The sequence below is a fragment of the Pelodiscus sinensis genome, chromosome 30 (genome assembly GCF_049634645.1).
Source record: "Pelodiscus sinensis isolate JC-2024 chromosome 30, ASM4963464v1, whole genome shotgun sequence".
NCBI lineage: Eukaryota > Metazoa > Chordata > Testudines > Trionychidae > Pelodiscus > Pelodiscus sinensis.
The window spans coordinates 12,501,941-12,572,459 of NC_134740.1; the positions used below are offsets into that span (position 1 = coordinate 12,501,941).

Below are 70,519 nucleotides of genomic sequence, written 5' to 3' on the forward strand. Positions count from 1 at the left end.
CATAGACCTTCTAGTGTGTGAATGGCATCATAACGTGATTTAAAATATTTCGACTCCAGCTATGCAATTAATGTATCTGGAGTTGCTTGGTCCTGCCATGAGGGCAGGGAGATGGACTCGATAACCTCTCGAGGTCCCTTCCAGTTCAAGTGCTCTATGATTCTATGATCTTAAGTTGACTTTCCTCTTGAGTGTAGACCAGGACTAAGGGAATTGCTTCAGCTTACACCAACTGTAGAGATGAACCAGTTTCCTATATCAAGAGTTGTATTCTTCCTCTTCAAACACATTTTCCTTCTGTCTACATGAAAATTCTAAAAGGAATCTATCTATTTATCTACTCCCTCCCTTCCTGCCTCTCTCCCGTAATGTTAATCTATAGCCATATTTGCCAAATACAATTTCTTGAAGGAGGGCAAATTCTGCCGTCATTTGAATGTTACACCCCACCAATGAAAGTTTTCCCACGATAGCAACAACTCACATAAGTGAGCTCACACTGCTGAGCCCATGTTTGAAGCCCCTTGATGAATGAGAAGAATGATAAATATTGAAAACAATGAGGGATTTGGGGTCTTTTGCAAACTATTAAATGTTATTCTTCCCTAAATATTAGAGAACCTTTTACATCATCCCACCCTCTATCATAGAACTGGTTTCTCTCAAGATATGAACACAAAAAAGATGTAGAGCTAGAAGGTGTAAATCTTAACAGTTCAATAGGTATATAAAAAAGCCTTCCTGGTTTACACTGTTTCCAGGTATTTCTCTATAGAGAATTCTACAGCAAGCAAGATCATACAACACAAGAGACATTTTCCACAAAGGTTTTACCTCAAGGTCATTTGCCGAGGAAGAATTTCATAACAACAGGCACGACAGTGAAGTGACAGAGTTGAAACAAAAAATCAGCAACAAATAATACTGTAATTTGCACAACTTTAGCACCTTCAGTATGGGTCTCCCCATGCAAAGTGCCAAATAATAGTGAGCTACTGAATGGGAAAATAGGAGTGGAAGAGTGAAAATATATATGAAGTCAGCATTTCCAGATGTGGAAACGGAGATCGCCTGTTATCTGAAACACTGCCATAACGAAAAGGGTATTTTTCCTGTTAATGAAATACACGAACACACATTCCAATAGAATCAAAACAAGAAAACTAAATGAAACAGCCAAAAAGCAAACTCTAGTGATGCATAGAACAATTTTAACCAAAAGTGGGTTATGTGGAGATGTGGAGAAATTGTAGAAGGTCCAGAGAAGAACAACACAAATGATGAAAGATCTAGAAGACATGACTGGTGAGGGAAGACTGAAGGAATTGGGCTTGTTTAGTTTGGAAAGGAGAAGACTGAGAGGGGCATTATAGCAGTTTTCAAGTACCTTAAAGGGTGTAGGAGGAAGGAGAAAAATGATTCTCCTTGACCTCTGACGACAGGACAAGAAGCAATGGGCTTAAATTGGATCAAGAGAGGTTCAAGTTGGACATTAGGAGAAACTTCCTACCTGTCCGGGTGGTTAAACACTGGAATAAATTGCCTAGGGAGGTTGTGGAATCTCCATCACTGGAGATATTTAAGAGCAGGTAAGATAGACACCTGTCTGGGATGATCTAGATGGTGCTTGGTGCTGCCGTGAGAGCAGAGGACTGGACTCGATGACCTCTCAAGGTCCCTTCCAATTCTAGTATTCCATGATTCTATGTGCGCTAACTACAGCAGAGGGGGTGTGAATTCTTCTGCCTCTCTGAAGAGCTCCTTTCAGCACCCTTTACTGACATTTGTGAGCACTTTCCTCAATGCGACTAGTGAAGTGAATGCAGAGCTGGCTGGGAAATGGGATTTCCATTTCCCAGGACAGTCACACGTTCCATTATCTGTTTCCACCCTGAATCCCTGGGCAAAGTGGAAACAGGGAACAGCCCTCATTTTGATTCAGTAGAATCAATATAAAATCGACTGGAAAAGTGAAAGCTGCCATCAGCATCCATGTTCTCTTATGGGAAATATTCATATTTTTTCTGAATGTATTTTGGTTTATTTCTTTATCCGTTGGCTGACATTTCAACCAGCTCTGAATAAATGGAGAAATTTACTCACCATTAGGAAGTGATGACCGTCTTGACTGTTGTTGTGGGCAGTCCGGGGATATTTTCAGAGCTCTTCAAAGCCTCAGGATACTCTATTTATGAACAGGAGTAGGTGACAGGAAGTTAAAAAGCACACATTCTATGGAGAGCTGAGGTAAATTCAGGTAAAAGAGACAACATTTAACGCTTGGAGCAGAGAATGTGCCTTGGTCAGATGGTAGGAGTGGACACTCTTATTACAAAAGATCAGACTGAGCACACCCAGCTGACTGTGTTTGGGTCCAAATACAGGACCCATCTCAAGAAACAACATTTCCACTCAGATTCAACAGATGAGGAGGACGGTTGGGGAATGGGGGTGGGAGTAAAGATGAGAGACGAGAGAAGCAAGAAACACAAACACCACCACCACAAGGAAAATAACAAAAACAGAAACATCTCATGGTGATAAGCACCATGCTAATTGCTTTTCTGTCCTGCTGGGGGGCACCATGGAATTATGGGAACTAAACTTCCCCTAGAGTAAATTAGCAAAAGACACCCAAAGTCAAGCTCTTGACCTGAAACCATGATTGTTACCTGACTTGAATTGAGAGCAAGAGTTTCAGAGTCCAAGAGATCAAATGATATACTAATGGGCAGGTTTGCCAAGTGGCTCAGACAGATAGACAGAAACAGAGATGGTGTAGTAGGGATAGATAGATAGATAGATAGATAGATAGATAGATAGATAGATAGATAGATAGATAGATAGATAGATAGATAGATAGATAGATAGATAGATAGATAGATAGATAGATAATCTATCTATCCCCACGCATCCCCTCTATCTATCTATCTATCTATCTATCTATCCCCACGCATCCCCTCTATCTATCTATCTGAGGGGATGCGTGGGGATAAATAGCCAGAGAGTTGTGAGTACACACAGCCCATGACTTCAGACACACACTCGGGTTATCTGTGCAAGTATGGAAAAGTCAGATGAAGGAACCATCAGTGTGACCTGGCTCCCTTTGGAGATGAAGGCCCGACGCTGATGGACGTCAGTGGCAGAATGGCTGGGGGGTTTCGTAGCTCATCCGTGGCCTAGCTTGTTTGAGAAGAGCGGCTCCATCTCCTCGCTGCAGGTGCTGGATGTGCTGCAGGGAGCAGAAGGGTTTTTATTGCAATCAAGGCCTTCTGGGACCTAGTCCTTGCAGGAAGCTTCTCAGAGGAAGAAGCACGTGGACTGAAACGGCAACAAAACCCAATTCACCAGGGTCCGTCATTTCACAGGGAGTTGTTCCACCAGCAAAACCCTCATGTGTGTTTTCAGGATGAAAATCGTGAAGGGATTCACTGACTGTGGCAACCTGAATGGCATTCCTTTTTCAGGGAGGAGGAATAATTGGCCCAAGACAACACAACACGCAGAGGGTATGTCTACACTTGCACTCTATTTTGATATAGGGATGCAAATGAAGACATTCGAAATTGCAAATGAAGCTGGGATTTAAATATCCCACATTTCATTTGCATATTCACGTTATGGCGCTATTTTGAAATAAAACGTACTGTGTAGACACGTTATTTCGAGAGAAAATCCTTCTCTCAAAATAACCCTTATTCCTCATAAAAAGGTTTCACAGTAATGGGAACCCAGGAGCTCTGACTCCCAGCCCCACCTGCTCTAACCATTACGCCCCACTGTCCTGCCAGAGCTGGGCACAGATTCTCAGACGCCCCTGCCCCACACACAGGGCCCTTTTTCTCCTTATGTGGAACTCAGCGGTGCTGGGCTGGGAGGGCTCTGTGAGACGGTCTCAGGCAGGTGGATCCCAATGCCCCAGCTCAGCAGCAGGGGGCGCTTGGCGCCAGGGGGTGTTTAGCAACAGGGAACAGGGTGTGTTACTCATTCGTGGACGTTTTTCTCTGGGGGGTGTCACTGACCCCAAGGGGTGACACATTGCACGGAGCTGGGGGGAGGGTGTTTCTGGAGGGTGCTGTTCTCTCTGGCCCGCAAGGAGCAAGGTGGGGGACTTGGCTGTGGGTTACATGTTGAATCACAGAACACTAGAACTGGAAGGGACCTCAAGAGGCCATCAATTCCCTGCCCTCCCGGCAGGACCAAACACTGTCTAGACCATCCCTGGCACCTGCCAGGTGTCTGTCCAACCTGCTCTTCGATATCTCCAGAGATGGAGATACCACAACCTCCCTGGGCAATTTATTCCAGTGTTTCACCACCCTGACAGGCAGGAAGTTTTTCCTCATGTCCAACCTCAACCTCCCTTGCTGCAGTTTAAGCCCACGGGAAGCAAATCTAGCAGCATTACCAATTTTTCCACTGGTTACTAGGCTCTGAGAAGACATTGAGAGGTCAATCAGAGCTAAATAAAAGCACAGAACACTGAGAGCCAAGAGTGGTGGCTGTAAACAAACTTTATAGGGCCGCAGGAAATGTGGCCACACCCATTCTCAGTGGATATCTGGTTAATTAAACTAATGCTGGACTATGGATGTGTCGAGACCAGATTGTGCTGGATTAGAAAGGTTCAACCTGTGTTAGCATCTACCTCAATTAGTTACCGTGGCTTTCTTGAAGCCAGACGTCTGCTGATGTCCCTGGGACTCTGTCTGCCAGATACATCATAGCTAGATGATTGTGACAGGGTTATGAGATCATTATGATGCGTATTGTAAGGTATGTCTTGTAAGGTGTCTATAAAAAGTTGTGATTTGCTGGATATGACTGTCCTAGTTGTAGCTGTGTCTCAGTTTTGCACCTGAACTTGTGAGTATCAATGATGGGTGTGTATTTCTAGAGTGCTCACTCCGTGTTACACCCCCAGCCAACTTTTTATGCTCAGTAATGAAGAAACTAGACAGTGCTGATGGCCGATGAACGGAGAGGGGGTTTGAGATAGCAGCCTTCAACTACCTGAAAGGGAGTTGCAAAGAGGGTGGAGGGGGGCTATTCTCAGGGGTGGTAGATGGCAGAACAAGGAACAATGGTCTCAATTTGCTGTGGGGGAGGTCTAGCTTGGATATTAAGAAAAACTCTTTCCCTAGGAGGGTGGGGAAGTGCTGGGATGGGTTCCCTAGGGAGGGGGTGGAATCTCCATCCCTAGAGGTGTTTAAGTCCTGGCTTGACAAAGCCCTGGCTGGGATGATTGAGTTGGGGTTGGTCCTGCCTTGGGCAGGGGGGCTGGACTCGATGACTCCTGAGATCTCTGCCAGCCCTAGGGTACTGATTCCGTTCATGGCTGTGGCATGGACCTGATGAATCACCTTACCCTCTGTGTATCTCACATGCCTTGAATGTAAATGGGGGCTCACTGATATTTGTTCTGCCCCTGTGGGGTCTACATGGGAGAAATGTGATCTCAGACATGAAATTGATTAAGAGAATCTCTAATCTGCATGGCAGAATAAAGTCATTTATCCTCCCTGCTCCCTTAAAGTTAACTGTAGACTCTAGAACGGTGGTGACCAACCAGTTCTGAAGCAGTAGCCACCATAATGGCTACTGCTATAGCAAAATAGTGACACTCAACTGACCCAATAGTTAACTAGCCACACTCAACTGGCCACATAGCTACATGTTGCTAGTGGCCAATATATTGGACACCACGGCTCTAGAAAGTGCATTATAACGATTTGTTTATATGGGTTAGCAGGTTTAAAACTAATAAGTGAAAGTTCTTCTTCACACAGCGCATAGTCAACCTGTGGAACTCCTTGCCAGATGAGGCTCTGAAGGCTTGAACTATAACAGAGTTTAAAGAGAAGCTAGATAAATTCACGGAGTTTAGGTCCATAAAAGGCTATTAGCCAGAGGCTGGAGATGTATGACACAAGATAAATCACTTGAACATTGTCTTTGGTCCACCCTCTCCGGGGCACCCAGCACTGGCCACTGTCGGCAGACAGGATACTGGGTTAGATGGACCTTTGGTCTGACCCAGTATGGCCATTCTTATGTTCTTACGTTTCCAGGCTTCTTAAGGGGATGAGGGGATGGATTGCACCCTCAGCAAGTTTGTGGATGACACTAAGCTAGGGGGAGAGGTAGATACGCTGGAGGGCAGGGATAGGGTGCAGAGTGACCTGGACAAATTAGAGGGACTGGGCCAAAAGAAATCTGAGGAGGTTCAACAAGGACAAGTGTAGAGTCCTGCACTTGGGATGGAAAAATCCCAAATATTGTTACAGACTGGGGACCGAATGGAACATTTGACAATAAACATATCCTGCTGTCCCTCGTTGAAGGCCTTGGCCTGGGCTGAATGTGCATGTGTGTGTTTATGAATTTGTGTGTCCTGATGACCTCATGCTGGACAACATGAGCCCAGAAGTTGTGCGTGTGAGAGAGAATAAGAAAGTAAGAGGGTGAAATTTGGACGACTGCTAGAAGGAGTGAAGATGCAGGTTCGGTCCAGGATGGCCAGGGATGGTGTCCTTATCCTCTGTTTATCAAAGGCTGGGAATAGGCGAGAGGGGAGGGATTGCCTGAGGATTCCCTGTTCTGTTCACTCCCTCTGGGGCACCTGGCATTGGCCACTGTGGGCAGACAGGACACTGGGCTGGATGGACCTTTGGGGTCTGGCCCAGTCTGGCCATTCTTACATTCAAACAGCCCTGCTCACTTATGCCAAGTTGCACTCAGGGAAATACGTCTGGAGGGTCCAGCGGTCCGGACCAGGCCAGACGGGCGTGTTACCAGAGCAGGCCGGGAGTTGCTCCCAGAGTCCCGGCCTGAAATGTCCGGTGTGATGAGGGGAATCCGTATGATTGTTCTAGGCCTGCTACAATCCGACGCGGTGCCATTGTGCCCCTGCTCCCTGAAATCCAAGCCACCCCAGCAATGTGATACAGGATGCACCGAGGTGCCAGAAGAACAAAAGAGAGCTGGATGGACAGAAACTGCCCCTTGTCCACGCTCCTGCCCCCCAGGGCGCCAGCCTGGGGCAGGTGGAGGGGCCGTGGCTCCATGGCTATCCCCCACAGCTGTGTGCTGACCCCTTTCCATGGCTGCGGTGAGGCTCCGAGGTTGGGGATGGAGGGACCGGGTGGGGGATGGAGCCGCACCATGGGCAGATGGCAGGTGGGGTCTGTGCAGATCCCCCTGCCCAGCCCCCCACTGGGCTCGTGGTGGGGCCTCGGGGGAAGAGGAAGGGAGGGGGCAGGGTTTTTTATGGCACCAAGTGAGCAGACCAGTCGCCCCCATTTCAGCGCCGCTGGTTAGCAGCGATCAGCCTGGCTTGCAAATCTATTTCATAAAGTACCAAAGTGGGGCAGAGTCACCAGCTGCCCCATGGACTCCCAAGCACTGGCAGAGCAGGAAGGCTGGGGGGGGGGGGGACTGTGGGGCAGGCCTGAAGGCAGAACTGGGGGCTGTGGGCAACACAGCAAAGCCTGGCACAATCCAGGCATGTTGGCTGATCTGTCACTGAGGCCCACGCGCTGCATGCTGCCTCTTTCCCTGCGGCTGGACCCTCCGGTGTGTTTGCACATCGCTGTCCCAGCCTCCCTGCTCCGCTCGTGTCCCCTCCCTCACTGGGATGTGGAGCGAAGGAACCACCTATCCCAGGAGCTGCCTAGAGCAGCGCGACCCCCGTCATTGCCCAGAGCAGGGCAACTGGCCACAGAAACCAACCGGTCCCTTCCCCGGCCTAACTCCACTCAGCGCCTCTGACTCCTGTCTGCTGACGGTGGCCGGTGCTGGATGGATCAGAGGGATTGAACAAAGCAGCCGATCGCTGAATGACCCATCTCCTACTGTCCAGCCCCTGTTTGGGGCAGTAAGTGGCGCATGGGGCTGAATCCCCGACCACAGCGTCTCTACGAGGAGAGACAGAAAACACGGCAATGGTTCAGCGTGGCAAAGAGACAACGAAGGGGGCACAGGACAGAGGCCTAGAAACCCCTGATTGGTGTGGAGAATGTGAACCGTGGATTGTTATCTCATCCTCCCCATCACACAGGAACCAAGGGCACCCCCTGACATGAACAGGTTTGCAGTTAACAAAAGGAAGTGTTTATACACCCCACACACAGTCATCGGGGGTGTCACTGTGGCTGTTCTCCATGCTCGTGTGAAACCAGCTATAACTGTAACTTCACCCCCCCCCCCCCCACCAGCCCGCTAGTGACATCCACCTCATGATTTCTGATGGTGGGAGTCTGCACCAAGCACCATCACTAACAGGTGTCTGTCCAACCTGCTCTAAAATATCTCCAGGGATGGAAATTCCACAACCCCTGGGCAACTTATTCCAGCGTCTAACCTTTCTTGCTGCAGTTTAAGCCCATTGCTTCTTGTCCTATCCTCAGAGGTGAAGGAGAACAATTTTTCTCCCTCCTGCTTTTAACTCCATTTTCAGGTACTTGAAAACTGTTATGTCCTCTCATAGAATCACAAGGTTGGAAGAGACCTCATGAGGCATCAAATCCAACCCCCTGCTAAAAGCAGGACCAACCCAATTCAATCATCCCAGACAGAGCTTTGTCAAGCCAGGACTTAAAAACCTCTAGGGATGGAGATTCCACCCCCTCCCTAGGGAACCCAGCCCAGGGCTTCCCCACCCTCCTAGGGCAACAGTTTTTCCTAATATCCAACCTGGACCTCCCCCACCACAACTTGAGCCCATTGCTCATAGACTCATAGACTCATAGACTTTAAGGTCAGAAGGGACCATTATGATCATCTAGTCTGACCCCCTGCACAGTGCAGGCCACAGAATCTCGCCCACCCCTCTTAGAATAATCCTCTCACCTATGTCTCAGATATTGAAGCCTTCAAATACTTTGAAGGCCCCAACATGCAGAGAGTCCTTCAGCTGTGATCTGTGCCCAATGCTACAGAGGAAGGCGAAAAACCTCCAGGGCCTCTGCCAATCTACCCTGGAGGAAAATTCCTTCCTGACCCCAAATATGGCGATCAGCTAAACCCTGAGCATGGGGGCAAGACTCACCAGCCAGACACCCAGAAAGTTCCCTATAGCAACTCCTATCATCCCTCCATTGACCTATTTCCAACTGGTAATGAATGGTCAATTAGTTACCAAGATCATGTTATTTCATCCAACCATCCCCTTATCATAGAATCAGAACTGGAAGAGACCTCAGAAGGTCGTCAAGTCCAGCCCTCCGCTCTAGGCAGGACCAATCCCATCTAAATCAACCCGGCCAGGGCTTTGTCAAGCCGAGACTTAAACACCTCTAGGGATGGAGACTCCACTACTTCCCTAGGTAACCCATTCCAATGCTTCACTACCCTCCTAGTAAAATAGTTTTTCCTAATATCCAATCTGGACCTCTCCCACCACAACTTGAGACCATTGCTCCTTGTTCTGCCATCTGTCACTACTGAGAACAGCCTCTCTCCATCCTCTTTGGAACCTCCCTTCAGGAAGTTGAAGGCTGCTATCAAGTCCCCCCTCACTCTTCGCTTCTGCAGACTAAACAGACCCAAGTCCCTCAGCCTCTCCTTGTAGGTCATATGCTCCAGCCCCCTAATCATTTTGGTTGCCCTCCGCTGGACCCTCTCCAATGCGTCCGCATCCTTTTTGTAGTGGGGGGCCCAGAACTGGACACAGTACTCCAGATGTGGCCTCACCAAAGCCGAATAAAGGGGAATAATGACATCTCTGGATCTGCTGGCAATGCTCCTCTTAATGCAGCCTAATATGCCATTAGCCTTCTTGGCTACAAGGGCACACTGTTGACTCATATCGAGCTTCTCATCCACTGTAACCCCCAGGTCCTTTTCTGCAGAACTACTACTTAACAGGTTGGTCCCCAGCCTGTAACTATGCTTGGGATTCTTCCGTCCCAAGTGCAGGACTCTACACTTGTCTTTGTTGAATCTCATGAGATTTCTAGTGGCCCAATCCTCCAATTTGTCTAAGTCACTCTGGACCCTATCTCTGCCCTTAAGCGTATCTACCTCTCCCCCTAGCTTAGTGTCATCTGCAAACTTGCTGAGGGTGCAATCTATCCCCTCATCCAGGTCATTAATAAAGATATTGAACAAAACCGGTCCTAGAACTGAACCTTGGGGCACTCCACTAGAAACCGACCGCCATCCTGACATCGAACCGTTGATCACTACCCGCTGGGCCCGGCCTTCTAGCCATCTTTCTATCCATCTTACCGTCCATTTATCCAATCCGCATTCCCTTAACTTGCTGGCAAGAATATTGTGGGAGACCGTATCAAAAGCCTTGCTAAAGTCAAGGTATATAACATCCACTGACTTTCCCATGTCCACTGAGCCAGTTACCTCATCATAGAAGCTAATCAGATTGGTCAAGCACGACTTGCCCTTTGTGAATCCATGCTGACTATTCCTGATCACTTTCCTCTCATTCAAGTGTCTCAAAATGGATTCCTTTAGGATCCCTTCCATGATTTTTCCAGGAACCGAGGTAAGACTGACCGGCCTATAGTTCCCTGGATCGTCCTTCTTCCCTTTTTTGAAGATGGGCACTACATTTGCCTTTTTCCAATCATCCGGGATTTCGCCCGATCTCCACGACTTTTCAAAGATAATGGCCAAAGGCTCCTCAATGATGTTTGCCAACTCCTTCAGTACCCTTGGGTGCATTAAGTCTGGACCCATGGATTTGTGTACGTTTAGTTTTTCTAAATAGTTCCTAACCTGTTCTTTACCCACCAAGGGCTGTCCATCTTCTTCCCATCTTGCGTTGCTTAGCACAGAAGTCCAGGAGCCGACCTTGTCCGTGAATACAGAGGCAAAGAAAGCATTGAGTACTTCAGCTTTCCCCACATCCTCTGTCACTAGGTTACCTCCTTCATCCATTAGGGACTGCACACCCTCTCTGATCACCTTCTTCTTGTTGACATGCCTGTAGAAACCTTTCTTGTTATCCTTCACATCCTTAGCCAGTCGCAACTCCATTTGCGCTTTCGCCTTCCTGATAACCCCCCGGCATTCTCGAACTATACATTTAAACTCCTCCCTAGTCATTTGTCCAAGTTTCCACTTTCTGTAAGCTTCCTTTTTGTGCTTAAGTTCACCAAGGATTTCCCCTGTAAGCCAATCCGGTCTCCTACCAGGTTTGCCTCTCTTGCTACGCGTCGGGATGGTTTCTTTCTGTGCCTTTAATAAGGCTTCTTTAAAATACTGCCAGCTGTCCTGGACTCCTTTCCCCTTCATGTTAACATCCCAGGGGATTCTGCCCATCAGGTCTCTGAGGGAGTCAAAATCTGCTTTTTTGAAGTCCAAGGTGTGTATTTTACTACTCTCTTTCCTTCCTTTGGTCAGGATCCTGAAATCTACCATCTCATGATCACTGCTTCCCAGGTTGTCACCCACCTCTACGTCCCCTATTAGTTCCTCCCTGTTTGTGAGGAGAAGGTCAAGCTGTGCATGGCCCCTGGTCGGATCCTTCAGCACTTGTACCAAGAAGTTATCCCCAACATTCTCCAAAAACTTCCTGGATTGCCTGTGTACTGCCTTATTGGTTTCCCAACAGATGTCAGGGTGATTAAAGTCCCCCATGAGAACCAGGGCCTGCGATCTGGAAGCTTCGCTCAGTTGTTCGAAGAAAGCCTCATCTACCTCATCCACCTGGTTCGGTGGCCTGTAGCAGACACCAACCACAACATCACTGCTGTTTGCTCCTTTAAACCTGACCCATAGACTTTCAACAAGTTTTTCTCCCTCTTTATACTGGAGTTCAGAGCAATCATAGTGCTCTCTTACATATAGTGCAACTCCTCCTCCTTTTCTCCCCTGCCTATTCTTCCTGAACAATCTATACCCTTCCATGACAGCGCTCCAGTCATGCGAGTCATCCCACCAAGTCTCTGTTATCCCAATTAAATCATATTTCTTGGCCTGGGCCAGGGCCTCCAGTTCTTCCTGCTTGTTGCCCAGGCTTCTCGCATTCGTGTACAAACACTTCAGGTAACCAGTTGATTGCACTATCTTCTCCATTCGAAACTGGGGTCCTCCTTTCTCGCTCCTTGCTCTATGCATTTCTTCCCGGCATCTGACTTTCCCACTCCCCTCAGGGTTTTGGTCACCGTCCCCCGACGAACCTAGTTTAAAGCCCTCCTCACTAGGTTCGCAAGCCTGCCCGCGAAGATGCTCCTTCCTCTCTTCGTTAGGTGGATCCCATCTCTTCCTATCAATCCTTGTGCCCGGAACAGAGTCCCATGGTCGAAGAAACCAAAGCCCTCTCTGCGACACCACCTGCGCAACCACGCATTTACGTCCTCAATTCGACGATCCCTGCCCAGTCCTTTCCCTTCAACAGGGAGGATGGACGAGAACACCACTTGCGCTCCAAAGTCTTGGATCCTTCTTCCCAGTGCTACATAATCCGCAGCAACCCGCTCAAGGTCATTCTTGGCCGTATCATTCGTTCCTACATGGAGAAGCAGGAAGGGGTAGCGATCTGAAGGTTTGATCAGCTTGCTAAGCCTCTCAGTGACATCCCGAATGCGAGCTCCCGGTAAGCAGCACACCTCTCGAGATTCCAGGTCCGGACGGCAGAGGGATGGCTCAGTCCCTCTTAGGAGGGAGTCCCCGACCACCACCACCCGTCGTTTCCTTTTGGGGGTGGTGGCCGTGGAACCCCCATCCCTAGGACTACGCATCCCATGCCTTTCAGTAGATGGTGCTCCCTTCTGGTTTCTACCTTGTGAGGTCCCTTCCAGAGCATTCAGCACTGCAGAGCCTGTGGAGAGAGCTTGAAAGCGATTGCTTACCTCTATAGCATCGGGGGAATCCCGTGCTGGCCTTTTTCCCCTTCTAGAAGTTACATGCTGCCAGTTCTCTTCTTGGTCGCGTACTGCCCTCACTGGCTCCTCTGCCTGCCGTGCTTGAAGGATCAATTGCTGCCTTCTATCGAGGAAGTCTTCATCCTCTCTGATCAAGCGTAAGGTCGACACTTGGGCCTCCAGTCCTCTAATTTTTTCTTCCAAAATCTCGACCAGCTTGCACTTCGTGCAGATGAAATCCGTTCTTTCTTCCGGGAGGAAGACAAACATGGCACACGCCGTGCAGGTAACAACAGCAGCAGACGCATCATCAACCATCGCTGCTGTCCTGGAGAAGGGATTTAAAAAGAAAGACAAGAGAACCTCCCGCCCTTCCCTCTCCCCTTCAGAACTCCCTCTCAAAACTCCCTGTTAGCACTCACCTGTTCGCAAGCTCCTTGGTCGCTTGCCCACTGCCTTATAAAGCCCCTCCCCCTACCAAGGCTCAGCCAATCAGCAGAGGCTTCTACAATTCAAACTTTAATTAGAAGCCAACAGTTTCCACCTGCCAATCACAGCCCCCTACCAATCACAGCACAAACTCTATCAAGGGGAGGGGGGAAGGGAAAAAAAAAAAAAAAAAAAAAAAAAAAACCTCACTCAAACACAGGGGAAAATAAATAAATAAATAAATAAAAACAAACAAACAGACAAAAAAGAACACACACAACCCTCACTCCCAAACACAAGCTCAGCATACAGCAAGAAAGCCCCAAGCACAACACCCACTTCTCCCAAGACTCCTGTATCTACTTCTCCTCTACCTGGAGAACTCCCCCTCTAAAGCCTCACTCAAACAGGGGGGGAGGAGGGAAAAAAAAAAACCCACAAACCACCACACACCAAACAAACACAAGCTCTGCACACACTGAGAAAGCCCCAATAACAAAACACACTTCCCTCAAGAGTCCTGTATCTGCTTCTCCTTCACCTGGAGAACTCCCTCTCAAAACTCCCTGTTAGCAATCACCTGTTCGCAAGCCCTTGTTCTGCCACCTGTCACTACTGAGAACAGCCTCTCTCCAGCCTCTTTGGAACCCCCCTTCAAGAAGTTGAAGGCTGCTCTCAAATCCCCCCTCACTCTTCTCTTCTGCAGATTAAACAAGCCCAAATCCCTCTGCCTCTCTCTTAGTCTTCTCTGTTCCAAATTAAACAAACCCAGTGTTTTCAAAAGTTTCAGGGGGTAGCCGAGTTAGACTGTAACGGGAAAAACTTAGAAAACAACAAATAGTTTGGTAGCACTTTAAAGACTAATAAAACATGTAGATGGTATCATGAGCTTTCGTGGGCACAGCCAGATGGCCCTGAATGTTTTCAGTCTTCCCTCATAGGTCATGTTCTCTAGACCTTTTAATCATGTTTGTTGCTCTTTTCTGGACCTTCTCCAGTTTCTCCATATCTTTCTTGAAATGTGATGGCCAGAACTGGACACAAGTCTCCAACTGAGGCCTAATCACTGCAGAGTAGAGCAGAAGAATGACTTATTGGGTCTTGCTCACAACACTCCTCTTAATGCATCCCAGAATCATGTTTGCTTTTTTTTTTTTTTTTTTTGCAACAGGTGTGTTTTTTTCCCAACAAGTAAATTGTTCCAACAATTAAGAGATGGAACAGACTAGCAGGATGTTACACACTCCAGGGAAGTCTGGGAAATTCTGCTGAGTTCGGATGTCTCCAGGGTGATGAGGCGCAGAGGGGAGAGTACAAAATAGTTCTCCTCCTGTGATCCTTTTCAGCTGCCTTTCAATAAGCAAGGTAGGTAGCGGGTAAAGACAGCGTGGTGGTGGGGGAAAGCGATTCTAACTGATGTAGAAAGATACAGACTTTGCTGGAGCCTTTTGGTTGTCAAGTGACAGTGTCTCTTTTGTATGGACAAAGCATCGTATCAGTTGAGTAGGGGAAGAGGTTCATAAAGTGGAAGTGACTTAGAATAATCACACGGACTTTAAGGACCCTTGACACTGTGTTGTAAAGTGACCTTCCTAGAAAGGAGAATCAGGTAAAAAAAATGGTGTAATTTATACAGATCTAGGTTTGGGAAAAGCAAGAGATACCATCCTGCAACTTATCATTTATCACCGGCCAAGGCTGTTGCGTGTCTTCTGAAGTGAAAAAGGTTGGGAATGAAGGGGGTTTATATTGACTAGCTTCATCAGAAGAGCTGGTAAATTATTTCCACCAGCCAGGCACGCCTGGAATAGTAACAGATAGTAATTGTTGTGTGAGTAATTGCTTTGCCTTCCTTGGTGATATGAGCATGGTTAGTGTTAGGGAAATCCGTTCTTCCATTCTCACGGTTTGCCTTACTGCACAGTCAGCTCGGTGTACTGGAAGAAAGAATATAACTCCCCTTTCTTGTTCAATGCTTTTTGTTGCATAGGAGGAGCTCAACAAAATAATATTCATTATAATCTATTGTCTTCTGAACACAGTCAATCACTTTTATACATTCTAATAGTTACACAAAATTTTAAAAATATTTAGCGTACATCAAAACTTTCATGACGACATTTTTTTAATTTTAAAGAAATGTTATTTTTACTTAGCTAAAAATGTTCTTTAAAACAAAACCTTTATTTGAATAACCCTTGTTTGAAAGGATTATTGGTCTAGTGAATAGTGGGAAGCTGTAAGTCTTGCTGTAATTAAGACTTTGACACAAATTAGATTAATGTGGTCTAGATGAAATTATAACCCGGTGGGTGCACCAAAGTTTAAATGATCACACCTCAAATGTAGTTATGAATGGGTTATTCTCAAACGGGGAGGGCTTATCAAGTGGAATCCTGCTATAACACAAGGGACTTGATTTATGATGAAATATGCTAATGGCATATTAGGTTGCATTAGGAGGAGCATTGCCAGCGGATACAGAGATGTCATTATTCATTTTTATTCAGCTCTGGTGAGGCCATATCTGGAGTATTGTGTCCAGTTCCAGACCCCCCACTACAAAAAGGATGTGGATGCATTGGAGAGGGTCCAGCGGAGGGCAATCAAAATAATTAGGGGGCTGGAGCATGTGCCCTGTGAAGAGAGGCTGAGGGAGTTGGGTCTGTTTAGTCTGCAGAAGTGAAGAGTGAGGGAGAATTTGAGAGCAGCCTTCAACTTCCTGAAGGGAGGTTCCAAAGAGGATGGAGAGAGGCTGTTCATAGTAGTGACAGATGGCAGAACAAGGAGCAATGGTCTCAAGTTGTGGTGGGACAGGTCCAGGTTGGATATTAGAAAAAACTGTTTCACTAGGAGAGAGGTAAAACACTGAAATGGGTTCCCTAGAGAAGTAGTGGAGTCTCCATCCCTAGAGGTGTTTAAGTCTCGGTTTGACAAAGCCCTAGCTGGGTTGATTTAGTTGGGATTGGCCTTCCTAGAGCAGGGGGCTGCACTTGATGACCTTCTGAGGTCTCTTCCGCTTCTATGATTCTATAGAATCCCAGGGTGGGCAGAGACCTCAGGAATCATCGAGTCCAATCCCTGCCCAAAGCAGGACCAACCCCAATTCAATCATTCTAGACAGGGCTTGGTCAAGCAACGACTTAAATACCTCGAGGGATGGAGAGTCTGCCCCCTCCCTAGGGAACCCATCCCAGTGCTTCCCCACCCGCCTAGGGAAATCGTTTTTCCTAATATCCAACCTAGACGTCCCCTACTGCAACTTGAGATCATTGCTCTGCCATCTGCCACCACTTGGAACAGCCTCTCCAGCCTCTTGGGAACCTCCCTACAGGAAGTTGAAGGCTGCTCTCAAATCCCCCCTCACTCTTCTCTTCTGCAGACTAAACAAGCCCAAATCCCTCAGCCTCTGCTCGTATGTCATGTGCTCCGGCACCCGAATCATTTTCAGTGTCTTCCACTGGACTCTCCAACGCATCCACATCCTTTCCTTAGTGGGGGCCCCAGAACTAGACACAATACTCCTGATGTGGCCTCACCAGTGCCAAATAAAGGGGACTAATTACTTCTCTGGATTTGCTGGCAATGCACCTCCTAATACAACTTAATATACTATCAGCCTTTTAGGCTACAAGGGCGCCCTGTTGACTCATCTCCAGCTTCTCATCCACTGTAATCCCCAGGGCCTTTTCTGCTGATCTGCTGCCTAGCCAGTTGGTCCCCAGCCTGTAACACTGCTTGGATAGTCTCTGCCCAATAGTGTCTCGGATTTGGACAAATCACTTTACCTCCATGACTCCTCAGGAAGAGTGAAACATTCCTAGGGAAGGGATGCAGGCCATGCTCGATAAGCAAGGGTCTCAAAGAAATGATTGCTAGCAAGAAGGATGCTTAAAAGAAATGGAAGATCAAAGAATCATAGAATCATAGAGCTGGAAGAGACCTCAGGAGTCATGAAGTCCAGCCCCCTGACCATGGCAGGACCAATCCCAACTAAATCAACCCACTAAAAACCTCTAAGGATGGAGATTCCACCACCTCCCTAGGTAATCCATTCCAGTACTTCCCCACCCTCCTAGGGAAATAGCTTTTCCTAATATCCAACCTAGACCTCTCTCACTGTAACTTGAGACCATCGCTCCTTGTTCTGCCATCCATCACTAGTGTGAACAGCCTCTCTTCATCCTCTTTGGAGGTATCACTTGGCAAGAAGACCTGCCTGATAGGGGTCAGAAAGTGTAGGGGTAAAATTAGAACTGCTACCGTGAGAACGGTACATCCCCACCCTCTTTCCCCTGCACACCTTCCAAGGTGAGCTAAGAACAGAAGAAGCCAAGTCCTGAGGGTCTCTCAGAGCTGGGTGGAGTGGGAGTGAAGGGCTAGATCGTACAGAGAGAGAAGGTACCAGAGATCAGCCCTACCACGTGCACCACTTAGACGCTAGAAGAAAGATGAGTGGAGTTCTCTTCTTTGTGGAATTGGGAAGAGAGGTAGGAAGGACAGTGGTCAGTCGCACCCAGTTCCTCTCGTCTCCTCTCCATTTAACAGATTGTGACATCAGCAATTTTCCATCGCCAAACAGTTGTTCAACATGCTTCAGTGCCTTATGATCTCTCATGTGTTGACAGATGGGCAGCGTGGCTGGGACAGATGGGAGAAACCAAACCAGCGTGCAAGAATTCGTTCTACTGGGCTTTCCCGGTGCTTGGTCCTTCCAGATGTCCCTGGCGGCGCTGTTCTGTGTGATGTACATCCTGACCATCATAGGGAACACATCCATCATCGCCCTAGTGCAGACCCACCCACACCTGCACACCCCCATGTACTTTTTCCTTTGCAATCTCTCCTTCCTGGAGAGCTGGTACACCACCGCTTGTGTCCCCAAAGCCATTGCTGTCGTGCTGGGCACAAGCCAAACCATCTCGTTCACTGCCTGCCTCCTACAGTTGTTTTTCCTCCTCTCCTTGGGTGCCACAGAATGTTTGCTCCTGGCCGCCATGGCCTACGACCGCTATCTGGCCATATGTCAACCATTGCGTTACAGCGCCCTCATGAGCAGCACCTTCTCTGCTCAGCTGGCTCTGGCCTCTTGGCTGGGCGGGTTCCTTGCTGTCTCTCTGCTGGCAGCTCTCTCATCCAGGTTGTCTTTCTGTGGCCCTAACATCATCAATCATTTCATTTGCGACATAGGTTCCTGGATCGCACTCGCCTGCACCAACACGCGCCTCGTTGAGTTGGCCACCTTCATCGACTCATTCATTGTGGTCACGGTCTCATGCACAATAACCGTGGTCTCCTACGTTTTCATCATCTCCACCATCTTGAGAATCCCCTCAGCCCAAGGCCGGCAAAAGGCCTTTTCCACCTGCTCGGCCCACCTCACTGTTGTGACGCTCTGGTACGGCTCTGGCATATTTCTGTACGTCAAGCCTTCGGCACAGAATTCACTGGATGTGAATAAAATTATCAACGTCTTTAACACGATGGTAACTCCGCTGTTGAACCCTTTCATTTACACGCTCAGAAATAAAGAGGTGAAGGAAGCTGTGAGAAAGACAGTAAGGGGGATGTTTAGTGGATTTTCAAACACCTTGGGTCTAGTAGAAATGTCAACAAGACGACCAAAATGTTAATTGCATTGTCCTAAAAGTAATGCATATAGTTGAATAAGAGAGGGAAGGAAGAAGTCATACATTTTCAAAAGACAGCCAAGTCCTTACATTTCGAAATTGCTACTAACTACCCAAAACCTTCCTTGCAGGATGTGGCGGTAGCTTTACTGGATGGTTTCCCACCACTATATTAAGATCCCTTGACATCGTAGAGATTAGACGATTTAGTTGGGCATAAGCTTTTGTGGGCAAAAACTCATTTTGTCAGGTGCATCAGAGGACGTGTTTTTTATCCACAAAAGTCTGTTAGGGTATATCTACACTAGCCCCTTAGTTCGAACTAGGGAGGCTAATGTAGGCATTCAAAGTTGCAAATCAAGCCTGGGATTTAAATATCCCGCGCTTGATTTGCATCTTCCCAGCCGGTCGCCATTTTTGAAATGTACAAAATCCGGACTAACTGCCCATGTCTATACATGGCATGGACCCGGTAGTTCAAATTAAAGCCCGAGTTTGAACTACCTGTTATTCCTCCTGGAATGACAGTTCAATTTAGGGGCTTTAAGTCGAACTACTGGGTCCCTGCCGCGTGTAGACACGGGCAGTTAGTCAGGACTTGTACATTTCAATAATGGCAACCAGCTGGGGAGATGCAAATAAAACCCGGGATATTTAAATCCCACGCTTGATTTGCAATTTCAAATGCCTTCATTAGCCTTCCTAGTTCGAACTAGGGGGCTAGTGTAGACATACCCTAAGTCTTTAAGATGCCCCAAGATTCCTCGTTGTTTTTCCAGATACAGACTGACATGCAACCCCTCTGTGATTTATAATATCCTGACACTCCCTCACAAATGACGAAGTGAGAGAAGAAAATGTTTTTCATGCTGAACATTGTAAGATGATCAGTTTGAATGTCCCCTACCAGGATCTGTATGGACAGAACCCTCCTTAATCAGTCTATGCCGAAGGGGTTTAGGTTCCCAACTCCCATTGGCTGTTGTAGTCTTTACAGTGGCTCTAACCATGGGTAACAATACAAACCAAAGACGGCTGTGCCAGAAAGCAGCTAGCTAAATAAATCCAGTCCTGACCTTAGAAGATGCTGCTGGTACCAACATAAGATTGGCCATAATGGGTCAGACCAAAGGTCCATCCAACCCAGTAACCTGTCTGCCAGCAGTAGCCAATGCCAGGTGCCCCAGAGGGAGTGAACCAAACAGGTAATGATCAAACGATCTCTCTCCTGCCATCCATCTCCACCCTCTTACAGAGGCTGGGGACACCATTCCTTACTCATCCACGCTAACAGCTATTAATGGACTTAACCTACATGAATGTATCTAGTTCTCTTTTAAACCCTGTTATAGTCCTAGCCTTCAAATCTCCTCAGGCAAGGAGTTCCACAGGTTGACTGTGCACTCTGTGAAGAAGAACTTTCTTTTATTTGTTTTAAACCTGCTGCCCATTAATTTCATTTGGTGGCCCCTAGTTCTTATATTATGGGAAAAAGTAAATAACATTTCCTTATTCACTCGTACCTCATCCCATAAACACACTGCGGAGGAACATGCAGGCCACCAGCAAAGAAAAGGATGGGATGAGAGAAGAATGGATTTTTTTTTCAAACTAGAGAAGACATGGAATGTTGTATGTAACCTTATTGGTGTGCTGTACAAAGGTAGGAGAGATGGGAGGGGTAACTTTGTATTGGCTTAGAGGACATTGTTTTGACTATTCAGTCAAAATCTTGTCCCACGCACATGTGAGCAAATCTGTAGCAATGTTAGGCTTTGCTGATAATAAAACCGGCCCAGACTTTGATGCTGAACCGAGCATGGGGTCTCTCTTTAGGAGTCACACTGAGATCTGCTGAGCCAATAAGCTGCAAAATTCTTTGTTGTGGCTAACTCTAGACCACCAGGCAAACCACAGGGGAAAGACCAAGACACACAGCAGTGCTGAGAACACAGGTCAGACCAACGTTCAAGCTGGCACTGCAAAGGAACCTGTGGGAATGAATGACCCAAAGCCCATTGAATGTGACTACATAAAAGTTGAATGGATTTCAAGGGCGTCTGAGGTCTGGCCAGGATGGAGGTGTCAGGGGAAGAATTCTGCAGAGAAATGTCTAAATTAACCGGAGCCCGCTGGGATTACCCCAAGAGTTCAGAGGGTATGAGGAGGAGTAACGGTAGTTCAAATTAGGAGCTTTAATTCGAACTACCTAGCCCATGCTGTGAGTAGCTGCGGGCAGGTAGTTCGAGCTACCGGGCATTTAAAAATGGCGGTGCTCGGGAACATGCAAATGAAGCCTGGGATATTTAAATCCTGGGCTTCATTTGCAAGTTCAAATGACTATATTAGGCACCCTAGTTCGAACGAGGGTGGCAGTGTAGACATACCCATAGATATGAGACTGGAAACCTACTGACTGTGTTCTGTAGCCGGTAGCTTGAATTGGCCTCTGTACCACACACCTGGTGAGTAGCTAATGGAAACTGATTTTTCAAAAAAGGTTGAGAGGAGATGCTGGAAATTCCAGGTTATTACGTCTGACTGCAGAACCAGGCAAATGGATTGAACTAATGATACAGACCAATAATCAGGCATATAGATTAACATGATTGGCTGGGGAAGTATGAACCTTGCGACCAGTTAACATGTTTTTTGCAAGAGAAGCAGAACAAATGCCAGGAAAAAGGGCTAGGACCAGATGGCTAGGCATGTCGGTGTGTCTCAGCTGGCATGGAGTACAGGGAGAGGATCTCAGGATCCTGGCTCTGGGCCCCCTCCCCCCAAGCTGGGCTGTTCCCAGTTCCTGTGCTGACAAGTCTGTTCTACGCTGTGTCCTTGTGAACTCCCTGCTGGCTGGGAGTCATGTCTGGCTAGCGATGGAGGGCAGGGTCTCAGCCATTGTGGGGCTGGGGTAGCGTCCCTCAGTGAGTCACACCCAAAATTCCCATCCCCATCTAGGTATCAGTGCAGTGGGCTGGGAAACTGAGGCACACACATTGGGTTACAATAGAATGGACATGCAGCATAACAAGGGGAATAAAATCCTCACCCCAGCACAATAGGGTTAAGGGAAGAGCCTGAAGAAATTACAAAAGGGTTGAAGAACTTGCCCTATGGTGTTATACTCAAGGAGCTCAAGGAGAAGGGTGAATTGGTCAAAGTCTCTGAGTTCCCACAAACAGTAGAAATATTTATAATCGGCTTTTCAATCGAGCAGAGAAACGTCTAATGCGATCCAACGGCTGGAAGTTGAAGCGAGACAAATTCGGCCTGGAAACAAGTGGTTAATTTTTACAATGTGTTTAATTCAGCTTTAAAAAAAAAAAACGTATTCAGCTGTGGTGGATTCTTTGTCAGCAGCCACTGAAAAAAACAATTGGATGTTTTTTATTGATGATCAACTCCAGGAATTATTTGGGGGACATTGTCTGGTCTGTGCTAGATAGGAGATCAGATGACATGATCACATCGTCTGGCCTTAGAATCTACAAATTTATGAAGTGGTGCTTTGTCCTGTTACAGGAGCGCTGTGTAGCTGAGTACAGGTTGAACCTCTCTAGTCCGGCAACACCTGTGGTCCGGCATGGTTTGAGTTCACCGGATGCCCACTGATCACGGGTTTCCCACGATCCCATAAAGTTTGTTTTCAGCCCCCAGGCCTGGCTCTCAGTGCTCTGTGCTGTGATTTGGCTCTAATGTACCCCTCAGTGTCTTCTTAGAGCCCAGTAAGCAGTGGAAGTGTTGGTGATGCTGCTAGACAATACTGACCTCCCATGGTCTGGCAAATTCTCAGGTTCGGCACCAACTGGGTTGTGAGGGTGCCAGACTAGAGAGGTTCAAACTATACCAGTAAGTAGAGACTAGATCAGGTGCTAATGGATTGTAATCAAGTACAGGCAGTTCCTTACCCATAACCAGACCTGCCAAGAGGGGGGCATAGGAGACAGGTTCCCTGGGACCCAGAGACTCAAGGGGGCACTGGAGCTCTGGGCCCCTTTGAATTGCCACCGGAGTGCCACATTGGGTGCTCTGCGTGGCTCTGAAGGCGGTGAGGAGGGGCATGCTATGGTCTGGGTGGTGCAGAGGGCTGGCTTCCCTTAGCTCCGCCCCTTCCACTCAAGGGTCTGCTCCTTCCAGGACACGGAGCTTCCCCCCCAGATTGGGGCTCACGGTGGCTGTCAACCCCATTGTACTTATCACTCATTAATGTGAAATAGTGATAGAAATGTAGCCGTATTAGTCTGGGGTAGTTGAAGCAAAATGCAGGACAATGTAGCACTTTAAAGACTAACAAGATGGTTTATTAGATGATGAGCTTTCGTGGGCCAGACCCACTTCCTCAGATCATTAATGTGACTTCTTTTACGAGCACTTGGTGGCAAAACAATGACTCTTGTCAATATTTCATGGATTGGGGAAAACAAGGCGAAGGGAGGGACTTTGGGGAGATACTAAAGAACAAAAAGGGGGGATGCCTTTGGAAAAGGCAGCATTCGTGTGCCGGTTTTGTAGCGGCTAGTACTGGTGCTTTAAGCAGGAGACAAACTGGACTTAGCAGAATGTCCCATTTTAGAGGGGTCGCCGGGTGTGTCTGTTTCAGCCAAAATAACAAGGAGTCTGGTGGTACTGAAAAGGTGGACAATTCTGGCTTATTACTAGGCCATAATAAGAGGGCTAGTCTTTAAGGTTGTATTAGCAGAATGCGTTCTTCCCTCTAGGGACGTCTGCAAATTCTCTTCTGATCAGACATCCCCGGGGATGGGGAAGCGAGGGAGGAATATAAAATAGCTAATTTGAGCTGCAGTGCATTATTACGGTAGGTGGGAGAAAGACAGCTGGATGGTGTTAGAAAGAGATTCGAACAGACCAGATCTCTGGTTTTCAAGTAGTAGATTCCATTTACACTGACAATGCTTCACACTCTACCAACACGGCAAAGGGTCCTTAAAGTAGAAGTGATTTAAAATCATCATACACAATTTAAGCTGCCAGAACATGGGTAAAATGTGTAGAGACCTACATGGAAATGAAAATTGGGTGAAAAATCTTCCTTAATCTTAGATCCATCTAGTATGGGGAAAGTCAAGATAGACCACCTTACACTGGGCCAAGGCTCTGGAAAGAAAATGAGTGGGAATCAAGGAAGTTTTCATTGACAAATCTTGCCAACAGAGCTGGTAAGTTCGACCCACCACCCAGATACACCTGGAAGTGTAATTGAAAGTAGCTGGATTGTGAAATAATTTTGACTTTCTTGGTAAGGCGAGCCAGCTTAAAATTCCCACTGCCCTTCCAGAGGTTGGCCTGACTGAGGAGTCAGCCAAGCTGTAGAATGGGTACATCTTCTCCATTTTGTAATATGCCATAAAGTGTAGGATCAACAAAATTAAGTAGGTCTCAGAAGGTTCACTGTGTGAGCCTGTTTCAGCAAAAACAAAAAGTGGCATCTGAAAGGCGCACACCCGTTTTAGGGCAAAAGCTTTCATGAGCTATAACTCACTTCCTCAGATGCTTCAGAGAAAAGAAAAAAGGCAGGGAAACAGAAAAGGGAGTCTGAGACCACTACGACTTAAATCAGAATGGATCTACAACAGTGATAAGAAGGTAAGAATATCTAAAGGGGAAATTACCTATTGTTACGTAAGAACCACTATCTGGAGTATAGCGTCCAGTTCTGGGCCCCCCACTACAGTAAGGATGTGGACGCATTGGAGAGGGTCCAGCGGAGGGCAACAAAAATGATTCGGGGGCTGGAGCACATGACCTATGAGGAGAGGCGGAGGGATTTGGGCGTGTTCAGTCTGCAGAAAGGAAGAGTGAGGGGGGATTTGAGAGCAGCCGTCAGCTCCCTGAAGGGGGGTTGCAAAGAGGATGGAGAGAGGCTGTTCTCAGTGGGGGCAGGTGGCAGAACAAGGAACAATGGGCTCAAGTTGCAGTGGGGGAGGTCTAGGTTGGATATCAGGACAAAGGATTTCCCTAGGCGGGTGGGGAAGCACTGGGATGGGTTCCCTAGGGAGGGGGTGGAATCTCCATCCCTAGAGGTGTTTAAGACAATGATGTGGCTAAAGAGGTTTATATCGTTCTGGGGGACATATCGGGAATGTGGCGTGTAAGATGCAGAGGTAAATTGTTTCACCGACTGCATTGGAGTACTGTGTTGGGGCCAACAGGAGAAAAGGTTTAAAAAACTGGGCATGTTTAGTCTTGGGAAAAGAAGGCTGATGAGGAATCTGCAAATGTACAGGCTGCTGTAGAGAGGACAGTTATCGCTAGTTCTGTGTGTTCGCTGGAGGTAGCAGAACAGGGAGATGCGGGTTATGTATCGGGAAAAGCTTTCAAACTCTCAGCAGAGTTGAGATTTGTAACAGCTTTCCAAGGCAGATGGCGGAAGCCCCTTCTTTGCAGATTTCTAAAAAGATATTAAACAAACTACCATCAGGCCTGGTTGAGGTTTCCTTGACCTCCCACCGTACAGGAGGCTGGATCAGCTGACTTCCTGAAGCCCCCTTCTTGCCCTACCATTCTATGATTCCATTACTGGAATCTGAATTTCTTTTGTTGAGGAACACCCCCCACCCCCCAAAAAAATTGTTTAATGGGGATAATTTTTTGGTTAACATCACTAACCAAATCACTATGTAATCAAGAAGCCATTTGCCACCTAAAATGTTTAAATGGATATGAATCATAGAATCATAGAACCATAGAGCTGGAAGAGACCTCAGAAGGTCATCAAGTCCAGCCCCCTGCTCTAGGAAACTATATGAAAACAAAGGGACTGAGAGGGGCCATGATAGCAGATTTCAAGTATCTAAAAAGGTGTTATAAGGAGGAGGGAGAAAAATTGTTCTCCTTGGCCTCTGGGGATGGGACAAGAAGCAATGGGCTTGAACTGCAGCAAGGGAGGTTTAGGTTGGACATTAGGGAAAACTTCCCAACTGTCAGGGTGGTGAAACACTGGAATGAGTTGCCTAGGGGGGTTGTGGAATCTCCATCTCTGGAGAGATTGAAGAGCAGGTTGGACAGACACTTGTCAGGGATGGTCTAGTCGGTGCTTGGTCCTGTCGGGGGAACAGAGGATGAGACTTGATGGCCTCTTGAGGTCCCTCCGAGTCCTAGTATTCGAGGAAATGTTTCAAGGATTTCTAATAATTTACCTTCTTCAATTCACTGGCTCAGTAATTGAGCAGAGGCAAGTAAAGAATATATCTGTTGCCAGCTGGCTTGCTTGCTGCTCCAGCTTCCTGATGGTAGATGGTGTAGCAAACCGTAAAACTACTACTGAGTGCTGTCGCATGATAACGTTGGGATGCTGGCCAGTAAAGCTCGCCAGGTTGCTCAGTACTTCTGTCCTTGGTTATAATTGACAGCTGATAAGTCAGCCTACTCGTTCATGACAGCCCAATGGTACTCTTAAATGGTTTGGGGACCCAGACAAGTTTGTTGCCTCCTGGCGATATGAGACGCACCCTGGCTCTGTGGTTACAATACATGAAGACATGAGTGCCTACTAGCAAAGAATGATCCATCGGCAGCATGAATTTTGGCCTTTCCCAAGGCCAAGCAAAGAGTTTAGGTGCAGTACTCTGCTATTTACAGGCTAAAAGAAATAATAACACACACCACTTCCACACCACCTTATATATTACATGACACCTCTTTGTAACCTCCCCTTGTTCCCAGTATCTCAGACACAGCATTTTTATGTTCCATCAGACCAGCTCGGCTTTTATTAGTTTGGGATGTATCTGAACTAGCTGGGATATATTTACGTGAATAGCTAGCGCCTCGCATGAGAACAAGTTTCCCAAAAAGGTCAGACATTAAGTCCCTTTGGAGCTCAGAAGTATGCAAGTAACTTAAGAGTAGAAATTCTAGAACTGTTAATGGGACTTGTGAAAAAAAACACACCCAATTTGTCCTGAGCAGACAACAAAATTATTGTCAAGGTGAGACATGAATGGGCCAAATCCTGTGGCTTTCTCAGGAGTGGATAAAGGAGAGTGGATGGGCTCTATCACTGAGGTGATGTCTAGATTACAGTGATCTATCGGAAAAAAATACAGAAATTGTGCTCCACAATTTGCATACTTTTTTCCAATAGTTTTTCCGGAAGAGGCTTTTCTGAAATTTGGCCCATCTACACTGGGCCAAATTTAGGAAAATCTTTATTTTTTGGAAGAGCCCTTCTTCCTCGTGGAAGGAGGAAGACAGGGATTCTGAAAGAGCACATCTGCTCTTCCGCAAAAAAAAAAAAAAAAGTGAAAGAGCAGACGTGTTCCCTGGACACAGTGGAGTTTTTTATCCCACAAAACCTCTGTAGTCTAGACGTAGCCTGATACAGGAATGATACCTGTCAGCCCTCATCTTCAGGGGCCTTAGAAGGGACATGAGAAGAGATCTCATCTCTGGAGTAGAGATGGAAAGAAGGCAGGACAGTGTTAAGAAATACCTAGTTTCCTTTCTTGATACACAGATATTTAGGCCTGCCTGTAAAAGCCTATACATGAAGAATTTGGGTGTGTTCCTACTATTTTACTAGTTACAGGGGTATAAGAACAAAGTATCAATATCAGAGTCTATCTATCTGAGGCCTTCTTAAGCTAGGAAGATACATTCCAAACGTTTCAAACCAGTCATTGAAACTAAGGAGGATAGTTTTCTGTCTGGCCAGGGACCACGCCCCATCTCTATTGTTGCTTTGATTGTCTCTGTCTCCTTTCTAATTAATTTTGTTGCATGTAAACCAGTTAAAGTGGTGGGATATAATTGGTTAGAATGGTGTCCAACCAGTTCTGATATGGCAAACGAGCCACATTAAACCGGCTAAATAACCACATGTGGCTAGTGACTTGGGGTTTGGACACCATGATCAAGATACAACACGTTAGGATTGCTTATTTGAATTTTAGTAGAATGATTGGTTAGGCTGTACCTGAAAATATTGCTATATTCATTGCAGATAAACAAAAAAGGCAGGGGGTGGGGAGTGGGGCAGGGTAATCAAAGGAAAAAGGATAGCAAACTGGATTACTGTTTGCAGGAAGTGAACACCAATAAACATTAAATTGCTTGCATCACTGGACATCGGGTATTGCTGTTCTCCATCCACATGAGAAGGACCAGGGAGGTAGAGAGTGAAGGGATAAGCCCAAAAAACACTTCTCTAGTCTCAGCCTTAGCACCTGACTTCTAGGGTCAGTCCTTTCACGCACCCAAATGTGTATTCAACATGTGTAAATGCCTTATGTTCTTCCATGTCTTGACAGAGAGATAACATGGCCGGGATAGAAGTAAGAAATCAAACCAGTGTGCAGGAGTTCATCCTTTTGGGCTTTCACGGCACTTGGTTTTTCCAGATGTTTCTTATTGTGGTGTTTGCTGTGATGTACTTTCTAACCATCGTAGGGAACGGGTCCATCATCGCCCTAGTGAGGATCCATCCACGACTCCACACTCCTATGTATTTCTTCCTCTGCAATCTCTCTGTCTTGGAGGTCTGGTACATCACCGCATGTGTCCCGAAGGCTATTGGTGTCATGTTGGGCACAAGCCAAACCATCTCGTTCACTGCCTGCCTCCTGCAGATGTTTTTCCTCCTCTTCTTGGGTTCCACAGAATGTTTGCTCCTGGCTGTCATGGCCTACGACCGCTATCTGGCCATATGCTACCCATTGCGTTACAGCGCCCTCATGAGCAGCACCTTCTCTGCTCAGCTGGCTTTCTTCTCTTGGCTGGGTGGGTTCCTGGTTGTCTCTCTGCTGGCAGCACTAATATCAAGGTTGTCTTTCTGTGGCCCAAAAGCCATCAATCATTTCCTTTGTATCATTGATTCCGTGATAGCGCTCTCTTGTACGGACACGCACCTCGTTGAGCTGGCCACGTTCATCGTCTCAATCATTGTTATCCTGGGCTCATGTTTGATAACTGTGGTCTCCTACATTTACATCATCTCCACCATCTTGAGAATCCCATCAGCCCAAGGCCGGCAAAAGGCCTTTTCCACCTGCTCAGCCCATCTCGTCGTTGTATCCATCTGGTACGGATCCACCATTTTTCTGTTTGTCAAGCCTTCAGCACAGAACTCCTTGGACTTGAACAAAACAGTCAATATCTTTAACACGATCGTATCTCCACTATTAAACCCTTTCATTTATGCGCTAAGAAACAAAGAGGTAAAGGAAGCCTTGGGAAAGACGTTAAGGAGGATATTAAGTGGTTTTGAAACACCATGAATTTAGCAGAATTGGAAGAAGAGGAGTAAGTCAAAGATTTTCAAAGGAGAGCCAACTGCTTTTTTTTCCAATCGCTGTTAGACTTCTACATCCTCTCTCAAAGCCAAATGTTACATTTCCTTAGTGTGTGTCGTGTGTTTGTTTTACAGTTTTTCTCACTTGCTATACCAATCTGCTATTCACTCCTAGACAAGCTTAAGTGGAAGGAGGCAACTTGCTTCATGCTAAAGATTCTAAGATGCTAAGTTTCCCTATCACTTAGCAGGACCTCACAGTTCATTGAACTATTTCCAAGGAAATTATACTCTCACCTTGGAGAGAGCTAGATCAAAGTACCATTTCAAAGCAGCCCATGGGAATTTCATCGCTTAAAATGTATTGAATTTCAATAAATGTTAGATTTGGAACTTTCTTACCTGCTTTGAAATTCCATCTTTCATATTCAGTCTCCTCTACTGATATTTCTAGTAAAGTTTTTTTTCTACTAGTGGTAAGTTCAATGATGTGATGGAACCTTAAGCAAGAAGGCTGTACCAGTTAAAAACTGACCTGGTTACTGGGGAAGTGAAGGGAGCTATTAAAACCTAAAACATAAAATGATGAATAACAAATGAAAGAAAGGGAAAGTTGATAGCATTGAGTATGAATCAGTGGTTAGGAATTGTAGGAAATGGATCCGGGGAAGAAAATGGACACAATGAGAAATCGATGGTGAGCCTAGTTAACGATAATACTAGCTTTTGGTTGCTTGCTTGGTTGGTTTTTTAATATATTAGGGTAGACAAGATATTGCCTCTTTCTAAATACAAACAGTACAAACAGTATAATGATTTTATAATAAAGTCCAAGGATTAAGTTGGGAAGATTTGAGAGGGTAAACATCACGGATGGGACTCAAGTGGGTGAAACTCTCTCACCCTCTGAAATATTACGGGAGCTAAGATGCTTTACAGTACCACAGACACACAGCTATACAATGGCTGCTTGGGCCACCATATCATAGAACTGTAGAATCCCAGGGTTGGAAGAGACCTCAAGAGGCCATCGAGTCCAGCCCCCGGCCCAAAGCAGGACCAGCCCTACTAAACAATCCCACAATCTCATTTGATTGTGTCTGCACATGTAAAGGAGCAGCAAAAGTTGTTCTGGTGGAAAAAAAAGTCCCAGAATTGAACAGCACAAGCATGGGCTGGTTAGGTCTAGGCATCCTCAGAGCAATCAGTACTTGGGCGTCACAGCCTATATGGGCCCTACATGGTAACCAGGCCCAAAGCTCGCTGTCGCCAAAGGGAAGATTCTTCCAGCAGGACTCACTGGGAGAAGAGATGGCCATTCAGGGGTATTGCCTTGCCCTACTCCCGAAAGTGGAGAGCTGGAAACAAATGGGAAAGTGTCCACTGAAGCCACGTTGGTGGTAGGACGCCTTGTGTTTGTTTCGTGACAGCAGGGGAAGATCCCAGGTGGTCATTCTTTAGCTCTGTTGCTCTTGCAGTGATGCACTGACCCATCTGAAGCTAACTTGCATTGATCTGGGGCAGCAGCCCCCTCCCCAACCTAAGGACCCCTAAGACTACTGGCTTGCTCATCCCACCCTTGGTGACATCCGGCCTGTGAAGGAGAGGAGCAGATCAGAATGACATTGGCAGCAACCGTCTTCTGACTTATCATAGAACTATCGAGCAGGAAGAGATCTCAGGAGGTCATCAAGTCCAGACCCCTGCTCTAGGCAGGACCAATCCAAACTAAATCAACCCAGCCAGGGCTTTGTCAAGCCAAGACTTAAACACCTCTAGGGATGGAGACTCCACTACTTCCCTAGGTAACCCATCCCAGTGCTTCACCACCCTCCTAGTGAAATAGTTTTTCCTCAGATCCAACCTGGACCTCTCTCACCACAACTTGAGCCCATTGCTCCTTGTTCTGCCATCTGCCCCCACTGAGAACAGTCTCTCTCCATCTGCTCCATGGCAGACTGAGGGGGTTTTCCGGAATACCAGAGGTGTCCCGGAAAAACTCTGCTGTGTCCAAGGAATGCGTTTGCTCTTCCGCTTAATTTTTTTGCAGAAGAGCAAAAGCGCTCTTTCTGGGAGCCCTGTATATCTCTTTCTACAAGGAATAAGGGCTCCCCCGAAAGAGGAGGCTTTTTCACCATTTGACCCCATCTAGAGAGGACCAGATGGTGGAAAAGCCTCTTCCAGAAAAGCAATCGAAAAAAGCCACGCAATTTGCGGAGCACAATTTGCGTAGCTTTAAAAAAAAAAAGCTATAGGGTACACCTAGCCTAGGTGGGTGGGGAAGCACCGGGATGGGTTCCCTAGGGAGGGGGTGGAATCTCCATCCCTAGAGATTTTGAAGTCCCAGCTTGACAAAGCCCTGGTTGGGATGAATGAGTTGGGATTGGTCCTGCCTTGGGCAGCAGGCTGGACTCGATGACCTCATGAGGTCTCTTCCAAACCTGTGATTTTTTGATCCTATGATTTTATTTTTGTCCTTCTCTAGAAATGGTCGGTGATTCTATCAACATAATGTAGGAAAAGGTTTTTAACCCAGTGTAGAAGTATCCCATTGATATGCAGGTAAAATGCCAAACTATGGTCTCTGGCTGAGCTTTCCAGAGGTCTGCTGTTCAGTTGGCCTACGACCCATAAGGCCTAGCTGAAGCCTTGATTTCAGTGGAAAAGCAGGATGAACATAAAAAGCAGCTCTGCCTGTTTTTCCTAAAGTAGAGAGCCAAAAAAGCATAACATTAGGTAGGGCGTCATAATTAAACTCTCATATAAGTTTCACACACCTATGCAAGGCCAAAGCTCTGGAAGGGGCCTTAGAGTCTGCCATTCTCCTAAGAAAGAAACAACAGCTGCCTTCTCAAAAAGACAACCACAAATCGTTGCTAAAGCTAGCGCCTCCACCCTCCCCCCCCTGCACGAGCCCAACTTGCTAATCTATCATGGGATATCTTAAATAATTGCTTGCTGCATATCTCACTCTGTTTTGGTTTTTTTCACTGTATATCCCTAGACAAGTATCGATGGACTACACCAGGGGTGTCCAAACTTTTTTCAACGAGGGCCAGATTTGATGAAGTGAACATGCGTAAGGGCCGACCATTTTGCCTGACATTCTTTGAACCATTAAAATTAAATGCAAATTAACTATTTTATGCAAAGTTTATTGCAAACGGCATACGTTTCATTTCATCACATGGATGACAAACCTAAACAGGTGTTAAATCACTCTGCCTTTCATATCTGAAGGCCAGATGAAAAAAAAAATCCAGGAAGCTGAAATATATGTCAGGAACATTGTAAAGTACATTACATATTATTGGTAATAAAGGTTGTCTGTCAACTTTTAAGTTCAAAAAATATGAACAGGAACATAACACCAAGTATACACATTGTGTCCAAATATATTTATAACTGATTTAGACCAACTGACATTAACTGAGATTTTACAATGTATTCATCTCAATACATATGGATTCGTTGGGGGCCATAAAAGATAGATATTGCCAAATTACCTGGGGGGCCGTATTAAACTGGAACACGGGCCGCAATTGGCCCGCGGGCCGGACTTTGGACATGCCTGGACTACACCTATCACCTGTCGGGAAGGCACTGTTACCACTCCTATGCATCCCGGTCGGAATGTAGCTATGCCTCACACTTCTTGGGGGGAGGGGTGGGGACACATACTTGCATTTAGCAATTGTGTTAACCTGAGCTGTGGGCGGAGTTACTATGTAACCTTTGAGACTTTTGGCTTATTGGCTCATAATATTTTGCTGCTAGAATCTATCCAGGGGCTTGGGAACTCCCTGCTCCATAACTTCCCTCTACCCATCAGCTTCCTTTATAGTCTATTGTAATCACTTACTTGGCAGTGTTCGCTGAGCCCTAGTGGCAAGGTGGCACTCCGCCAGCGCTGTGCGTAATAAACCCTCCTGCTTGAATCTACATGGTGTCGACATTTTTGGTTTCCAACACATACGCTCAGATTTTCAAAGAGACCTGACTCCCAGAGAAAGTAAGATTTGGCTGCCCAATTATTTCAGTCTGAGCTGAAAATCCTACTCTACATCTCAGCTAGTGGAGTGTATCTATTCATTCCACCCACTGCTATGGTCTTCGTGCAATTTTCACTGGGTGAAATACTTAGTTATGGTAGAGAGCTGTACTCTTCACGCTTGCTGATTGCTGTTAATTGCAAACTATAATCAATTCCCTCATGACATTAATTTTAATTTTCACTGGCAATCTCAGTGGAGAATCTGGCATTAGCATGACTCCTATATTAACCAGAGAAAGGCAAATGAAGATTTTTGTGCAATGCAGTACGGAGCAGACCAGCCTCTTGAGGAAAATGGAGAGGTCTTTATAAGGACAGTGAATGATGAAAACAAAAGACAGAAGCATGAAGGTGGACACTGGACCATTATTCCCCAAATCAATACACCAATAGCTCATACATGGATACATGCATCACAGCGAAAGGTAGGAATAATTGAGAATTGCCGACCAACATTTTTGCTTGTTACAGGAATGTCTGCTTTCCTCCAGTGACATCTTGGTTTAGCCAGCTCTGTATGTCATCTCCCTCGCTGTCTCTAGGAAGAGAGCATCTTGTGCTTAACCAGGTCTTAGTTCTCGGACACCACCATCCTGTCAACCACGAAAGCCATTGCCATGGTTTGGCAGAGGTATGACCAAAGCTTTTATCTGCCGTGCCATGATTTGTGGATAAATACCACAAGAAGGGACAAGAAGCAATGGGCTTAAACTGCAGCAAGGGAGGTTGAGGTTGGACATGAGGGAAAACTTCCTACCTGTCAGGGTAGGAATAAATTGCCCTGGGAGGTTGTGAAATCTCCATCACTGGAGATATTTAAGAGCAGGTTGGACAGACATCTGTCAGGGATGGTTGAGATAGTGCTGGGTCCTGCCGTGAGGGCAGAGGATTGGACTCGATGAGGTCGCAAGGTCCCTTCCAGTTCTAATGTTGTATGATTCTATGAAAAGCGGTCTGCTAGGTGTAGCAAGTTCATCAGGCTGCTCAAGAGTTGCTCACAACAGTAGACCCCAACAAGGGGCTCTTAAAGTCACAGAGGCTCCAGGATAGGGAAAAGTTAAGATTAACTAATAAGCTATCAACACCATAGTGTCATTTTCCCAAACTGCTCTATTCACAGCTCTTCCCTAGCCCCATCTGCTCCCCAGGCATCTTCCCAGGCAGATGGAATGCCCGGGATGGGTCCAGAGATGGGTGCAGCAGCAGAAAAATGGCTGGTTGTCCTCTTACAGCGTTTTCACCACTGGTTAGGACAGGCTCCTGTCCTTGCTCCCCACTCCAGAATCCCTTGGAGATCCCAGATCTCTGCCTCTATGCTGGTCATGGCAGGCTTGGAGCGGAAAGATCCATGCACCAAGTCCCACCTGGGTGGGGAAAGGGAGCTAAGCAGAGACTCTCTGAATTGTTTTGCTTCCAACTCCAAACTCAAGCGCCAAGCAGACTGGGAAAGGGGGTGCAGAGGCTTTCGAGTCATTATTCTGTTAGTCCTTGGGTAGGTCTCCTGGAAGCTCAGTGCAGAATTTCAAGGGACAATGACCAACTCCAAAGTCGGTCCATTGACACATGGCATAGGAACTCACGATCCTGATCTTGCTCGCTCAGCAGTCTGGTGGGAGTCTCTCTGCTAGAAGTTAATGTTGTAAAGCAGTGTTTCTCACCCTTTTTTAAAATAAAATACCCCTTTTTCAAAAAGAAATTGCAAATACCCGCAGTACCTACAGTTTTCAGACACACAATTTTTTTCTTTGCAACACATTTCTTGGAACAACTCAATTGTAGCCGGGCAGGTGATGAAATTTTTGGGTGTAAAAAGTATAAAAATAATAAAGTGCTGTATAACTTAAAACAAAATTCAGTTTTCTCCAAATTTCAGTTGTGTTGACTTACCCCCCAGACTTCTCTCAAGTACCCCAAAGGGTACTCGTACCACTGGCTGAGAAACATTGTTGTAAAGAGCAATGTAATTGGGGTCATAGTGAGACAAATGGAATTTTTCACCCGAAGAAATGGTTGGCATGTAAGATTGGACTCGTTATTTTTGGAGCAACCTCAACACTCTTAGTTCCCTCCCCCTTTACTGTGGATATAAAAGACACTGGCTAGAACAGCTGGTGAAACTAGTCCCTGTGTTGTTCAGTTCATCTTAATTAAAGTTCTTATTCAGCAACATGTTTGGGGGCACATTTTTTAAAGTTAGTGAACAACTAACAGGATTTTCAAAAGCCCCTAGGAAGCAAGAACTCAAATACAGTAACTGGTGAACGACACTAAGCTAGGGGAAGAGGGAGATATGCTGGAGTGTAAGGTTAGGGTCCAGAGTGACCTAGGTTGGATATTAGGAAAAACTATTCCATCGCTACAGGTTTTGAAGTCCCAGCCTGACCAAGCCCTGGCTGGGATGGTTGAGTTGGGATTGGTCCGGCTTTGGGCCGGGGGCTAGACTTGACTCCTGAGGTCTCTTCCAGCCCTAATGATTCTATGATTTCAACATAGGTCAGTTTTGAGCACTGACTACTTTGGAAGATCTTCCCTTAATCATTTAAACCAGCAACAGGTCAGGGCTTTCCACTTCTCCCTGTGCAAGTCCTGCCTCTGCTATTTTGTTTTTTCTATGTACCTAGATGATCCTCCTCCAGAAAGCAGAAGTGGACAATAAAACGGTCATCACTGAATTCGTCCTCTTGGGATTTGGCAAGGTCCCTGAACTGCAAACCCTTCTTTTCCTGGTGTTTCTAGTGATCTATGTTGCAACCATGGTGGGGAACATCCTCATCATCATTCTAGTGGTGGCTGACCAGCACCTCCATACCCCCATGTACTTCTTCCTGGGCAACTTGTCCTGCGTGGAGACCTGTTACAGCTCCATCCTCCTGCCCCAGATGCTGACCAGTCTCCTGACTGGGGACAGGACCATTTCTATTAGCAGATGCATTGCACAGTTTTATTGGTTTGCTCTCTTGGCTTGTACAGAGTGTTACCTCTTAGCAGCCATGTCTTATGACCGGTATTTAGCGATATGTAAACCTCTGCGTTATTCAGTGCTTATGAATGGCAGGTCCTGCCTCTGGCTCGCAGCTGGCTCATGGCTCTGGGCATTTGTGGCTAGTACCACAACGGTATGTTTGATGTCACAATTAACTTTCTGTGGCCCAGGGGAAATCGACCATTTCTTCTGTGACCTGAACCCATTGATTAAACGTGCTTGTCATGGCACCGAGCTGATCACAAGGCTGAGTTTCATACTCACCTCCATAGGTGTCCCTTTCCCATTTCTATTAACTCTGGCATCCTATGTTTGCATCATCTCCACCATCCTGAGAATCCCTTCTGCCACCGGGAAGCAAAAGGCCTTTTCCACCTGCTCCTCTCACCTCACGGTGGTGACGCTTTTCTATGGGACCATAACCATTGTCTATATTTTACCGGACACTGACACTCTGAGAGACCTCAACAAAGTCTTCTCTGTCTTCTACACTGTCCTGACTCCTCTGGCCAATCCGCTCATCTACAGCCTGAGAAACAAAGAGGTCAGACAGGCCCTGCGAAAGATCACCTGTAAACTGATGGTGCTCAAAGGAATTTAGAAGGTGTGATTGACATAGGCACGAATCCATTGGGCTGATCTAGCTCATGCCCGTTGGAGTTTTTATGGGGAACATGAAGGACATACAAAGTTTTGCAATGGCTGGATTCCCCTCAAATACCAAAGCTTCTATTTTCTCCCACCCACTCCCTCCCCCGCACACAGACACTCACTGCAAACATAACTCTGATGTGTTCTGCACTTCCCACAGTGAAATTCAACATTCCAGTTGTGCATTTCATCTGCACTTCTCTTCTGAGTTGGGAAACCACATTTTGCATAGTCCTGGCATTGAATTCCTTTGGGTGGGTTTGGCTTGTTACATTTGTTCGCTCTCTCCTTCATGTCCTGGATTCTGAAACGCTCCTTCATTTTATAGCTGTATTTTTTGCAATATATGTTGTTTTTGAAAGGAGTGGAAGTTCTAGACTTAGCTATCGATCCACCAATAATCAATAAGTAAATGAGATAATTTTTTGTTGTTGAAACATCTCTTTATACTAACACATCATTGTGAAGTAAACATTTATAAGTACAGGCAGTCCCCAGGTTACGTACAAGATAGGGGCTGTAGGTTTGTTCTTAAGTTGAATTTGTATGTAAGTCGGAACTGGTAAATATTGTAGGGGAAACACTAGACAAACATTTCTCCAGAGCTCAGTTCTCTTCTCCCACACCTCACTTTCCTCAGTCCTTTATTCTCAAGCTGAGATGTCTGCTGAGAAAAGCTGTTCCACGTCTCCCTGGTCTGCTGGGGGGAAGCAGCTAGTGCGGGGTTGCCTCACCCCGTTTGTAAGTAGGGATCCGATGTAAGTCAGATCCATGTAACCCGGGGACTGCCTGTACATGTGGAGCAAATGCTATTCAATTCTCTATTTGAAAAAAAAAAGTTAGGATCTATTCTTCTGAAGCACATTGGGTAAAATTATCAAAATGGCTTAAAAGCACAACTCCCATTGACTTTCAGGGAAACCTAGATTTCCAAGGGCCTTGTTTGCTTTTTGAAAAGGCAGTGTAGACTCCCAGGTCGCTTAGAACCTTTGCAAATTCTACTCATTGTGTAGTGCCTTGTGCTTTAGATTCACTCAAAGTAATAAAAATATACAGGGCCTAATTCAATACATGACAGTAGAAGGAGCCACTAAGCAACAACGTCCATGGCTTAACTGGGTTCAACATCTTAGGATGAGGGTAGGGTACCAAAAAGTGATTGTTTGTGGTTCCTGAAAGTGACTAAATGTTAACAGCTCAAAGCAATATCTTTGGATTGCTATTGGTCAATAGGTGAACCACCTCGTTATGCAGCGCGGGTGAAAGGCTGTTGCTTACGTGCCTTTCTGCCTCCTACCATTGTAACATCTTTGCTGTAACAAATACCTTTCTGTGGCCACCAATGAAACAAATTCATAAAACAGAGATATTTTATTTCGGTGTGCTTCTGTTTTGAAATTCAGTGCTATGGATGGAATGTCATATGAGGCATCGGGGGAAAGGCTATGAACTGCTGAGAAATGTTTCTGTATAAATATGTACAACTGTAGTGCCTGTGAAGTTATGAGATTGTGTTGTACGGTTGTTACTAAAATATGGTGGAATTTGAGGAATCACTCCCCACAGACAACAGCAATGACCGTGTGTATGTATGTCTGTGTCTGTGTGTTGAACAACCCTTAATAGCCATTGTCTGGCAAGGGAGCCACAATTAAATGACTCACCAACACAAGGCTACAACAGGGGAATTGCTCAACTTTTCCTGAGTACTCAGTTATGCCCACCCAACATGCCTGGACTGGTGATCCCCTAGCACATAGATTAAGGGTATGAAACAAAACACAGAGGCCTCACGCTTGGCCTTTCTCCTGCTCCCACACTGAGAAGAAGACTGAAGACTCCAACAGAGGAGACTGGCCAAGATTTAATGGAGAAACCTGTACACCAAAGCAGAGCTGGCCCTACCATGAGGCGAACAGAGGCGGCCACCTCAGGTGCCAGATTGTGGGGGGCGCCACTATGACCCAGAGTGTAGAAAATTGTGTTTGCTGCTGGTGCATACATATTCTCTCTGCTCTAGATGCACAGAGATGGTGGAGTGCTGTGCTGGAGGAAGGAGGGCACAAGAGACCTTTCAAAGTTTTGGCCCAAGTGAGGGAGTTTGGGGGCGTTATTTGATCTCCCTGTCTCAGGTGCCAAAATGTTGTGGGCAGGCCCCGCACCAAAGACTGCCGTATACTAGTGGGGTGATAAAATGGCTTAATCTACTTTTTGCCCAGTCTAATAAGGTTGAGAGTTTATTAATGGAAAGGTTAAATGCCTTACTAAAGTCTAGGGCTACATCTACACTGCCCAGTCTTGCGCAAGAACATATGCAAATGAGACATGCTGAAGAATACCGCCACTCCTCATTTGCATACTTAATGAGCCACCATTTTGCGCAAGGAGGAGCAAAACCCCCCTCTTGTGCAAGAGCCGTTCTGCCACTTATTTTCAGGCAGAAGAGCTCTTGTGCAAGAGGGGGGTTTTGCACAAGAAGGAGCAGTGTAGACTGCTCCTTCTTGCGCAAAAGCCACTTGCACAAAATGGTGGCTCATTAAGTATGCAAATGAGGTGTGGCGATATTCTTCGCCATGCCTCATTTGCATATGTTCTTGCACAAGACTGGACAGTGTAAACATAGCCTAAGTGTACCACATCTACCACTTTCTCCTTATCCACAAGGCTTGCCAACCTATCAAAGAAAGCTATCAGCTTGGTTTGACATGATTTGTTCTTTACAAATCCATGCTGACTTTTATTTATAACCTTATTATCTTCCTCTAATTGCAAATGCTGTCATCCAGCAAGCCGCTAAACAAGACTTGGAGGAAACGAGAGTCCACCACATCTCTGGGGGACCTATGGGTAAGGCCGCTGGTCCTTGAAAGATCAACTAATGGGAATGGAGGCAGAAGTGGTGTGAAGACTGGGGTTTAGGGTGGCCTGTGTTTGAATTAGCTCATATCTGTCTTAATCCACCTTTACAGCCATTATTCTTTTGTTTTCCGTGTCCTGTGTCTTCCCATTTTTTGAATGGCACCTTCCAATCCAGCTAAAGGATTTTTGTACCATTTCCTAGGCAATTTCTTCCCAGGAGCATATCAAAGGCTGGGATATTCAACAGTGCCCAAAATACTTAGGTTCCTGATTCCACTGAAATTCAATTCACCCTCCTTAGTGGTTGCGGCACTAGCCTACAACTTGGGAAACCTAGCTTCAAATCCCTGCTCCACAGTGCCCTAGGTATTGGGGAGAGTGGTGCCCGGCTCTCACAATGTTGTGTGCAATCAAAAAATCAAGCAGCACAGCGATTCTGTGAACAATTTTCAATTTTTTCCGTTTTTGTCCCTTGGCTTTTGACTTTGGGTGAAAATTTGTTCCAACACCCACTAGAAAGAAATTCTGTTTTTCAGGCAGCTTTAAGCCACACTTTTGTTCACTACATAATCTGGAAAATATACCATCAGTGGTACAGAGGCCAACCAGAAGGGAAGACATGGTCTGGTGACCGAAAGCCAAGGAAAACTGGCTTCTAGTCCTGGTTTTGGTACAGATTTTGGGAAGCAATGTTTGGACATTCACTTCCATCAGAACTTTCATGGGAGACTACCTGCCACCCTGGGCCCTAGCTATCAGGCAGTTCTGTAGTGAATTGGTCTTGCTCTTGTTCTTAGTGGAAAACACTCAGTAAGCCTCAGTTTTATCCTAAGGTAAAAACAGGCTGGAAAATACGTTCCCCATTTAATGTTAGTGAGGAGTCATTTTGTACCACACATTTCTCTTCAGAGCTGTTTGGAGATCCCTGTTCCTCAGGCTGTAGATAAAAGGGTTCAACATGGCAGGCAAAAGAGTGTAGAACATGGAGAGAAGTTTTCCATTTTCTGGGAATTCACTAGGCTGGGGCCGTAAATAAAGGAGGATTCCGGAACCGTAGAATAAAGCCACAACGATGAGGTGGGAGGAGCATGTGGAGAAGGATTTCCTTTTGCCCTCATCAGATGGCAAGATGAGGATGGTAGCAATGATCCGGATGTAGGAGAACAGGATCAGGGCAAAGGGCACCAATCCAAAGAATATGACTATGGTGTAAGTCAAAGTTTCATTTATGGAGGTGTCGGCACAGGCCAGCAACAGCAGAGGGGCCGGATCACAGAAGAAATGGTTAATTTCTTTGGAGCTACAGAAGGGTAAGGAGAATACCAAGCTAGTCTGCACCACCTGAGCCGGAATGCCAATAGTCCAGGAAGTGACTGCCAGCAGGACACAAACCTTCTTGTTCATAATCATGGGATAATACAAGGGGTTGCATATTGCCACGTAGCGGTCGTACGCCATGGTGGCCAGAAAAGAAGACTCTGTGCTGCCGAAACAAAGGAAGAAGCACATTTGCACGGCACAGCCAACCAAGGTGATGTGTTTGTCCCCTGAGATGAGGCTCACCATCATTTTGGGGACAGTGACCGAGATGTAACCCATCTCTAAGGCAGATAAATTAGACAGGAAAAAGTACATGGAGGTGTGAAGGGTGGGATCCATCAGCGTTACAAGAATAATGAGGAGGTTTCCCAACACAGTGACCAGATAAATGGCTAACAGTGCCACAAAGAGTAAAATCTGCTGCTCTGGAGAGGCAGAAAATCCCAGGAGAAGAAACTCAGTCACCACTGTTTGATTCAGGTTCATTGTTTCTTCATAAGGATTCATCTAGAAGACAAACAGAGGCAGGTATTACACGGTGTGGTCTCCATCCCCAGCTATTTTGTCAACCAAGTTGGATGTCTTTCTTCAAAGGGTGGTAGCTCTAGGGTAGCCTGCTGGTGAAATTACCTTGGAAGCAGGGTTACGTTCCCTTTCATAGAGAATGTAAACAATGGTGGTTTTCATGAGGAGTGAAATCTAATGTTGAAATATTGAAGTCTTTCATGAAAGAAAATGTCTTCTGTCTCTTAAGTCAACTCATAATTGGAGCTGGCCAAAGTATTTATTTTGAATCACCATTGTTACGAATGATTCTGAATGAACAGGAAATCAAGGACTATCAAATTCCACTAGTCTGGTCAATACTGTCTTAGACGCCAACGAAAGCTCTGATTTCAAAAGAGAGATACAGTAACTCTTTCTCTCAGACTGGGACTTTCAAACAAACCTAAGGGATTTTTGTTCCTAAATGTCAATGAGATGTGTATATCTCATTCTTTTATGCTGCGGGAAATTCCTGTTCTGCTGCTGATTTCAAGAAGACATTCAAGACTTAACATGTATAAGGTTGTCTACCTGTGCAATCAAGATTACATGATGAACAAATCTCATTGACTAACATCATGATTTTGTTGAGTCTAACACAGGAAAACAGTAAATATTTCACACTAAATGTACTTCCACTCCATTCCTCAGGTATTGATCTTATAATCAGATTCATCTGGAATAACCTGAACGTTCATGTGGGGATAACTTAAGTCAGTAGGCAGCAGATTTAAAACAAACAAGCGGAAGTATTTCTTCATGCAACGTACAGTCAAAACAGGGAACTCTTTACCAGAAGATGTTGTGAAGGACCCAGCTATAACAGGATACAAAAACAGGAACTAGATAAATCGAGGGGATCATCAATGGCTATTAGTCAGTATAGGTGGGCAGGGAAGGGGTACCTAGTCTCTCTTTGCAAGAAGTTGGGAATAGGTGTCACGGAATGGATTACTGGATGATTGTTTTTTTCTGTTCATTCCCTCTGGGGCATCTGGCATTGGCCACTGTGGGCAGTCCATTCAGGCTGGATGGGCCTTTGGTCTTATGTTCTTATGTTCAATGTTTTCTCCCTTTCCCCTACATTTCAGGGGTCTTGTGAAGTTCGATTAAAAGTTCTTTGGAGCATGTGGACTTCCTTTTATTCTGGTTATCAAGTTCCTAGCTCTACAGAGTTCATTCTCAGTTGGCCTACAGGTAGTAGTGTAACAAACATGATCACTGCTGTTAACAATAATGTTACTCTGCATGGACACAAGAGAGTTCATGCATTCTCTATCTTAAGTCTCTCTCCCTTTTTAAATATTTCTTAACATTATTTGCTTTTATTTTGACTGCTGCTGCACACTGAGTGGATGTTTTCAGAGACTTATCCATAATGACTCCTCTCTTGCATGTTAATAGTGAATATAGTCCTCATCAGTTTGTATGTATAGTTGGGATTATGTTTTCTAATATGCATTACTTTGTGTTTATCAACATTAAAATTCATGTAACATTTTGTTGACCTTTCACCTAGATTTGGGAGATACTTTTGAAGCTCTTTCAAGTCCCTTTTGGACTTAACTATCTTGAAGCGCTTTGTATCATCTGCAAATTTTGCCACCTCACTGTTTACACCTCTCTCCAGATCATTTATGAATATGCTGAATCGGATTGGTCCCAGGACAGACCCATGCGGGATATCACTAGTTACCTCTCTCCATTCTGAAAACTGACCATTTATTCCTACCCTTTGTTTCCTGTCTTTTAATCAGTTATCAATCTAAGAAAGGACCTTCCCTTTTATCCCATGGTAGCTTACTTTACTTAAGAGCCTTTGGTGATCAATTCATAATGACTATCACAGTTCAGGGCTAGCTGCAGTTGTGATCTTTCTTAGCATCTCTCGGAAACCAATCTGCTACAGTGATGGGCCATTTGCCTTCACCTCTCTGGAGTGATACTACTGCTTCCAGATTTGCATCAACTTCAAAGTTTTCCCATTTGAATCTCTCCCCCCATCCCTATACCAAGCTGAAGGCTATCAGCTAATGACAGGCAAATGTCAAAGGTATTGACACCTGAATTGTCCTGATAAGCACTGGTGAAAGGTGTAATCTGAAAATTACACCTTTCTACCTGCCCTACTTGCTGTCCACTTGTGTGAGAGTTAACCTCTTTGAAGAGTATAGCACCCAACACCAATGCAAGCAAACAAATAGATGAATGAAAATTATTCATAAAATAACACAGACATTGTCCTCACAATGATAATAATATTATTTACCACTATAAATTTTGGCAAATATCAACAATGGAAAATTTTACCTTTATATATGAAAAGCAATGAAAAAAATTGAATTAGATTATAGATGAACAATTATAGCAACCAAACACGTTTATTTAATTTAATGATTAATGAGTAGCTAGATAACTAGATAGTCATTACATCTTAGAGAGTTTTCTTTTTTGTGTTTTTTCTCTTAATTTTTTGTATTGATAATAACCAAATATTATCATTTTCATCCTTTGACTGTAAATATCCAAAACATGGCAGCTTATATTAGGGATATTGAAATATTTTTGGCTCCTGCTATATTTTAACACTATTTCCTAATACAGTATATTTAGCTCCATATGCCTCCTTTTTACCTTTCCCATGTTGTTGATGGTTATATATATCATGCCCACCACAATTTCTGGAACGTACACTGGAGAGCAGACCATTGTTGACCAGAACTTGTTCAACATTTTCCACCATAACAACTTCCCATCACAAATGATTACAGCCAGTCCCCTAATTACGAATGCATCAATTTACGACTGTTCGTAGTTATGACCAACTCCTATAAAGTGCATTACAAGCCAGTCCCCGAGTTACGAACGTGATCCGTGCTTATGAACAGCGCGGCCACATTTAAATAAATGGGGTCTGACTTACGAACAAATTGAGTTACGAACAAGTGTTTGATACGTAACTCGTTCGTAAGTCGGGGACTGACTGTATTCAATTAAATTAAAATATGAGACTTACCAAGATTGTTGTATTCTTGACTGAAGCGGGTCAGCAAATGAAATAAATTGGCAGCAGGTTTAAAACAAACCAAAATGAAGTATTTTGTCAAACAGCTCACAGCCAACCTGTGGAACTCCTTGCCAGAGGAGGTTGTGAAGACCAGGACTTAAACAGGATTCAAAAATGAACTAGACAAATTAATGGAGGTTAGGTCCATCAATACTTATTAGCCAGAATGGGCAGGAATGGTGTCCCTAGCCTCTGTTTGTCAGAAGCCAGGAATGGGCGACAGAGGGATCACTGTATGATTCCCTTTTCTGTTCATTCCCTTCGGGGCACCTGGCACTGGCCACTATCGGAAGACAGGATGCTGGATTGATGGACCTGTGGTCTGACCCAGTGTGCCTGTTTTAAAGTTACGATGATAAAAGTCAAATTAAAGGGTTTCACATTTTAAAAATGAAACATATTGACCCGATTGAAATAAAATGTTTTCGGTAAAGTTGTGTCAATAGTTCTAACAAGAGGGGATTTTTGAATGTTACTTCCATGGCATTTTTAAAATAATGGCGTGTTTCTTCATGTTCCAGATGAATGGAACTTCTGAAAAGTCAGAATTTCCCACAGAATAGAAAGAGCAGTATGTGTCATGCTCTGCTATCTACTTTGTAACAATCCATAATCAGGTCCTGCCTTCATTTCAACTTCAAGAACAAACCCAAAAGCACTATTTCGGAGACGCTACCAAGACGCTGCTTGCTTTTTGTCCTGTTCCCCTGATTATTAGGGAGTGAGGCTCGTGTGCATGCCTCTCACTCGTGGCTGGAGAGGCGAAGGGACAAAGGAGTAATTTATGAAATCTGTGCACTTTCCCCTTGCTCCCTGATACTCAGAGAAATGGGGGGGAAAGCAAGCAGCGTACCAGTATGCACGGCTGCTGCCTCCCCCTCTCTTGCCCTCCCGAAACAGCACCATTGAAAACCATGTGAGCACAATGTACCATTTTCTGCACGCTTATCTGGAATCAGATTAAAAACATTCCCGAGGAAGAGTGGGATCTAATATGTACGTTTACCCAGAGGTCCTGGCCCCCTTTTTGGTTATTCACAGGACAAGGAATAACAACACTAGCACTCTTGCATAGAGAGACGTCCATCAGCAATCGGTTCCCCATAGTGCTGGAGGTTTCACATACATGAAGTAAAGAGACAGCACCTGTCCCATGGAACTCACAGGTGGGCAAGAAAAGAAAATTCCATGATCAATGGGCAAACAAAGAAAGAGGACCCCATGTCCCTCATCCTTGTTATTTGTAATCCCTACCAAATACACCAGGTCAATCACCAGCTAACGCACAGTAGCTCCATGAGGAAACATGTACAATATTCACTCTCTCCTATTCCTTTTTTCCAATGCCAGGATGGACTCAGGTTCACACCGCCATACCATGCATCCCTCATCAGATCGCTACTCTATTAATTCCAGACCACCTTTATTCCCATTTCTCATTAGACCTTTCCTGCTTTCTCCCAGGCTGCGAGGGTGAAATTTTCAAAGCTGCCTGATAGTTTCACAGAAAATGGTACACAAATCCACCGGCTTCCTTCCCTGACATTCTGCACAGAAGAACTCTGTTCTCCTTGGTTCCAGTCCTCAGAGCAATACCAGACTCCCAAATCCATCCAACAACACTTCCAAGAATGAACGAACGTAAGAAGGAAAGGAAGAGTGGAACTAGAATGCCTATGTTACTAGCCAAACAAAGCTCACTGCTCAGTTGTGTGAACCGCAACCCGTTCTATCCATCCAGTGTTTGTTATTTTCCCCACTAGCATCTTTACTTACCATTATCAACTGAGCCAATAGGACCTTAGGATCAACAGTCATGTCTTTATTCCCATTGTAAAGCACTGTGTGTCCCACATAGCTCTCAATACATGGCAGAGAGAATAATGCAAGACAGTATCATTATCAGCGCTCTAATCAACTCAAGATAGTCTCTCACCTGAGAGACGTTTCGTCAGTGGCTCATCAGGCTGCTATACGTATGAGATGAAGAACATGTCTAGGGATACAAAACCCTATGGGAGACCGTGTCAAAACCTTTGCTAAAGTCAAGGCATATCGCATCCACCACCTCACCCACATCCATGGAGTCAGTTACCTTGTCATTGAAGGCTGTCAGGTTGGTCAGGCATGACTTGCTCTTGGTGAATCCATGTTGGATATTCCTGATCACTTTCCTCTCTTCCACGTGCTTCAAAATGTCTTCTGCCAGGTGCCCCTAGAGGGAATGAAAAGAACAAGGAATCATTAAGTGAACCCTTCCATGTCACCCATTCCCAGCTTCTGCTGAACAGATTCTAGAGATACCATTCCTGCCTATACTGGCTAATAGCCATGGATGGACCTACTCTGCATAATTTATCTAGCACTTTGTTGAACCAACTCTAGCAAGGAGTTCCACAGGCTGACTGTGCAGGTTAACAGTGGGGGAAATGCAGGTGTTGTCGGCAAGAGTAAGTCTCAGGTCCGACACTGGGTTCTCAAAGTACAAAGGACACCACACAGGTATCTGTCAAACACAAGCAGTTTATTTCCTGACAGCTATCAGCTGTGCCCCTGAACTAGAAGGGCAACATAACAAAGAAGTGGCATATCTTACTTCCCTTTGGCTAGTCGGGGAACCTGGTCCGGCTGCGGATGAAGTGGGAGACTGTCTCAGCTTGCAAGGCGCCGGTACCCAAAGCCCATCGGTGAGGTCCAAATTGTTGTGCTTTGGTGCAGCTTTAAACACTGTCTCTCTATGTTGTTTGTGGTAGTTTGGAAATATCCAGGGGTTACTCATTGCTTGTTACAGTATGGCTCAGCTGTACTGCTTGTCCTTTGACTTTGTTTACATGATCAGTACATTTAGGTAAACAAGATTGTTATGTTCCTGCCCTTATGTACAATTCGTTCTTACTACAATGGCGTATGTTCCTAGAGGCTTGCTTCTAGCTCATCAGTAGTAGGGAAGGAGGAGGGGGAATCGGAAAAGTGGGGGGGAGTGCAGGCTTCACCACCCCTATACTTTGCACGTACAAAGTTCTTCCGCAATTGACCACTACAGCAGGTAGAAAGGGACAGCATGTAACTCTTGGGCACCAGGGACAACGCATTTAGGACACTACACTGCCACAGTTGATCGTCTGGGTTTGATTTTGTGTGTGAAGCATAGACTCGCTAGATCGAACTCAAGGGGCATCCCGGGCAGTGCTGGTGCTCCTCGCGAGGACTAAGGGAGGCTCCTGGTGAGCACTAAGTGGACGGGATTTGAGCTATGTCGATGCTTGCTATGTAAGGGTACGTCTAGACTACATGGCTCCATCAACGGAACCATGTAAACTAGTTTACCCGATATAGTCAATGAAGCAGGGATTTAAATAATCCCCGCTTCATTAAAATAAAAATGGGCACCACACTGTGCCAACGATTAGCTGATCCAGCACAGAGTGGCAGTCTAGATGTGGATAAGTTGATGCGGGAAGCCTTTGTTGACCACTCCTTTATGCCTTGTGAAAAAGGGTTTACAGGAGCGGTCGACAAAGGCTTCCCTTGTCGACCGCGCCGTGTCTAGACTGCTGCGCTGTGCTGGAGCAGCTGATTGTCAGCACAGTGCAGCAGCCATTTTTATTTTAATGAAGCGGGGATTATTTAAATCCTCGCTTCATTGATTACGTTGGGTAAACTAGTTTACACGGCTCCGTCGACGGAACCATGGAGTCTAGACATACCCTAAGTTACAGAGCCAGAGATGTGTATCTTACTGCGACTTTCCCATGTCGTGTAGCCTCACTGTGCTTGGAACCAGGTCTGGCCACTCCAATGAGAAGAGATTGGACTGAGCCCACCAGCCAACTGAGTTCAGATCCCTCCTCAGAACCAGCATTGCCACTCAGATTCAGTGGGTGAGGAGGAGGGCGGGGGACAGAGGGGAGTGAAGACGAGAGAAGGGAGAATCCAGAAATAACATCCCAGGCCATGACGACCTTCCATGTTGGGGTGAGGAGCGTGTCTGGTGCCCACTTAGTGCTCGGGGGACTCTATGGATATCTGCGACTAGACATTCACCTGGTGTAAATGGGCATCACAGCCCTGTCTTGAACCTCTTGACCTGACCCACATTAAGTTAGTTCAGAAAGAGACAAATAGATCAATCTTTGGATGGATAGATTGATAGAGGGAGGGAGTGTATGTAGATAGATAGATAGATAGATAGATAGATAGATAGATAGATAGATAGATAGATAGATAGATAGATAGATAGATAGATAGATAGATAGGTGTATGGGGATAGATAGATAGATAGATAGATAGATAGATAGATAGATAGATAGATAGATGTATGGGGATAGATAGATAGATAGATAGATAGATAGATAGATAGATAGATAGATAGATAGATAGATAGATAGATAGGTGTATGGGGATAGATAGATAGATAGATAGATAGATAGATAGATAGATAGATAGATAGATAGATAGATAGATAGATAGATAGATGTGAACACACACTCAGCCCATGTGTCAGACACACACAAAGGTTCTCTACACACACACACGAGAAATCCCGATGAACAAAGGGACAACATGATTTGCTGTAACTGCAGACCTGGGCAGGACGCCGATGGGCTTCACTGGGTGGATGGGGATCATACTCAATGATTTCTAACCTACCTTCTGTACGAAGGGCGGTTCCCTCTGCTCACGGCAGGTGCTGGACGTGTGGAAGGGAATGGAGGGAGGGGGGTTATTTTCTTCCCTGGCTTCTGGGACCACTTTCCTTGGGAAATGTCTCATCATATTCCTCGGAGGTAGAACAGCCCTGCCTGGAAGTGCAACAAAACAACAGTCACTTGGTCAGTCGTTGCATAGGAAGTTGTACCAACGTCATCTTGTCATTAGGTGTGCTCTGTGGATGAAAATCACCACGGGATTTACTGACTGCAGTAAATTGGACAACACTTTTCTCTCAACAACACACCACACAAAGTCAGGGGCAGGGGCAGGACCCACCTCCAGGGCTCATGGCTCCAGAGCCCCGATGCTCAAACTCTGGGCACCACCCTTGTCCCAGAGCAATGATGGGAACCCAGGAGCTCTGACTCCCAGTGACACCTGCACTAACCATTACACCCCACTGCCCTGGAAAAGCTTCTTCTGTAAGAAACCTGCAGGCTAGACGTAGCCTCAGAGAAAGGGATTTTTGATGTTGTTCCTCAATATGTCTGTAGTTCATACGTACGTCTGGCAACTCAATATGTTAACGTACCTCGTCACTGATATCGTTTTCAACATTCTGCCTTGTCGACTCCAAAACTTTCTATGGGATCTTCAGCAGCCACTTCCGCTCCGCAATAACAACACCTGTTGCTAGAGCCCAGTGACAGATGTGATACAACCATTTGGGTACCTCACTCAGAGTTAGAAAGCTTCAGATGTTTGAGGCTGATTTGGGACAGGACCTCTCTAGCTGATTCTTGCTCTTTGCCCGGCTCCACCAAGCCACCTGCTTCCAAAGTAGAAATTTACCCCTTATTTCCCATCTGACCTGTGCACCAAAACTGCACCAGGATTCAAAGATTCAGTCAAATCTCCCAAACTTGACAGTTAATCAAGTGAGCTACTTTGGAGAATTCAATCTCCAGAGCAAAAATTAATGAAGTCCTGGATTTTTTTGTTGTTGTTCTTGATGTTTATTTTTAGCTGCTTAAACTGAGCAGGCTTTGGAAATGTACAAGATTGACTGGACTTGGGACAAAGAGGCAGGGACATGGGACACAGGGCTGCCTACATTGACCTCGCTGTCCAAATGCCTGTCCACACCCATCGGTTAACCCCCTCCCTTCCCTAAGCAGCATAGAGGGACGTTCAATATTATCCACTCGAACAGCGTGGGCACAGATGACGACTGTGATTGGCCTCCAGGGGCTGTCCCACAATGCCCTGTGCTGACCATTCTGATTAGAGAGGTGAACTCCGCTGCCCAGGTGCAGGTGGAGAGGAAGCCCCTTCCTCCCCAAAATTTCATTTCTTGGTGGCCCCACATGACAAAGACACCTTGTTGTTCCCCACTGTTGAGTGTAAGTGCCCTGTTGAATCATAGAATACTAGGACTGGAAGGGACCTTGAGAGGTCATCAAGCCCAGTTCCCTGCTCCCATGGCAGGACCAAATCCTGTCTAGACCATCCCTGATAGACATTTATCTAACCTGCTCTTAGATATCTCCAGAGATGGCGATTCCACAACGGCCTGCATGATCCAGCCACGCTGCTGTTGGTGGCAATGGCTTTTGGGGGACCTTTGGCCCCTGGGCAATTGCCCCTTTTGCTCCTACCATCAGCAGGCCTGGCAGGGGCTTCCCTTGGAGACTGGCTGGAGGGGGACAGAGGCAGATGACACTAGCCCAGGGAACGGAGCAGGAAGTAGAACAGCTGTTTGTGTTTCTCCGACAGCAAACTGAGAGACCGCAGACGATGGTAGGCCTGGCGGTAACACCAAACCCTTTCTCGCCTCCTCCTGCAGCCCATAGAGACCTCAATATTGGTACTACCCCCCCCCCCCCCACACACACACACACTCTTCTCTCTGTCAACACTCCACATGGCATAGGTGCCCAGTTCACTGCCAGTACGTCTCCACATGGGGGGATGTTAAAAACCCCCATCACATATTCTGTCCTGAGCTAGACCTGGCTGATGTACCAGGAAGGGAATGTTCCCCCCTCCCTTTTTTTTTTGGTTGCAAATTTTGAAGATCACAACAAAATTTTCTCCGTTGACGAATGCATTTTTTTTAAAGAGGTAAAAGGGGCCAACTATGATATTTTCAGGTAAATTAAGAAATTTAAATGTCGAGATTGTTTTTCATAACAACTGTTTCTCTTTTCATGATCCCGGCAAGTTGAGAAGAGATCAAAGCCTTTGAAATGACAACATTTGAATAAAAATACTGAGAGCTATTGTGAGAAATATAACAAAATATCTGTCAATTTTCCTTAATCCCCCATTGTGACTCACTTTACTTTTCATTCTCTAATTTCTCTAGCTGTGAGCAAAGATGCGCCTCACTATAGTTTTTCTCCAGGCTCCCTTCACCTCTTTGTTCCTCAGTGTGTATATGATGGGGTTCAACACAGGGGCCACAATGGTGTTCATGAGGGAAATCATTTGATCTCTTTCTATGGTGGATTCAGACTTGGGCACCAGCTCGGTAAAAAGGGCCATTCCGTAGAACAAAGTCACCACCATGAGGTGGGAGGAGCAGGTGGAGAAGGCTTTACGCTTCCCCTCCGCGGACGGCAGCTTGAGGATCGTGGAGATAATGTAGACATAGGACAGGATTATCAAGAGGAAAGGGCTCATGATAAACAGCCCTGTCAAAATGAACCCTACAATCCTAATGTTTGTTGTGTCGGTGCACACCATCTTCATCACTGGTGCGATGTCGCAGAAGAAGTGGTGCATGTGGTGGGAGCCACACAAGGGCAGGCTGAAGAGCCATTTTGTATGAGCTACGGCCACTGAGATACAAATGATCCATGATGCACCCGCGAGCTGTGCACATACCCTTCCACTCATGATGGTCGTGTAGTGCAAGGGATGACAGATGGCCACGTAGCGGTCATAGGACATGGCTGCGAGGAGGCAGCATTCCGTGAAGCCCATGATGGTGTAGATGTACATCTGGGCCATACATCCCTCAAGGGAGATGGTCTTTTCCTCAACCAGAAGGTGAACCAGCAGCTGAGGGACCACACTGGTGGTGAAGATGATGTCCAGGAAGGACAGGTTGACCAGGAAGAAATACATGGGGGTATGGAGGGTGGAGTTCAGCATTGTCAGGAGGATAACAACCAGGTTCCCCATCAAGGTGAGGAGGTAGATAACAAGGAGTAGCAGAAACAGAAGGATTTGCAGCTGGTGAAGGTAGGAAAACCCCACCAGGATGAAACTACCGGAGATGGTCTGGTTCTCGCCAGGGTTTCTCTCGGAATAGGTCATCTGCAGGGGTGACAAAGAGACTCTGGAACTGAATCTAGTAAATACCAAACATGGGGATGTGGCTCCCACAATTCCTGCTGGTTTTCTTTCTGCTGGGAGTCTTCTGGCTAAAACCTGTTGCAATTCTGTACAGAGACATGTAGCCGGGCCCAGTCACCGTCAGGTATAAGCTGCTGTCACAGTTTGGATGCCATTCGCACCACGCTAGTGTAGGTCAGCTGGAGAGATGACCCATTGGACACCAATCAGCTGATTTACAACAGATGGGGGTCAGATAAACTGATGCTAAAGGAGCTACATCTGTTCGCCTGAGCAATGGGGGCTGTGGCAGACATAACCAGCAGCCTGCCACAGTCTGGTCCTGTTTGGTGTCCTGTTTGGTGACCGGGAGGTCCCGCTACTTTGTGGGGCTATGGATGGGGTGTGTGTAAATTAACAGTTGAGGGGAGAAGTGCAGCCAGAACCTCAACAAGAGGGCTGAGCTCCCCACCCTCTATTGGTGGTAGGAGGTCCCGCCATTTGGTGTCTGGGTGGGACACAAGGGTGGGGAAGTCCAGTGTGTGAAGCACGAGCATGTACAGGTGACTCTTCGACATGGTTTGGAAGGGGACCGGCTGCAAGGCATGCAGCCAGCTGGGATGAGATGGGGGAGACGGTCGGGAAGGTACACAGGCATGGGGGCCAATTAAGAGATCGAGAGGGGCTGAGGGGTGGGTGAGGTGCACCCTCTCATAGGACCCTGTTGAGATAAACCCAAGCACTGGGCAGCAAAGCGTCCTTCACCTCCTGAAGTACGAGCCAGGGGGTACGTAGGATGGAGAGGCCCATGCACTGGGTGAATGCCGGAGGATCCACCCAGTCTCCCAGGAGTCCAGGAGGTCTCCGATCTTGGTGACTTCTGCCAGCACCAACCTCTGGCGCACCGAGGGGGACTGTACACGTAGATGGGGATTATGTAGCAGGGGCTCTGCGAGGAGGTCTGCCCCCACGGTGGCCCCCAAGGACCTGGTTGCAGAGAGCAATGCCACAGTCTGGTGGAGGGCAGGTACATAGGGCACTGGATAAGTGGTTTTCTTTTCCCACAGTGATCACTACTGGAGCCTGCTGCAATAACATGAAGGCAGGAAAACACCTGGGGCTAATTAACTAGATTGCTCCCTCAGTTAAGTCACTCCATACCTACAGCCAATTGAGGTCTTCGGTGCTGCTTTAAAAAGGCTCCCCCCCAGGCAAAGAAGGGGGAAGACATAGAGTGAGGGGCCGGAAGGAGAAAGGGAGGAAGAAGAGGAGGTTTTGTGTGAGCTGAGAGCTGGTTAACAGAGGGAGACATTTTCTGAGGGTGGGCGTTGTTTGGGGAAGTGGCCCAGGGAAAAAGCTGCCAAGTTGGAAGGAAAAACAGCCTTGATTGCTGCTACTACTTTAGGGGCTCAGGGCTGGAACCCAGAGTATTGGGTGGGACCGGGGTCCCCCCAAACCTTCCTCCACCAACACAGAGCCTGTCCCAAGAAGGGAGAGCAGGACTATCAGGGAGGTTTCTCCCCAACCTTATGGACTAGCCTGGGATGAGTGTGGCTCACTGAGCTCTATACCCTGCCTCCTTAAAGAGAAAGGGGTTGTGTATAGGACCACAGCAAATCTCTGAGGCTAATATTATCTGCCAGTAGCACAAGCCCATTGGGGCACAGCCAGAACTTTACCACAGAGCACACAAGCATCCAGTATCGGGGTTCTAATCGTTTTCGTCTACTTGAACAGCCAAGAGGGTCTTTTCTTTTTCTCCCTCCCTGCCTTCTTCCATAAGAGCGTAAGAATGGCCATACGAGGTCAGACCTCAGGTCCATCTAGCCCAGGATCCTGTCTGCTGAAAGTGGCCAGTGCCAGATGCCCCAGACGGAGAGAACAGAAGAGGGAACCATCAAGTGATCCCTCCCCTCTCATCCTTTTCCAGCCTCTGACAAACAGAGGCTAGGGACAGCATCCCTGTCCATTCTGTCTAATAGTCTTTGATGGATCAATCCTCCATGACTGTATCTAGCTCTTTTCTTTACCCTGTTAAAGTCCTCGCCTTCACTGCATCCTCAGGCAAGGAGTTCCACAGGTTGACTGTGTGCTGTGCGAAGAAGAACTTCCTTTTGTTTGTTTTTAACCTGCTAGCTATTAATTTAATTGGGTGACCCCTAATTCTTACATTATGGGAACAAATAAGTAATTTTTCCTTATTCACACTTTCTACACCATTCATGATTTTACAGACCTCTATCATATCCCCCTTAGTCTCCTCTTTTCTAAGCTGAAAAGTCCAACCCTTTTTAACCTCTCTTCACATGGCAGCTGCTCCAAACCTCTCATCATTTTTTTGCCCTTCTTTGAACCTTTCCCAATGCCAGTATATCTTTTTTTGAGATGAGGCGACCACATCGGTACGCGGTATTCAAGATGTGGGTGTACCATGGTTTTAGAGAGAGGCAATACGATATTCTCTGTTTTAGTCTTTATCCCTTTTTTCCTAACATTCCCTTTGCTTTTTTTGACTGCTGCTGCACACAAAATGGATGTTGTCAGAGAACTATCCACAATGACTCTCTTGAGTAGATGTAGTTAAATTAGTTCTCATAATATTGTAAGTATAGTTAAGATTATATTTGTCAATGTGCATTATTTTACATTTATCCACATTCAATTTCATTTCCATTTTGTTGCCCAATCACTTAATTTGGTGAGAATTTTCTGAAGCTCTTCATAGTCTGCTTTAGTCTTAACTATCTTGAGCAGTTTGGTATCATCTGCAAATTTTGCCACCTCACTGTTTACCCCTTTCTCTAGATCTTTTATAAATAAGTTGAATAGGATGGGTCCCAGGACAGACCCTGGGGGGACCCCACTAGCTACCTCGTTCCACTCTGAAAACTGACCATTTATTCCTACTCTTTCCCTTTTTCCTTTTTTTCCCTTTTCCTTTCTCCCCTCTTGGGAATGTAATATACTGGCACATTCACCCAATGGAATATCTCAAAAGAGGAAAAATTCCAATCTCTCACCTACCCCTATCCCAGAAACAGTGATTCTATCAGAGTTGAAATTAAAATGAGACATATCCAATATTTTATTTTGCACATTCGTGGCAATTTCAAAATCCATCTCTCAAGCCCACGCGTCAAATAACCGCCACGTAATATGAGGGAAGCTGGGAATGACGGAGAGCAGAGACTAGGTTTGCACACTGAGTCCACATTTCCAGACATGAGGATTGAGTTCTCCTGATACTTGCAATTCGCACGACCATTCCTCTCAAAAATCTCTCTTTCTCTCTCCATCTCTCCAAGGAGTGGAGCAGAAATGCACACACCCATGCTACGTCTATACTGCCGGCTTCTTGTGCAAGAAACCTTTTGCGCAATAGTTTTTGTGCAAAAACTTCTTGCACAAGAGCACATCCACACCTCAAAGCACATCGCAAAAGTGATATGCTTTTGCACAAGAGAGCGTCCACACTGCATAGACTCTCTTGTGCAAGAAAGCTCTCTTTTTCCACTAGGAGAATCCACACTTGCCTTTTTGCACAATAGCTGTAGCACAAAAAAGAGTTATGCTTCATAGAAGGAGGTTTACCTACACCAGCCAAAGACCTCTGTTCTGCCGTTTTACTGCTGATTTACTTGTGCAAAAGCACATTTGAGAGTGGACACCCCAGACTCAAAGCCAATCACAGAGAGCAAGATCAATCTGACAAGAAAAGCAAACACTGGTGTTGCAAAGTGCACTGCACAGAACACTTGAAAACACCGGTGTATAATATTCTCTAAATCTGGAGACCTGGAGGAGAGGTGGGAATTCTGCTTCTCTGAAGAGCAACCTTACGGAACCTACACTTATATTTGCAAGCACTTTCCTCAGTGCACCCAGTGCAGGGGAAGCTGGGCTGGCTGGCAGATGGTGTTTCTGTCTCATGGCATATCCCAGTGTCCCAACAGTTTTTTTCACCCAGAAGGAACACAGAACATTCAAATAGTGAAAGTTTGAATTGTGTCTCAGAAGAGTTCATACAAAATCAAATGGAAAATTGAACGCTGCCGTTGACTTCCATGTTTTCTCATGGAGAACATCAGTGCCCATGAAATCAACGCACCAAAGCAATTTTGATTGATTTTTGAATTTTTGCCTGACATTCAGACAGGTTCTCTACCAATGGAGCCATTGCACTCACCATTAGCAAGAAAGTCTCAAGAGATGCTTTTGGGTGGCGGTACAGCAACGTCTTCAGTGCTCGACACGGCATCTGGACTCACCATTGACATGCAGAAGAACATGGAAGTGGCTAAATAAACACACGTTCTGTGGAGAGAGGGAAGAGAGGAACACAGCTAGAAGAGACCCACACGTAACTGTCGGGCACCAGGTGCAGGGCATTTCCTATGGTCAGATCCCAGGGATGGACTCTCTTATTAAAACAACTAAAACATCCAATTTCTGCTGCTCCACAGTAAAATGGCCGAAGCAGGACAGAAGACATTTAATTGCTATAGAATAATTGCTGTTTTTTTCAATTTTTATTTGACTTTTACGAAATTTACGGACACCAACATTTTTGTATGGATTTACAGACATGTCCAATTTTGGTTAATTTTTTACAGACTGTTCATACATTTCCTGACAGTTGGCAACCCTGATAGATAGATAGATAGATAGATAGATAGAGGGTGTGTGTGGTGATAGATAGATAGATAGATAGATAGATAGATAGATAGATAGATAGATAGATAGATAGAGGGTGTGTGTGGTGATAGATAGATAGATAGATAGATAGATAGATAGATAGATAGATAGATAGATAGATAGATAGACACCTCATCTGCTCAGGCACACACCAAGTTTCTCTTTGCAAGTCTGGAAAATTGAAATGAAAAAACCAGTGACGGTCAGCGGTGGTCAAAAAGGCAAATAGGATGTTAGGAATTATTAAGAAAGGGATAGAAAATAAGACACAGAATATCTTATTATCCCTGTATAAAACTATGATACACCCACATCAATGAATACTGTGTATGGATGTGGTCTCCTCACCTCAAAAAAGATATTTTGGCCTTGGAAAGAGGACAGAAAAGGGCAACTAAAATGATTCGGGTTTGGAACAGGTCCCATATGAAGAGAGGTTAAAGTGACTGGGACTTTTCAGTTTAGAAAAGAGGAGACTGAGGGGGGATATGATAGAGGGCTATAAAATCATGAGTGGTGTGGAGAGGGCAAATAAAGAAAAGTTATTTATTCGTTCCCATAATAGAAGAACTAGAGGACACCAAATGAAGTTAATGGGGAGCAGGTTTAAAACGAATAAAAGAAAGTTCTTCTTCACACAGCGCATAGTCAACCTGTGGAACTCCTTGCCAGAGGAGGCTGTGAAGGCTAGAACTATAACAGAGTTGAAAGAGAAGCTAGATAAATTCATGAAGGTTATGTCCATAAAAGGCTATTAGCCAGGGGGTAGAAATGGTGTCCCTGGCCTCTGTTTGTCAGAGGCTGGAGAGGGATGGCAGGAGACAAATCGATTGATCGTTGACTTCGGTCCACCCTCTCTGGGGCACCTGGTGCTGGCCACTGTCGGCAGACAGGATACTGGGCTAGATGGTCTGACCCAGTACGGCTGTTCTTATGTTATATTTTTATGACATGACTGTGCTCCAGTTGCAAACCCTGGGCACAGCACTGAGTGGCTTCCAAGAGAGAGTTTTCCAGGGCTGAAGTTGCTCGTGCGGAGCCTAGGAGGAGCAGTTCCCTCTGCTCTCGGCAGGCGCTGGACTTGCGGAAGGGAGCAGGGGTTTTATCTCACTCCCGGGCCTCTGGGACCAAGTCCTCAGTGGACGTGTCTTGCCTAGTTCCTCACGTGAAGAGCAGCCCCGCCTGGAACTGCAACCAAACAACGTTCCCCAGGTCAGTCACTTCATAGGGACTTGCTCCATCATCATCCGTGCCCCCATGTGTGTTTCTAGGTGACAGTCCCCGTGGGATTCACTGGCTGTGGTACGTTCTGTGACTCTTGTTTGTCTGGCGGGAGGGATGATCTGTCCCAGGCAACACAACACACAGAGTCGGGGCAGGGGCAAGGACACCCCCAGGGCTCATGGCTGCAGGTCCCTGAGGCTCAGTCTCTGGGCCCCGCTCTTGTCTCAGAGCCGTGATGAGACCGCAGGATCTTGGACTCCCAGCCCCACCTACTCTGACCATTACACCCCACTGCCCTGCCAGGGCTGGGCACAGACCCCAGGAGCCCTCACTCCGAGCCCCCTGCCCACGGGGCCCCTCCCCATCCCCAGTGCAGAAGATGGGGGTTCAGGGTGGGGGTGTTTGCAGGCCAGGCTGGGGTGGAGGGTTCAGAGCAGCGGTTTGGGTATGAGGGGCTCAGGGGAGGGGGTGGGATTTTGGGGCAGGAGGTGGGGGGGGCCTGGATCAGGGCAGGGAGTTGTTGAACAAACATACTCACAGACAGACGGATGCACAGAGTTTCTATCTATTTTCCCTCTTGTCTGTGATGACTTGTGAGGCAGCAAATTATTTCCAGAGACTACAAGAGATACTAATTCTGTCTGAAATGGTATGAAATGAAGCCAAAACTGATTAGGCTTAAATTGGATGGACCCGTGACTCAGTTTCCCACCATACACTCCCAATAACTAGGGTAAATATCACTTAAGGGCCTTCAACCCACTGTCATACATTAATTTAGCAAAGGTGTGAGCCTCCTGCAACCATAATCAGAGCAAGACGCAATGGCTGTCAGTGAGCACAGACATGTTCGGTTAGGGCGTAACCCCATTTCTCTCATTGTTTGGTTCACTCCTGTCAACCTCTGTCCTCCAGGACCAAGCAACGGTGTAACGCTGCATTTACCGGAGTTTGACAGATAATATGTCAGAGTCAAGACATGTTCTCTTCCGATCACAGCACCCGCTTGTGGAAGGCCTCCATCGACTGGGACCTAGAATACTTGTGCCCAGAACAAAAAGATAAGGCACATAAAGTTTTAAAACAGGTTAAGGAAAAGGGGTGAATTTCTAGGGTGCATTTCTGTGAGAAGAGAAAACATTTGTACAATTATCCTAGCACTTACTGTATAATGGGCACTAGGGGGCAGCAGAGGTTGGGGGGAGGGGCGGCTATACTGTATAATGGGCACTAGGGCAGAGGGTGGGGGTAGAGAAGGGGCAAGCGATGGTCACTCATGATGTCAATCACACTTTGGTTTTTCGGGTCCTACAGCCTTCGACTGTCTTGTTCGCACAGAGCCGTGTATCCCCCGTTGCCAAAGGCATCCCCGGCCTGAGAACCGCTTGGAACATTAATTAAAGCCAAGGGGACTAATTACGTCGATGGTGCAACTCTTTGTTACAGCCAGGGGAAAAGTTCTTTGTTTTGCTCAGGTCTGTGCCCTGTGTGGGGGGGGCCCAGGCAGGAGCCAGGCCTGGGCCGGGCCTGGCCCTCGGTCAATTTCTGTCCCACACAGCTCACCTGGGCTCGGTTTGCGAAGAGGCGGAGGGCTCGGGGCTGCAGGAGAGATGAAGTCTCCAGGGCTGCTGGGAGTCAGACCAAAGATTCAATCGTTGGCCGGGGGAGAAGGACACAAACTGTTCCCTGCGGGGGCAGAACCGGCCCCTCCTGGGCTCCGGCAGAGCCATTCCCTGCAGAGCAACAAGGATGACGCAGTGGCCTGCAAGCTCCCACTGAACAGCATGTTCCTGCTGAGTTTAGTGTATTTTGTGACTATGGAAAAAAAGGGGACACTCCCGTCTCCGGTTCTGGGGCATCCAGAGATTGTGTTTGTTTGTCTTTCAGATTCACTGCTGCCAGGCCTGCGCTTGTTCCCCCGCAGACAGTCACACCTCAGCGGGGTGTTCAATAGCGTCAGTCAGACATTTTAATGACAAAAGTGACCTCTAGGCCATCTCCTCTGATGTCCTCTGCCTCATGTTGTCTTCAGTTCCATCTCCCAGGCCCACCGAGCGCCTGGGCCGCCCATCGAACCCAACCCCAGTGAGAAATGGACGGGGCAGTCCCCGGAGCCGACCACTGACGCGGAGACAGCTCTGGAATGCAGAACGGAGAAAGTCATTCCCCTCTGGGAACAGCTGAGCCAGCCTGGATCTCTCTCTCTCTCTCTCTCTCTCTGTCTCTCTCGTGACAGGGTCAGGCTAGAGGGCCGGGTTAGAAGGGGAGAGAGGCAACTCCAAAAAGCAGAAACCCCTCTACTCATCAGCCAGGAGCAGCTGCCCCAGAGTTTATCACGGGCGGAGTGAGAGCAGCTGAGACAGGGCTGCTATGAACCAGTTTAGGGCCAGCTGGTCTGTCTTCAGGCTGCCAGGGGGCCTTTTAAAAAGTCGTCCATGCAGGGGGACAGGGGAGAGTGGAAGAGGAGTTGGGAGGGAGGTGGAGAGGAGCTACAGATGATAAGGAAAGAATCAGAGAAGCGATAAAGAGAAGTCAGCATTGCCAGAGACGGGGGAGGTGAGGGGCTCGAACGGGGAGTTTTCAGCTCCCTTCCCCAAGTAGCCTGAGTGTCCAGGCGGTAGCTGGGGAGGACTGGTTATCCAGCCCAGGTTGACCAGGGGGCACCTTCTCCAAGGGCGTTTTTAGCCAAGAGACAGAAGCCCGAACCTCGGCCAGGACAAGCAGGCCCCCTGCCGCAGGACTTAGACCGCTAGACCGTGGGCTGAACAGGGGTCTGGGACCAGGAGTGGGACTGACCCAGCCACACTTTTAGGGTGTGTCTAGACTAAAGTGGACTTCTGTCTACAAAACTATACCTGCGGCTACACTACTGCTGAGTTCTGTCGACATAACATCGACAGAACTCCACAGTTTTGTTGACAGCGTTAAACCTCATTCTACAAGGAATAAAGCCTTTGGTCAACATAGTTCTGTAGACAGAAGGCGTTCTTGCATCTACATTGTCCTTTGCGTCTACACTGTCAAGTCGACAAAGCGGCTTGCTTTGTCGACAGAACTGGATGTAGTCTAGATGCTCTTTGTCGACAGAAGCTGTGTCGTCTAGATGTACCCTTAGTTTGTGCATCTGTCTGTCTGTCCTTAAGTCCATCCCTCCATGGGTGTGTCTGTTTGTTGAAGAACTCTTCCGAATGCAGGGTGGACAAACATTGGCCCACGGGCCAGACTGGGTCTTCCAGGGTTGGCCCCACAGGCCCCTACACCGCTGTGGTCACCTGTGCGTCTGCAGGGATGGAGCTCCCATTGGCCTTTTATTGCTGTTCCCAGCCAATAGGAGCTGAGACTGCCCAGACCTGCAGGGGTTCAGGTAAATAGAGCAGCAGTGGCCTACTCGGGGCTAACCCCGGTGAGCTGAGCTGTTTTATTGCCCACCCCTATCCAAAATGCAAAGAGCTAAGCCCGCCCAATTTGGCAGGTCCAAATTTGGGATGCAGCTGCCTCTTCTCCCCACTTACAGCAAGGGCGGGATGTAGTTGTGCCATGGCAATGGGATGTGCTTGGAATGGGATTGTTTTCCGTCACATGGAAAGGGAAGAGGCTGATGGAGGGGCAGCAACACTGCAGAGGGACCGGCAGGGGCAGTAAGCCGAGGTGACGACGATACTGCAGAGCAACCACTGCCGGGTGGCCACACCAGCGAGCGAGTAGCCAGCGGAGGCTGGGGTTATGAATATTGCAGGCCGCTAGCCTAGGTAAGCCCCACACATCCCTGTGAAAAGCTGGAAGCCAGGGGGCAGCTGTCTGGGACTCCCCCACTCCCTGATGAAGAGTTGCTGGGCAGCTTAGCCCCAGCCAGCCCTGTGAGGATCCACCCACGAGCCGGCCAGCAGGGGGCAGTACAGCTGTACCCCCAACTCATGAGGACACACCGGAGGGGTGGGGGGGCAGTTTGCCTGCTCTTATGTTCTTATTGGCTGGGAGGGCAGCCCATCCTCACCCCGGGCAACACAACCCTGCCCTCCAGGAGGAACCGTCTCTGGAGTAGCACCATCCTCACTGCCACAGGCAGCCCCAGATAGCTCCCCCACCTCCCACCCCTCCCCTGCGCCCTCTAGTCTGAGCCCCTCCCCACCTGGAATCCTGCACCCCCTGTCCTGAGCCCCTGTACCTCCCACCCCCTGCCCTGAGCCCTCTACACCTCCCCTCCTCTGACCCCCATTCTGATCCCCCCGCCCTGACTCCTGCACCTCCCCCACCATCGCCCTAGCCAGAAGGATCTGACCAACGCCCGGTGAATCTCCCAGTGCAGGAATAGGGTAAGTAAAGGACAAAGGGGGCTGAGGGCACAAACACGAGAGACCCACAGGCCTGGACCAATCAAAGGAGTTCAGATGCACAAGGTTGGGGAGGCGGCGTCTCTTCTTGCGGGTGGGAGAGACAGAAGCTGGAGCATGACGAACCAGAGGTTCGAAAGATTGTCTAGGGATGGCTTTTTGTGGCAAGGGACTGGCTGTAGGAGGAGTTTTTATTATTGTTGTATTAACTTTCTTTACTGTATGTTTTATTTGCATTCTATGTTGTCAAACAAATCAGAGACAGTAATTTAATATAATCAGATTGTAGTCAAAGTTTGTAATTGGTTAAGTACATTTAAGTCTCGGGCTTTCCTCCTCCTTCGCAGCTCCAGTCCCTTGGCACAAAGAGCCACCCCTAGACAATCTTTCAGAGCAGAAAAAGACGCCACCTCCCCTGCCTTGGCTTTCCAGTGCCCTGCGACCCGGCTAGCCCCGGCCTGTCACTCAGCGCCCCCTAGTGCCAGGCTGGGGCAGTGAGCTCCACCCACCTGAAACCGTCCACAGAGCCCTCCCGACCCAGCCCCTCAGCGCCCCCTAGTGCCAGGCTGGGGCAGTGAGCTCCACCCACCTGAAACTGTCCACAGAGCCCTCCCGACCCAGGCCCTCAGCGCCCCCTAGTGCCAGGCTGGAGCAGTGGGATCCACCCATCTGAGACCGTCCCACAGAGCCCTCCCAGCCCAGCCCCTCAGCGCCCCCTAGTGCCAGGCCGGGGCATTGGGATCCACCCACCTGAGACCGTCCCACAGAGCCCTCCCGGCCCAGCCCCTCAGCGCCCCCTAGTGCCAGGCTGGGGCATGGCCAGCAGCACTGCCTAATGAGGAAGCCCCCACTTCGAGCCCCCACGCCTGGTACCCAGCCCCCTACAGCTCTGTTGGAGCAGTGGGCTCAGTGGGTCTGAAAAATGAGAACACTCCCAGCTGGGCCATCCCCCCCCCACTCCCTGCTACACTCAGCCCGGGTGTAATGGTTAGAGCAGGTGGGACTGGGAGTCAGAGCTCCTGGGGTCTCATCGTGGCTCTGAGACAAGAGTGGGGCCCAGAGTCTGAGCCTCAGGCACCTGGGCCATGAGCCTGGGGTTTGTCCCTGCCCCTGCTCCGACTCTGTGTTGTGTTGTCTGGGACAGACCATCCCTCCTGCTAGGCATAAAAAGAACTCACAAGAGTGAGTCAATCGCAGGGTGATTTTTATCTAAAAAATGCACACGATAACGAGACAACTTCCCCTGACCTGACCGACCTGGGGAATCTTGTTTGGCTGCAGCTCCAGGCAGGGCTGTTCGTCCTCCAAGGAATATGAGGAGACATTGTCATGAGGGACTCGGTCCCAGAAGCCAACGAGTGCAATAAAAACCCCTCTGTTTTCTTCAACACTTCCAGCGCCTGCAGCGAGGAGGTGGAACCGCTCTGCTCAAACAAGGTAGGCGATGAATAAACGACTCAAACCTCCAGCCATTCCTCAAGTGAAATCCATCAATGTCATGCAATTGGAGCAAACCATCACAAGTTTCTTCATTCAAATTTTCCAGACATGCATAGAGAAATGTAGGGTATGTCTAGACTACATGCCTCTGGTGACAGAGGCATGTAGATTAGGCTACCCGATATAGGGAAATGAAGCCGCAATTTAAATAATCACAGCTTCATTTAAATTTAAGTGGCTGCCGTGCTCTGCCGAGCAGCTGATGATCAGCTGTTTGTCAGCAGATCGGGGCAGTCTAGATGCGCCATGGTCAACAAGGAAGCCTTTGTCGACCGGCGCAGGTAAACCTGGTTTCACGAGGCATACCTGCGCCGTTCGACAAAGGCTTCCTTGTCGACCGCAGCACGTCAAGACTGCCCCAATCTGCTGACAAACAGCTGATCATCAGCTACTCGGCAGAGTGTGGCAGCCATTTAAATTTAAATGAAGCCGTAATTATTTAAATTGCAGCTTCATTTCCCTATGCCTGGTAGCCTAATCTACATGCCTCTGTCGCCAGAGGTATGTAGTCTAGACATACCCTTAGTGTCTAATCTTATTGATCTATTTACCTACATATGCCTCCTCTATCTACATATCTACCTTCATACAACCCCTCTATCTACCTATCTATCTAGTCCACCCTACTCTGCGGTCTATCGAGTAGTATTTCCATTGATCTGTTGGTCTCCAAATGTATCATTGTGAATTCAGCTAACTGAACAATGATGTGTCTGGTCAAGAACTTGACTTTGAAGGTGTTTCCATAAATTACCACGGGTGACGTTCTGATCCCAGATTTCCACAGTGCCCTCTGGAGAGAGAGAGGAGCACCAGACGTGCTTATTACTAAACCACAAGTCTGTTTGGTCTTGTTCTTGTGCCGGAAGTGTTATTTCTTGCTTCTCTCATCTTTATGCCCCTCTGTTCCCTATCCTCATCTTTGTCCTCAGAATCTAAAGGCAAATGTTGTTTGAGGGGTGTGTTGGATTTGGCTTGAAATACAGCCATCTAGCCAGGCTCTTTATGATCTCTTATTCTCCATTCCCAGGAGACAATCACAGCCCACGCTCTGCACCCGGTGCCCACTAATTTTAAGATGGCATCATTTAGCGGAATTGATCGGAATCCCCTCTCTGCATAACATGCATCACTTTCATTTCTTTCATGTTCCCTTCTTCTCAATGGAGTATCTAGATAACTTCAAAAACCATGAAAAGTCCTCGGCACCTTACAGACTAACAGATGTATTGGAGCATACACTTTCGTGGGCAAAGATTCACTTTGTCATGCATATCGAGTACATCTGTTAGTCTACAAGGTGCCAGAGAACTTCTCGTTGTTTATGCAGATTCAGACTAACACGGCTACCCTTCTGACAGATGACTTCAAGAGCACTGACATTTCCATTCAGCTTCCAGTGACAATAATCTATCTGGGCTTCATTTCCAAAGGTGAGTAAAAGACTCCATTTATTTAGACCTGCTCCAAATGTCAGCAGGCGTCGTAAGACATCAACCAAAATCTCTTCTGAACAAACAATTTCCTCCCTATTGCTGTTTTGCATGAGAAAATGATGTGAATCATTTCAGTTTTCCATTCTGGATCAAAATGGGAGTTTTTTGCTATTTCAAACTTCAGCATTGATCCTGGGTGAAAACAAATATGGGAACATGGGCATGTGTCGTAAGATGGAAATTGCATCTTCATGTTTAGAGAACCTCATTGGCATTTGTTAGAAATAGCTCCATGCCGTGTGCTTAGTTCGTCACCATAGTTTTTGTGTGTGTGTGTGTGTGTGTGTGTGTGTGTGTGTGTGTGTGTGTGTGTGAGAGTAGAGAGAGAGAGAGAAAGAGAGAGAGAGAGAGGGGGAGTTCTCCAGGTAGAGGAGAAGTAGATACAGGAGTCTTGAGAGAAGTGGGTGTTGTGCTTGGGGCTTTCTTGCTGTATGCTGAGCTTGTGTTTGTGAGTGAGGGTTGTGTGTTCTTGTTTGTTTGTTTTTGTTTGTTTATTTATTTATTTATTTATTTATTTATTTTCCCCTGTGTTTGAGAGTGAGGCTTTTTTTTTTTTTTTTTTTTTTTTTTTTTTTTTTCCCCCTTCCCCCCTCCCCTTGATAGAGTTTGTGCTGTGATTGGCAGGTGGAAACTGTTGGCTTCTAATTAAAGTTTGAATTGTAGAAGCCTCTGCTGATTGGCTGAGCCTTGGTAGGGGGAGGGGCTTTATAAGGCAGTGGGCAAGCGACCAAGGAGCTTGCGAACAGGTGATTGCTAACAGGGAGTTTTGAGAGGGAGTTCTGAAGGGGAGAGGGAAGGGCGGGAGCTTCTCTTGTCTTTCTTTTTAAATCCCTTCTCCAGGACAGCAGAGATGGTTGATGATGCGTCTGCTGCTGTTGTTACCTGCACGGCGTGTGCCATGTTTGTCTTCCTCCCGGAAGAAAGAACGGATTTCATCTGCACCAGGTGCAAGCTGGTCGAGATTTTGGAAGAAAAAATTAGAGGACTGGAGGCCCAAGTGTCGACCTTACGCTTGATCAGAGAGGATGAAGACTTCCTCGATAGAAGGCAGCAATTGATCCTTCAAGCACGGCAGGCAGAGGAGCCAGTGAGGGCAGTACGCGACCAAGAGGAGAACTGGCAGCATGTAACTTCTAGAAGGGGAAAAAGGCCAGCACGGGATTCCCCCGATGCTATAGAGGTAAGCAATCGCTTTCAAGCTCTCTCCACAGGCTCTGCAGTGCTGAATGCTCTGGAAGGGACCTCACAAGGTAGAAACCAGAAGGGAGCACCATCTACTGAAAGGCATGGGATGCGTAGTCCTAGGGATGGGGGTTCCACGGCCACCACCCCCAAAAGGAAACGACGGGTGGTGGTGGTCGGGGACTCCCTCCTAAGAGGGACTGAGCCATCCCTCTGCCGTCCGGACCTGGAATCTCGAGAGGTGTGCTGCTTACCGGGAGCTCGCATTCGGGATGTCACTGAGAGGCTTAGCAAGCTGATCAAACCTTCGGATCGCTACCCCTTCCTGCTTCTCCATGTAGGAACGAATGATACGGCCAAGAATGACCTTGAGCGGGTTGCTGCGGATTATGTAGCACTGGGAAGAAGGATCCAAGACTTTGGAGCGCAAGTGGTGTTCTCGTCCATCCTCCCTGTTGAAGGGAAAGGACTGGGCAGGGATCGTCGAATTGAGGACGTAAATGCGTGGTTGCGCAGGTGGTGTCGCAGAGAGGGCTTTGGTTTCTTCGACCATGGGACTCTGTTCCGGGCGGAAGGATTGTTAGGAAGAGATGGGATCCACCTAACCAAGAGAGGAAGGAGCATCTTCGCGGGCAGGCTTGCGAACCTAGTGAGGAGGGCTTTAAACTAGGTTCGTCGGGGGACGGTGACCAAAACCCTGAGGGGAGAGGGAAAGTCAGATACCGGGAAGAAATGCATAGAGCACGGAGCGAGAAAGGAGGACCCCAGTTTCGAATGGAGAAGATAGGGCAATCAACTGGTTACCTGAAGTGTTTGTACACTAATGCGAGAAGCCTGGGCAACAAGCAGGAAGAGCTGGAGGCCCTGGCCCAGGCCAAGAAATATGATTTAATTGGGATAACAGAGACTTGGTGGGATGACTCGCATGACTGGAGCGCTGTCATGGAAGGGTATAGATTGTTCAGGAAGAATAGGCAGGGGAGAAAAGGAGGAGGAGTTGCACTATATGTAAGAGAGCACTATGATTGCTCTGAACTCCAGTATAAAGAGGGAGAAAAACTTGTTGAAAGTCTATGGGTCAGGTTTAAAGGAGCAAACAGCAGTGATGTTGTGGTTGGTGTCTGCTACAGGCCACCGAACCAGGTGGATGAGGTAGATGAGGCTTTCTTCGAACAACTGAGCGAAGCTTCCAGATCGCAGGCCCTGGTTCTCATGGGGGACTTTAATCACCCTGACATCTGTTGGGAAACCAATACAGCAGTACACAGGCAATCCAGGAAGTTTTTGGAGAATGTTGGGGATAACTTCTTGGTACAAGTGCTGAAGGATCCGACCAGGGGCCGTGCACAGCTTGACCTTCTCCTCACAAACAGGGAGGAACTAATAGGGGACGTAGAGGTGGGTGACAACCTGGGAAGCAGTGATCATGAGATGGTAGATTTCAGGATCCTGACCAAAGGAAGGAAAGAGAGTAGTAAAATACACACCTTGGACTTAAAAAAAGCAGATTTTGACTCCCTCAGAGATCTGATGGAAAGAATCCCCTGGGATGTTAACATGAAGGGGAAAGGAGTCCAGGACAGCTGGCAGTATTTTAAAGAAGCCTTATTGAAGGCACAGAAAGAAACCATCCCGACACGTAGCAAGAGAGGCAAACCTGGTAGGAGACCGGATTGGCTTACAGGGGAAATCCTTGGTGTACTTAAGCACAAAAAGGAAGCTTACAGAAAGTGGAAACTTGGACAAATGACTAGGGAGGAGCTTAAATGTATAGTTCGAGAATGCCGGGGGGTTATCAGGAAGGCGAAAGCGCAAATGGAGTTGCGACTGGCTAAGGATGTGAAGGATAACAAGAAAGGTTTCTACAGGCATGTCAACAAAAAGAAGGTGATCAGAGAGGGTGTGCAGTCCCTAATGGATGAAGGAGGTAACCTAGTGACAGAGGATGTAGGGAAAGCTGAAGTGCTCAATGCTTTCTTTGCCTCTGTATTCACGGACAAGGTCGGCTCCTGGACTTCTGTGCTAAGCGACGCAAGATGGGAAGAAGATGGACAGCCCTTGGTGGGTAAAGAACAGGTTAGGAACTATTTAGAAAAACTAAACGTACACAAATCCATGGGTCCAGACTTAATGCACCCAAGGGTACTGAAGGAGTTGGCAAATGTCATTGAGGAGCCTTTGGCCATTATCTTTGAAAAGTCGTGGAGATCGGGCGAAATCCCGGATGATTGGAAAAGGGCAAATGTAGTGCCCATCTTCAAAAAAGGGAAGAAGGACGATCCAGGGAACTATAGGCCGGTCAGTCTTACCTCGGTTCCTGGAAAAATCATGGAAGGGATCCTAAAGGAATCCATTTTGAGACACTTGAATGAGAGGAAAGTGATCAGGAATAGTCAGCATGGATTCACAAAGGGCAAGTCGTGCTTGACCAATCTGATTGGCTTCTATGATGAGGTAACTGGCTCAGTGGACATGGGAAAGTCAGTGGATGTTGTGTACCTTGACTTTAGCAAGGCTTTTGATACGGTCTCCCACGATATTCTTGCCAGCAAGGTAAGGGAATGCGGATTGGATAAATGGACGGTAAGATGGATAGAAAGATGGCTAGAAGGCCGGGCCCAGCGGGTAGTGATCAACGGTTCGATGTCAGGATGGCGGTCGGTTTCTAGTGGAGTGCCTCAAGGTTCTGTTCTGGGACCGGTTTTGTTCAATATCTTTATTAATGACCTGGATGAGGGGATAGATTGCACCCTCAGCAAGTTTGCGGATGACACTAAGCTAGGGGGAGAGGTAGATACGCTTAAGGGCAGAGATAGGGTCCAGAGTGACTTAGACAAATTGGAGGATTGGGCCACTAGAAATCTCATGAGATTCAACAAAGACAAGTGTAGAGTCCTGCACTTGGGACGGAAGAATCCCAAGCATAGTTACAGGCTGGGGACCAACCAGTTAAGTAGTAGTTCTGCAGAAAAGGACCTGGGGGTTACAGTGGATGAGAAGCTAGATATGAGTCAACAGTGTGCCCTTGTAGCCAAGAAGGCTAATGGCATATTAGGATGCATTAAGAGGAGCATTGCCAGCAGATCCAGAGATGTCATTATCCCCCTTTATTCGGCTTTGGTGAGGCCACATCTGGAGTACTGTGTCCAGTTCTGGGCCCCCCACTACAAAAAGGATGCGGACGCATTGGAGAGGGTCCAGCGGAGGGCAACCAAAATGATTAGGGGTCTGGAGCATATGACCTACGAGGAGAGGCTGAGGGACTTGGGTCTGTTTAGTCTGCAGAAGCGAAGAGTGAGGGGGGACTTGATAGCAGCCTTCAACTTCCTGAAGGGAGGTTCCAAAGAGGATGGAGAGAGGCTGTTCTCAGTAGTGACAGATGGCAGAACAAGGAGCAATGGTCTCAAGTTGTGGTGGGAGAGGTCCAGATTGGATATTAGGAAAAACTATTTTACTAGGAGGGTAGTGAAGCATTGGA

General features: G+C 46.9%; 7 protein-coding genes and 1 long non-coding RNA gene across 8 annotated transcripts in view; 5 read left to right on the forward strand and 3 right to left on the reverse strand.

The window, feature by feature from the left end:
• The window catches only part of LOC102455453 (olfactory receptor 10A4-like), a 4,645-nt gene extending 1,409 nt beyond the window's left edge, over positions 1-3,236 (reverse strand). The window contains exons 1-2 of the mRNA XM_006115838.4: positions 3,100-3,236; positions 2,104-2,185 (exon numbers count right to left, since the gene is read on the reverse strand). Of these exons, the coding sequence (XP_006115900.2) occupies positions 2,104-2,106 (3 nt within the window). The 5' untranslated portion in view covers positions 2,107-2,185; positions 3,100-3,236. The remainder of the gene's footprint in view (positions 1-2,103; positions 2,186-3,099) is intronic.
• Positions 3,237-4,809: 1,573 nt separating this feature from the next.
• LOC142821333 (uncharacterized) lies at positions 4,810-32,164 on the forward strand. Its single transcript, XR_012898143.1, has 5 exons — positions 4,810-4,869; positions 14,431-14,624; positions 23,951-24,066; positions 24,398-24,493; positions 32,143-32,164. It is a non-coding gene; the product is annotated as an uncharacterized LOC142821333 (long non-coding RNA).
• Positions 17,671-18,892, forward strand: LOC102455210 (olfactory receptor 6F1-like). Its single transcript, XM_006115837.4, has one exon. It carries the CDS (start codon positions 17,888-17,890, stop codon positions 18,890-18,892), a length of 1,005 nt encoding a protein of 334 aa, XP_006115899.2. The 5' UTR covers positions 17,671-17,887.
• Positions 27,893-29,596, forward strand: LOC102454950 (olfactory receptor 6F1-like). Its single transcript, XM_006115836.2, has one exon. The coding sequence runs from the start codon at positions 28,168-28,170 to the stop codon at positions 29,122-29,124; it is 957 nt and encodes a 318-aa protein (XP_006115898.2). The 5' UTR covers positions 27,893-28,167; the 3' UTR covers positions 29,125-29,596.
• Positions 32,165-35,813: 3,649 nt separating the features above from the next.
• LOC102454691 (olfactory receptor OR9H1-like) lies at positions 35,814-36,776 on the forward strand. The gene has a single exon (XM_006115835.2). It carries the CDS (start codon positions 35,814-35,816, stop codon positions 36,774-36,776), a length of 963 nt encoding a protein of 320 aa, XP_006115897.2.
• A 3,779-nt stretch (positions 36,777-40,555) lies between these two features.
• LOC102454439 (olfactory receptor 10A4-like) lies at positions 40,556-41,712 on the reverse strand. Its single transcript, XM_006115834.3, has one exon. It carries the CDS (start codon positions 41,510-41,512, stop codon positions 40,556-40,558), a length of 957 nt encoding a protein of 318 aa, XP_006115896.3. The 5' UTR covers positions 41,513-41,712.
• A 9,923-nt stretch (positions 41,713-51,635) lies between these two features.
• Positions 51,636-52,595, reverse strand: LOC102454197 (olfactory receptor 10A4-like). The gene has a single exon (XM_006115833.2). The coding sequence runs from the start codon at positions 52,593-52,595 to the stop codon at positions 51,636-51,638; it is 960 nt and encodes a 319-aa protein (XP_006115895.2).
• Positions 52,596-64,192: 11,597 nt separating this feature from the next.
• Positions 64,193-70,519, forward strand: part of LOC102453962 (olfactory receptor 10A4-like) — an 8,817-nt gene continuing 2,490 nt past the window's right edge. Inside the window, exon 1 of the mRNA XM_075912171.1 lies at positions 64,193-64,300. Within this exon, the coding sequence (XP_075768286.1) occupies positions 64,193-64,300 (108 nt within the window). The remainder of the gene's footprint in view (positions 64,301-70,519) is intronic.

Bases quoted from the DNA above. Each gene is read 5' to 3' on its own strand.
- LOC102455210 (XM_006115837.4), top strand. From the start codon at position 17,888: ATGGGCAGCGTGGCTGGGACAGATGGGAGAAACCAAACCAGCGTGCAA.
- LOC102454691 (XM_006115835.2), top strand. From the start codon at position 35,814: ATGATCCTCCTCCAGAAAGCAGAAGTGGACAATAAAACGGTCATCACT.
- LOC102454950 (XM_006115836.2), top strand. From the start codon at position 28,168: ATGGCCGGGATAGAAGTAAGAAATCAAACCAGTGTGCAGGAGTTCATC.
- LOC102454197 (XM_006115833.2), bottom strand. From the start codon at position 52,595: ATGACCTATTCCGAGAGAAACCCTGGCGAGAACCAGACCATCTCCGGT.
- LOC102454439 (XM_006115834.3), bottom strand. From the start codon at position 41,512: ATGAATCCTTATGAAGAAACAATGAACCTGAATCAAACAGTGGTGACT.